The sequence below is a fragment of the Stomoxys calcitrans genome, chromosome 3, assembly GCF_963082655.1.
Source record: "Stomoxys calcitrans chromosome 3, idStoCalc2.1, whole genome shotgun sequence".
Lineage (NCBI taxonomy): Eukaryota > Metazoa > Arthropoda > Insecta > Diptera > Muscidae > Stomoxys > Stomoxys calcitrans.
The window spans coordinates 123,452,525-123,524,613 of NC_081554.1; the positions used below are offsets into that span (position 1 = coordinate 123,452,525).

At 41.8% G+C, this 72,089-nt stretch overlaps 4 protein-coding genes across 6 annotated transcripts in view; 1 reads left to right on the forward strand and 3 right to left on the reverse strand.

Annotated features, from left to right (window-relative positions):
• Nucleotides 1-16,275: 16,275 nt before the first annotated feature.
• LOC106094427 (uncharacterized) lies at nucleotides 16,276-17,251 on the reverse strand. Of its 2 annotated transcripts, none has more exons than XM_013261642.1 (4): nucleotides 17,179-17,251; nucleotides 16,862-17,117; nucleotides 16,619-16,720; nucleotides 16,276-16,549 (listed from the first exon to the last, which is right to left on the reverse strand). In XM_013261642.1, exons 2-4 carry the CDS (start codon nucleotides 17,099-17,101, stop codon nucleotides 16,409-16,411), a joined length of 483 nt encoding a protein of 160 aa, XP_013117096.1. In that variant the 5' UTR covers nucleotides 17,102-17,117; nucleotides 17,179-17,251; the 3' UTR covers nucleotides 16,276-16,408. The 2 variants fall into 2 exon arrangements, with proteins under 2 accessions (XP_013117096.1, XP_013117097.1); XM_013261643.2 differs by having other exon boundaries at nucleotides 17,184-17,208.
• Nucleotides 17,252-26,751: 9,500 nt separating this feature from the next.
• On the reverse strand, nucleotides 26,752-29,328 carry LOC131996129 (uncharacterized). The gene has a single exon (XM_059365580.1). It carries the CDS (start codon nucleotides 29,326-29,328, stop codon nucleotides 26,752-26,754), a length of 2,577 nt encoding a protein of 858 aa, XP_059221563.1.
• Nucleotides 29,329-34,580: 5,252 nt separating this feature from the next.
• Nucleotides 34,581-43,903, reverse strand: LOC131996371 (uncharacterized). 2 transcript variants are annotated; one of them, XR_009397820.1, is made up of 3 exons: nucleotides 43,645-43,903; nucleotides 42,418-43,565; nucleotides 34,581-35,481 (listed from the first exon to the last, which is right to left on the reverse strand). XR_009397820.1 is itself a non-coding variant. In XM_059365989.1 (3 exons), coding segments are annotated over exons 2-3 (528 nt in total). In that variant the 5' UTR covers nucleotides 42,420-43,565; nucleotides 43,787-43,903; the 3' UTR covers nucleotides 34,581-34,955. The 2 variants fall into 2 exon arrangements, 1 of the variants encoding a protein (XP_059221972.1); XM_059365989.1 differs by having other exon boundaries at nucleotides 43,787-43,903.
• A 27,172-nt stretch (nucleotides 43,904-71,075) lies between these two features.
• The window catches only part of LOC131995966 (uncharacterized), a 1,339-nt gene continuing 325 nt past the window's right edge, over nucleotides 71,076-72,089 (forward strand). Inside the window, exons 1-2 of the mRNA XM_059365316.1 lie at nucleotides 71,076-71,225; nucleotides 71,290-72,089. The exon at nucleotides 71,290-72,089 is cut by the window's right edge and continues 325 nt beyond it. Coding sequence (XP_059221299.1) covers nucleotides 71,470-72,089 — 620 coding nt within the window. The 5' untranslated portion in view covers nucleotides 71,076-71,225; nucleotides 71,290-71,469. The remainder of the gene's footprint in view (nucleotides 71,226-71,289) is intronic.

Below are 72,089 nucleotides of genomic sequence, written 5' to 3' on the forward strand. Positions count from 1 at the left end.
TTCTTATAGAATTATATCTTAGAAAAAATTTTGTCAAATGTTTGTTTTTCCGAACAATCTCAAAATTCGATCTTTACAAAAAATTACATTGCGATTCGGTCTTTAAAATTGTCGCATAAACCCATTAACGTCGAAAAATACCCAAGAATAGAGCTGCCTGAGAAAAATTCTAGCTCGAGTGAGAAAGAGGTACGGTAATGAAATTCGGATTATATTTTGTACTTCTTGCCAACACACTAAAGTGGACGACTAAAATCAGTTAAAATAACTTTTCCCGTTATGTTTGGGGGGAAAATTGACTTGTCTAAGTCGGCAATTTTTTATATCCCAAAAATCAAAATCAATTATATCCCAAAAATCAAAACGAGAAATTTTCCCAAAATTCTTAGGAGTGAGATTTCTGGAATCCGTTTTAATGTCTTGTTGTATTTGATGGTTTCTATATTAGAAAAATCAATTTATGGCAATAAACTACTTCTTTTGACAGCAGGTGCGATTGTATCCCAAAGTCATTAAATCCATCTTTCTTCGCTAAATGGTCATAAAATATTAAGAAAATGATTTTTCTGTTGTAAACAGAGATAAAAAGATGTATTTTTTCAAAAAATTTTACAATTCAAATTATTTAAAAAATCGTTACGTCAATATAAATTCCCTAAGCTATAAACATATAAAATTTTATCACAATCGAACAACGGAATCGAGGGTCAGGCATAACGGGTTAAAATGTTGTCTTTAAAAATATTTATTGAAATTTGTCTATAGAAAAATTTTTAGGAAAATGGTGTTTGGTACAGATAAGCAAAAAAATGTTTAGGCAAAATAAGGTGCCTCAAAATGCATTGAAATCTTGGCTTTGAAAAATAAATTTCGAGGTTAGGTTGTCTTTAGAAAGTTTTTCACCAAAATTTACTCATTAAATTTTAGTCTTTAAAAAAATTTTATTGATTTTTTTTTCATAAAAGTAGTATTAAAAAAAATTTCTTAAAGAAATTTTGTCTTTAAAAAAAATATTTCGACGAAGTTCTGAACCGGGCTGAAGTTTTGTCATTAGAGAATGTTACGCCGAAATTTAGTTTTTAAAAAAATTGTTCTGAAGATATTTTAAAAAAATTTTATTACATTTAGTCCTTGAGAAAAAATTTGTCTTTGTATTTTAAAAAATGTTTCTGAAATTTAAAAAAAAAATCATTTTGGCTATTTCCCTGGCTCCTATATATATATATATATATATATATATATATATATATATATATATATATATATATATATATATATATATATATATATATATATATATATATATATATATATATATATATATATATATATATATATATATATATATATTTACGAACTCTAAAGCACCTGGAAGCACATTTATCGACTAATCTTCCCAACATTTTGCACAACGCCTTTCTCTACAGCTACCATAATATTCAAGGAGTTTTGCCGAATCTGTTCAGATTTAGAGAGAGCTCCCATATATATGTTCGCCCGACTTTGAGGAATTGAAAGAAATGTGGTCATTTGTCAACCGATTTTAACAAAAAAATTACACATATAATTATCTTGTGACTGTTGAAATTTTTGTTAAATGTTTATCAAAATCGGTTTAGATTTTTATTTAGCTTATATATACATCGCTCTACCTGCACATATAATGCCCTAGTTATTACAATTTTGAACATATTTGATCGAAATTTGTTAGAGTTTGTTTTATACCCCATCCGAAAACCTCCACAGAGGTCCATCAAATTAGTTCAGAATTACATATAGTTCTCAACTTCCACTTACAGGTGAAGGGTGTTATATAGTCGGCTCCACCCGACTTTTGTCTTTCCTTACTTTTGGTTACATACGAAAAGTTTAGTTTAAATTAATTAAAGTAAAAATTTGCTATTTCCAATTATCAATTTAAACCAGTAAGGAAAGGCAAAAGTCGGGCGGAGCCGACTATATAATACCCTGCACCACCGAATATATGTATACTTTAATTTTGTCTACCTATTGAAATATAGAATAGAACCTAGTACGATTTTCTTACGATTGTACAAAAATTGTGGCTTCTACAGCCTTAAAAGTCGAAACGCATAAAAGATATGCGTTTAACTAAATCTGATTTTCCACACGTATTGAGATGTCAATTAGAACATCTCATGAAAAATTTTGTAGAGATCGGACCAAAATTGTATCTACTACAGCTTTAAAAGGGCATATCGGATGAAAGATATATATGGGAGCTATATATAGATCGGATTTGATTCTGATGTAATTTTGCACACATATTGGGACGTCCCAAATAGCACTTCGTGACAAATTTGGCAAAGATCGGACCAAAATTGTGCCCTCTACAGCCTTAATAGGTCATATCGGATGAAAGTTATATATGGGAGCTATATCTAAATCTAAACCGATTTTTTTAATTTCGCCTAAAACTGAGTATTCTGTTCAGCTTTTCATGCGGAATGCTGGAGTTTGACTCCATATAAAAACATGTCGACGAAACGCTGCAGGAAAATAGGTGAAGAAGCTGTACTCCGCTTATAGTGAGGAATATGGCAAAAAGAAATTTTAGTGGCAACGCTTGACATCATTGTCAGCATCATTTTTGTTTTATTGGTTTCAATTGTACTTTTTTTCCTTTTGCTATTCTTTTAACTGCGAAAAAAATAATAAAACCATAAGTGCAGATAAAAAAGTGTTTTGGAGTGAAAATAAAAACAATACAAAACTGTCAAATTCCGCTCGCGGAACAATTAAAGATTTCCGCGACTATTCCGAAAGCAGAATAGAATACCAACCCTAACACGAATGTCGAGTTTTACGCAGATACCTGCCATCACGGCCCAAACCTGCGAGGCCCAAGGCCCAAGGGTGAATACAATGCGTCTACCAACGCCCCCACATGTGGTAACCCACACATGAGTACCAATTTGATCCCACGTATTTGGACGTGTTCACCTCCTTGGTTAGGAGCGGAGCACTACCTAAAACTCCTTCCGATCTATGGGTCACGGCACCCGGTTGAAAACGCAACTCCACGCCGAGCTTATGCTCTACCCGCGATTGGGGTACAAACCACAGCCACCACGTTGCTCCCCACTGGGGCCTCACCATTGTCAGGCTGGAACCAAAGTTCCAGGGGCTCCTGACACCCGTGGTACCAGATTAAAGTCTCCGGTCAGACTTCGTAGCCTTAAAAGATTACTACCAGTTGAACCCCAAACAGTTCCGGACTGGTCACCTGAATGGGAGAAAATCACCCTACGCCGACCTCAGCCAACATACAAAAGTATGCATCAAACATACAGCCAGACAATATACACAAAACACAAACAGGACATGGCAGCCCTCACGGGCTACGCCACATAAATCAGCAACAACATGGGACTTTACAATCAACGCGGCCACCCTCACGGGTGACCGATCACAACCACAACAGCTAAGGGAATCAACAATGGGCAAACACCGCTGCATCAACATGGGCAAGGCAGGTGCCAGGCCACGTCATGCGCAGCACCAAATCACACAGTCGCGCCAGCACAGCAACACCTCGTTATGGATAACTAGCGTGCATTCATACCTCCACTAAGTCTAGTCCGCCTCCTAAGAAATACTTCCCGGGAAAAGGTGGCCAGCCTTGCAACAGTCGTCTCGTCCTCAAGGGCCCTAGTGAAATCCCATACCGCCTCGCTAATCCCCATCGCGCCTAAATCTCTAATGTCTGCATAGTACGGGCATTCTGTCAGTACATGCCTCCAGTCCTCACGTCTCCCACAGTCGCACAAATCAGTCGCGGACAGGTTCCTCTGATGCAAAAATGCATTAAAGGAACCATGTCCCATCAGTATGAAGCCCAGACTTAGGCCGAAGCCAAAGTCCGGGCGGTCTCGTACGAACGTCGCGTCACGAATAAATTCGTAAGTCACCCGACCATTGTCATTGTTCGTCCATCTAGTCCTCCACCTATCATCAAGACGCTCCAAAAGGAGTGTCTTGAGCCGCCTAATATCCCCATCTGCAAGCTCCGAAGCGGTGAGCCAATCCTCACGCACTAATGGAATTCCCTTTTTCACACTATACAGAACGGGGCGCGCCAAGCAATACCTGTAGTGCATCTGTCGAAACAGTCCTGCACACAGGCAAGCAAGCCAGCATTGCCACCCTCTGACAAGAGAGGATCTTCTTCCGTCCAAAGACAGTCCCAGCAATTCCGTGCCATACAGGCGCTCCATAAGTTGCACAAGCAACAAATAGACCACCATATATGGACCGAACAGCGCGACGACTAAGACCCCAATCACTTTTCAGAACACGCTTAACCATGCCGGCTACTCCAGTCATCTTCTCCTTCACCCGATCCAAATGGACCAGGAAACCCATTCTCTCCGAAACAGTCACTCCCAGATATTTGACGAGCGCTACGTTCCTGATGCTAGCTCTACCAGATCGAATCGTGGGTGGACGATTCCGCGACAAGATGCCCTTGAGCAACATTGTCACGGTTTTGTCCTCCGCGACGTCAACACCAACACGATCGCTCCATTCGCGCACAATGCCCATGGTAAGCTCACCACGAGTTTCCAGAGCAAGTCTGGAATCTCCTTCAACCAGGATGAGCAAGTCATCCGCATATGCGCTGATTTTGAAGGACTCAGCGAGACGTCCCAGCAGGGGATCCATCATGAGGTTCCATATATATGGAGCACAGATGGAGCCCTGAGGGCAGCCACGCTGAATATCCTTCCAAACCGTATCGCTAGCACCAACCACGCAAGCTCTTCTATCACAGAAGTAACTACGCCAGAGAGAAAGTTCCCGACAACCTATTTTGCCTAATCTCGTGAGTACACTACGCCATGAAAGGTAATCAAACGCGCCTTTGAAATCGACAAATATGCCAAGGACATATTTGGCGCTCGATTCTCTCACACAGTTCTGCACGTGGATCCAGGCATCCACAGTGCTCTTTTCCTCCCGAAAGCCGAACTGGTACGGAGAAGTACCCTCCTCGTAGCCCTCCCTAAATCTTGTCACCATTATCCTCTCCAATACTTTAGCAAGCACGGGGAGGAGACTGATGCCCCGATACAATCTTGGATTGCTCCTCAATCGATCGGGCGATTTCAGAAGGACTACGACTCGAGCACATTTCCACGTACGAGGGAAATAACCTGCTTCGACACATCATGTGAGGATCAACTCGACATGGTCAGGTATAGCCTTCCAGATGCTTTTACACATCTGTCCAGTCATACCGTCCATGCCAGGTGACCTCCCGCTTCTAAGCCGGCAGACACTGTCTACTATCTCGACCCTTTCCAGACTTGGAGGAGGCACGATCGTCTCCACACTGGGAGCCTGTTCGTGCTCATCCGCATCGGGAAAGAACAATTAACACCCTAGCACACTCGTTCCAAGAAGTCAACACGTTGTCACCCACTCTAAAACCGCCCAGGTCACCTTGACTAGAACCCTGTTGCCCACCGCGCCGGCATACGCGGTATACCTTGCCCCATGGATCATCTCTGTTGTCCTGTACAAATCTCCTAAAGTGATCTTCCTTGCTCCTAATCAACAGTTGCTTGTACGTCCTCAAATTGCTAAGGTAGTCGTTTCGGCGTGAGACAAGATCCTCAGCATTGGAACTTCTGGCTCTTTGGAATCGCTTCCTCAGACGCCTGACGTTCCGCCGCATTGTCTCCAGCTCACGGGTCCACCACTTGACCTTACTTGGTTTCGCCTTTCGACGTCTGCCAAGGAGCGCATCATTCACCGGGCTCATCCACTCGTCTACCTTAGCAATTTGGTCATCTATAGTCAGTGCCCTAAAGTCATCTAAAGACAATGCTGATGCAGTCTCCCTAAATCTTTCCACATACAAGTCCCAGTTCACGTCTCGATCTTTCCAGCACCTGGATCGTTCAGTCGTAACCCGAGTCTGTCGATCCCTGGAAGTGACCATAATCTCAATCGGATTATGGTCACTTGAGCCCCATTCGTCACAAACCCTCCACCTAAACTGGTAAGCAGTAAATGCCGCCCCATTTGCAGCCGTAACGTCAATGTCGCTAACGCCTGAAGGCCCATCAAAGGTATACTTCTCGCTCGGTACGTTCAACACACCGACGTCATTCAAAGTCAACCATTCGCTAAGCAACTGCCCACGATGGCGATTCTCATGACCAAGCGAGTGCTGGGTCATTTTCGAGAACCACATCGGGGAGGTTGCGTTGGCGTCTAAACTTAGGATGAGCGGATTGCTACTCGCGAGTAGTAGCACCGTATCCATATATCCAAGATAGGACTCCAAGTCGGCGCTAAACCTACAATAGATGCTAGCCAAGAACATCTTACCACACCGCCCTACTGCACAAATACAGACTCCCCACTGGCTATAGCTAACCACCGTACAGTGGATGTCGCTGTCATCTACAATTATCGCAGAGTCACCCCCGCTGTCAGTAAAGACTCGCATCCCCCCCGGCAATCCTACAACACTACCATCCAGTACGTACGGTTCCTGTACCAGCGCGACCGAGCAACCAGTGCTGCGCATGACATGACCCAACTCCTGCGTCACCGCTCTAGACCGCTGGCTATTAAATTGAAAAAATTTAATTCCCATGACGATCTTTAATGCCTAGCATTCGCCCTAGCCGCCAAACCAGCATAAATTGGACAGGCCGCGGAGATCATCATATGATCCGCCGGCAACCCTTTAAACGCACAATTGCGACAGTGCACGGGGTTCGGACAGGCCGAAGCCACATGTCCGCCCAGTCCACAACGGCGACAAACATCGCCCTGCACGCGGCAATCCCTCACCCTGTGGTCGAATCCCATGCACCGATGGCATGCGAAGACCGCATCCTGCATTCGGGCGATGAAGCGGAACCACTTCACATAAACGCCCTCCTCGCACAACTTGTCTGCCACCCTCGGAGTGCACTCCAGGGTGACATTGGCAGCGCCACCCTCCGGCTTCCAAGGCGCGGAAGCCAGACGCACCGACCGACGGTACACCTCCTCAGTCATCGTCTCCTTCAGATTGAGGGAGTACAGCTTTGCCATGAACTCATCGGGAGTTATGGCAGCATGTACCCCCCTTACAACGACCTTCGGGCCCAGCTTCTCGCGGACCTCCACCTCCAATCCCACCTCCGCGAACTTGCCGTTCGCCCTGATCCGCTCCCTCTCAGCCACCGACGGGGTGCGGATAACCGCTCCGCCATCCCGAGTCGGCCGGACACCATGGACCCTCACACCAAGTGTAGGGCCCACCTCCTCCACCACCTTCTTGACGACCTCAGCCGAAGTCGTCACCGCCTTCCCCTTGCCCTTCACCACCATCGACCATGTCCACCGGCTTCACAACCGGCACAGACGGTTCTCCAGTTCTCGCGTTCACAGCCCCGGGGGCAACAGCAACAGGCTGACGCCCACCCACCAACGCGCCGCGACCAGCCATCGCCTCATAAGCCGACAGCTTACCCTTCATAGCCTCGTTATCCAGCATCAGCCTCATGAGTAGCTCCTCATACTTCCCAGCATACTGGATAACCCTTCTCGCCATACTCCCACTCACACCAGCCTCATATACAGCACCCACCAACGCATCCGTCACCTCCTTCATCTCCCCTACCGTGACGCCTTGCTTCCCCAACGGTGCAGCAAATACCCGCCTGCGAGCCCTACTCTCCCGCTGCTCCCCCTTCCTCGGAGTCGATGGACCCCCACCTTCACTGGCAACACCAGCAACGCCATCAACCACCGCCGCCGCACTGGCACTACCACCAGCGCCATCAACCCCACCAGCTGTCCTCCTACTACCAGATGGCAATTCACCACCACCTGCCACCACCTTCCCCCCCTTCCCAACCGCCACACCAGGCGAACCCAGTTTCAGGCGCTTCCCATCCTCGCCTCCACTGCCACTGGACAACAAGTCCACTGACTCCTTCCTCATCATCATCCCTCCAGCCCGAGCCACCGACGAATCGGTGCTAATCCCACCATCCGAGGTCCCCCCACCTCCTACACTCCCCTTCTTCCCCTTGCTCCTCTTCACCATACCAAAGCTCCTCCGTCTAACCTGTCTCACTTTGGTCAAAACAACCGCCCCAAAAATTAAACTCCAAAAAAAAATTTCACTTTTCACCTTCACAATTTTTCACTTTAACTTTCTTCACGCACTCTACTCACAATATATCTGGTCGCTATGACATCCGCTAACAGAAAGCCCTACAATAACAAAAAAAAAAACAACAGAAATCCTAACAATAGAAAAATCCTAATCGATATTCAGCCATAAAATAAAATATCGCACCATCAGTGACAGGCCGTCCGGCGTGTACAACAGTGGTCGCCTTCAAAAGATTTCTACGCTAATACGTTTAACTATGCTAACGTCGTCATAAACCTCATACAGTTCGTGGTTCATACGACGCCGATACTCTCCATCAATGCAAACTGATCCATAATGTTTAAGAAGAATCTTTCTCTCAAACACTCCAAGCAATGCCTCGTCTTCTTTCACAAGTACCCATGCCTCGGACCATATAACATACAGAAAATACCAGTAAGTAAAGACAAAAGTCGGGCGGACTAAAGACAAAAGTGGGGCCTATATAGTACCCTACACCACCTAGTGTACGTAGTACTTTTTATTTGCAGAGCTTATCTCGAAACCTAGTGAGACTTTAATTTGGAAACCTATTGAAATATCAAATAGAACCTTGTAAGATAGGACAAAAAAATTGGATTTCCAGATTCTTAAATATCAAATAGAACCTTGTAAGATAGGACAAAAAAATTTGGATTTCCAGATTCTTAAGAGACCATATCGGATTATTTGGGAGTTATATCTAAAAACAAACATAGTTATACATAGAGTTATATTAAAAAGAACATATCATGCCCTATATTGTTGAGATGTGACTAAAATTGTGGTTTACTGCCTTAAAAGTCCATATCGGATGAAATATATACATAGGAGCTACATCTAAATCAGGACTGATTTAATCAAATTTTGCGCACGTATTGGAATGTCAAATAAAACGTCTCATGCAAAATCGGACGAAAATTTTGGTTTCTACAGATGAATGATATTTCGGGGACCTATATCTAAATCTAAGCCGAATTTTATGGAATTTTGCACACGTATTAAGACGTTAAATAAAATATCTCGTACTACATCCTGTTAGGATCGGACCAAAATTGTGGATTCTACAGCCTTAAAAGACCATATATCAGTGTACATGTTCGTCTTTTTTCGTCATGGGAGAGGCACATCCCGGAGTGCCTTCTCCGTACGCTTCTGGTCCGTGCCGGGATAGAAAAGAACCCCGGACCCTGGTTCTGTTCCGTTTGCCAGAACCGCCTTCATCATCGGTCAGTGTCGGTGAGGTGTAACCGGTCCTTGGAGTGGGTACATTTCCGTTCTTGCTCTGGCCTAACTTCGTTACGGGAGTATAGTCATACTGGCTATGTCGCTAGGTGCTGTGCGAACATAGCCAGCAGTGGGTCACAAGCGTCGCCGTCGTCGCCTTCGGCGTCCTCGTCGTCGGACTATGTGACCCCCCCGACCTCTCCCGTACGGCAATTTATGCAACGACAGCACCCTAGCCCTATTATTGCCAGGCCAGTGCCGGGAAGTGTATCGTTCTTGCAGTTAAACTGCAACGGACTGCGCGGCAAGATTGATGAGATTGTAGATTTTATGAGTCGGAAGGGCATATCGGTCGCAGCGATTCAGGAGACAAAGCTGACTTACACCTGCAGCTTGCACAGTTGTCACGGCTACAATGTGCTACGTAAGGATCGCTCAAGGAATGGAGGTGGGGGATTGGCCTTCGTTATACACCATTCCGTGCAGTATAGACCTATCTCGCCTGCGCTTGACGCTAGTGACCCATACATGGAATGTATGGGGGTAGCAGTCAGGTCTGGTACAGCCGAGATAGAGATATACAACGTGTATATACCGTCGGTTGGTAGCTGTGTCCCGATTAATGGCCAGGCCTACAACTCCGACGTAAGTGGGTTGCTATCTGGCCATAGTCGTCTGGTTCTGGGGCATTCGTCATGGCATTCTCCCCTAGGTAACGACCAGCGTGGCATAGCTTTGGCAGAGCAGATAGATAGCTCCACGTTTTGGACGGTGAATGAGGATGCCCCCACTAGGATTACGAGGAGGTGCACCAGCTCGCCAGACATCTCAATTGCATCCCCTGATCTCCTGAGTGACGTATCCTGGCAAGCCGTCATCTCTTTGGGATCAGACCACCTCCCCATAATCCTCACCATCGACCGACCACCCGACTTCATAACCTCTGAGCGCCGGACGTTCATCAATTACAAGAAGGCCAATTGGACTGGCTTCAGAGAGTATACCAATCGCCGCTTCAATGAACTGCCACCTCCCCTCTGATGTGCTTGTGGCCGAGAGGAAATTCCGAGACATCATCAACGCAGCAGGCGCTCGCTTTATACCAGCCGGTCGAATACCGCAAGTGCGACCCAATTTCCCGGCGCAAGCAGTGGTACTCGCAGACGAGCGTGATGGTATAGACCCGAGTTTGGGGGAGTCGTACAGACCGATCTCCCTTCTCTCACCAGTGGCAAAGACGCTTGAGGCATTACTCCTCCCGAGCCTCGTAGGAGAATTTCCATTCGCCGAGCATCAACACGGATTTCGGAGACTGCGCAGCACAACAACAGCTTTGCATGCCATCACCACACACATTTGCCGTGGCTTCAATCAACCCAGGCCATGTGATAGGACGGTCCTCGTGGCACTGGACCAATCGAAGGCATTCGACACGGTCAGCCATGCTAAATTATTTGAGGACATCGCCAACACGTCCCTCCAGCCAGGCCTGAAACCTTGGGTCGCGAATTATCTGTGTGGCCACCAGTCATTTGTGGAATTTAGGGATAAGAAGTCAAAACACCGTAGAGTGAAACAGGGAATTCCCCAAGGTGGGGTGATATCTCCGGCTCTGTTTAACCTCTACCTATCCTCCATCCCACCTCCTCCAGACGGCATAGAGATCGTATCATATGCGGACGATTGTACGATCATGGCATCAGGCCCCCCACCCATTGATGACATCTGCGATAGGTTGAACGTCTACCTCAACGAGCTTGCCTCATATTTCGCTGCAAGAAATCTGAAGATATCCGGCACCAAATCTTCAGCCACACTGTTCACTACAAATACGCGTGAGTTGAATACTCAGCTGACTGTGATGGTCGATGGAGAAATGATTCCGACCATCAAGTGTCCCAAAATACTTGGCGTCACATTTGACAGCTCCTACACTTTCTCCCCACATGCCACAGCAATCTGCAATAAAGTCAAAAGTAGAAACAAGGTCCTCAAGTCACTCGCTGGCAGCACTTGGGGTGCAGACAAAGAAACCTTGTTGACCACGTACAAAGCAATTGGCCGGTCTGTGGTAAGTTATGCAGCGCCAGTATGTGGTCACGTCAACTTTGTGACACGCAGTGGAATAATATTCAGATCTGTCAGAATGCCGCCCTCCGAACTGCGACGGGCTGTCTCCTTAGTTCTCATGTGGACCACCTCCATCAGGAGACAAAGATCCTACCAGTGCGAAGACATAACTACATGCTGTCTAAGCAATACATTTTGGGCTGTTGTCGCAGAAATCATCCAAATCATCATCTTGTGGATAAATACCCACCGCCCAGAAGCCTTAAGGTAGATCTACACGATCTAGAGCGTGAGGTCCAGCGCTACAAGAGAGAACCTCTAGATCAAGCGGCATATCAAGCGGGTCTGAACCACTTTATGCAGACACGGTAGCAGACGCGTTAATTGGCTACCGGGTGAATGTAGTCCTTGGAGAACGACCGCCACCCATTGCACCCGAAGAAATCGACCTCCCCCGGCAAACCAGAGTGGTTCTGGCTCAATTACGTTCCGGCAGATGCAGCCGCCTCAATTCCCACAGAGCTAGGATTGATGCCGAAGTGCAAGATGTATGCCCCGATTGTAACCAGGGACCGCACGATACACGTCACCTGTTTAACTGCCCGGCCAGACCCACTCGACTCAGACCCAGATCCCTGTGGACGCACCCCATCTTAGTCGCGGAGTTCCTGGGTCTTGACACTCAACAGAATCAAGCAGACGAAAGATAGTACACAATAAACTGCTACAACAACAACAACAACAACAACAACAACAACTATATCGGGTAAAATATATTTACGGGAGCCATATCTTAATCTAGTCCGATTTATATGAAATTTTACACTCGCATTAGGCCGCATTAAAACAATTTACGCTAAATTTTGTAGAAATCAGTCCAAATTCTGCCTACTATAACCTTAAAAGTCCAAATTGGATGAAATATATATATGGGAGGTATATCTAAATCTGAACTGATTTTTATAAAATTTTGCACACATATGAAGACGTCAAATAAAACATCCCAAGCCAAATTTTGTAAAGATTGGATCAAAATTGTGGCTTCTGTAGCCTTAAAAGTCCATATCGAATAAAAGATATATATGGGAGCTATATCTTAATCTGAACCTATTTTTGTGAAATATTGCACTCGTATTGAGACTTTAAAGACAACAGTTCAACGAAAATTGTGGCTGTTACAGCCATAAAATTCCATATCGTATGAAATAAATATGGGAGCTAGTCAAATTTGAACCGATTTTGACAAAATGTTGCACATATGTGAGAATTGTGGCTTCTATAGCCTCAAAAGTCCCTATCGGATGAAAGATATATGTGGGTGCTATTTCTAAATCAATCGAACTCATTTTTGAAAATTAATAGCGTTCGTCCTTGTACAAAATTTCATGACAATCGGACAATAAATGGGACCGTAACTTGACCACAAGAATAAATGGACAGACAGTGATGCTAAGCCGATCGGTATACTTATCAATGGGTCTAGCTCTTCTCCTTCTAATGAAAATGAAAATTTTTTCAATTAAAAAATTAATTGAATCCATCATTTTTTAATTGAATCCGGTTTTTTTCATTTACGACCGTGATCGATATTCAGGCAATTTTCAATTAAAAAATAATTGATTCAATCTTTTTTTTTAACGGAGTATGAATTTTTTCAATTACGATCGGGATTGAAATTTTCAACTAAAAAATTAATTGATTCAATCATTTTTTGAATTGAACCTTAAAAATGTTTACATATAATGATGATTGAAAATTTTATCTTTTTCTATTAAACAATAATGGCCTGGACCACTAACTTTTTTATTTTTATACCCTTCACCATAGGATGGAGGTGTACTAATTTCGTCATTCTGTTTATAACTCCTCGAAATATTCGTCTAAGACCGCATAAATTATATATATTCTTGATCGTCATGACATTTTAAGTCTATCTAGCCATGTCCGTCCCTCTGTCTGTCGAAAGCACGCTAACTTTCGAAGGAGTAAAGCTAGCCGCTTGAAATTTTGCACAAATACTTCTCATTAGTGTAGGTCGGTCGGGACTGTAAATGGGATATATCGGTCCATGTTTTGATAAAGCTGCCATATAAACCGATCTTGGATCTTAATTTCTTTAGCCACTAGAGGGCGCAATTCTTATCCGATTGGGCTGAAATTTTGTATGAGGTGTTTTGTTATGACTTCTAACAACTATGTCAAATATGGTTCAAATCGATACATAACCTGATATAGCTGCCATTTAAACCGATCTGGGGTCTTGACTTCTTGAGCCTCCAGAGGGGGTAATTATTATTTTTTTTTTTTTTTTTTTTTTTTGGACTTTAATCGAAATGGCAGAGTACGACTCTATATGCCAGGTTGTACTTCCGAAGTTGGTGTCCCCACCAACTGTAAATTAAAACACGTGTATTAAAAATACAGAATTAAAACCAATGTACAGTTATAACTGTACTGTGTATAACGATGACTAAGCATCGAATCCCGAAGCGTCCGCTTCAGACGAATTCTAAATGCAAAGTGGTAATTATTATTTGTCTGAAATTATATACAACGGCTTCTTCCATGATTTCGGTTACGGTGGTGCTGAGATAGATATGCGACGTCATGACACCTATCACCTATTTACATGCCTGGCGAAACGAACGAATCTATCTGCATTATAACTGTAAACCGCTCTAACTGAGGAGACAAGATTTCTGGATCTAGATCTAGGGACCATAGCTGGATGTGATTAATCCCAGAATAGATCAATCTATCCTTACATACATCGTGGCTACAACATCAACAAAATGTCGAGAAAGGGTTAGTTTAATATGGAGCTTTCAATTCATGGAGAAATATATCAACATTCGAAACAGCCTGTAAGCCTAAAAGAGACAGTTGAGAACTATTACTGAGAATGTCATAAATTGTGAATACTCCGCCACTCTCATAAACGTATCGAACGACACTGTTTAACTATGACCACCGAACAGGATCAAACTTTGAACTCCGATCTATTGTGGATTTCATCTTACCTAATCTATGCAGAGCCCGACCACAGGTTGCGGATAGTGGAATGCTCCATACGGAGTAGCTGCAACTGCAGTCGCGGACAATCAGCGGTATCGAATGAAGAGTCTCAGTACGAGACCGGTTTGCACCGCTTCTTGATTAAACGCTGAGTACCTATGATTCCCGATATGGAAAAGGCGAGTTACTGGCGCCTTTATATAATCACATTCCCGCGGCGATCGGTTTTATGGACCGGATCAAGCTTGGTGAGGATCGCTACCTCCACATGCAAATATGTGCCTATAACAGGAACAATCAAACGTGTGAAAGAATAATATTGGTTATATATATCCTTTCGTTTAAATAGACAGTTTAGGTAAAAAGTCACCCTTCGTCAGACAAAAAACACACTATACAAGACATTGATGCTATCTCCGTTGTTATGCGAAGTACATGGCGTGTTTGAAAGAATGATTCTTTGTAAGATTTGTTTATCAATCTGCGTTGATGTCGAATATCGGCGTCGTATGAACCGCAAGCCGTATGAAGTCGTTGACAGAATTATCGAAATACAACGATTACGTTAGTTAGTCCACATTGTCAGAATGAATGAAGAAGCCGCAACTAAGAAATGGAATCGAACGGGGAAGATAAAAACTCCGATTGAAAGCTTAAGTGGGGAGACAACTCAAAGCTAGTGTCAGAAATTGGAGAAGGTGTGCAGAAGACCGAAGAGATTGGATATCTGAGTTCGGCTAATGGATCAAAAGATCTGTGAGAGCAGAAGAGCTGGTACTTGGCATGTTTGGGAGGCGGATTTTTCGTAACATGTATGAGCCAATCTGCGTTGGTGGGCAATATAGGCGTCGTATAAACCACGAGCTGAATGACGACGTTGACATAGTCAAACTTATCCAAATACAACGATTACGGTGAATGAAGATGTCCCAGCTTAAACATCATTTCAATAAGGACATCATTACGGTGCACGATAATGAATTTAACAATTAATAAAGCTTCTACAATATTTCTTAAGCTGCTATCACACGATATGTGTCAAATAAAAATAGAGCGCACTCTAATTTGCATGTACTCTCTATGTTATTTTTTTATTGGCATGTGTCTACACGTATGTTCAATGAAATAAGAGCTAGTTTCAATCGAAAGAGTTGCATATATATTCGATAATCCATTTTTAATATTAAACTTTTCTTAGAGTTGCTATCTTTGAAATTACATATGACTGCATGTATCGTGTGATAGCAGCTTTAGCAAAAATGTGTGAAACACAAATTTTTGGTTCACACTTAGGTTAATGGAATGTTCATGGGCAAATTTGCACTAATTTTCATTTCACGAATTCGCTCGCCATGCTAACATGTTTTGCTTTCACTCACCCATGGAGTTAAAAATGTTGTCCGTTTACCAAGGTCTTTTACATAATGTCCACATATTTTCTTAATGACAATAAATTTCAAGCCGATGGTATTTCCTAAACAAATGACTCGGGCCAATTGAAAGACAACAACAACAACCGTGACGATACCGTACGTTTACAATGTAAGAAAAACAAATCATAACTAGAATTCGTATTGAGTGTGATGCATTGCCACCATGATGGAGAAAGGCTAGCGAAAAAGAAACGCTGTAATAATTACCTAGAAATGAAGTAAGTGAAGAAATAATAAAAAAGGTTAAACATTAAAATCTGCACATATCAGCACATAATCACACCGTCATCTAGAGTAGAAAAAACTGCAAGGCAGAAGACGAAAGTGTTTTTACTAATCGCGTTCTGATATACAAACACAGCATTTAATGCAACGGCATAGTTCCATATAGTAGTTCTTCAATCATCGTTACGTGTATTCAAATTTCTCTATGGTCTTACAAATAAATGTTTGTTTATGTTCTCGACATCAAAATTAAACAAAAAGCTATCGCAACTTATATGGGCGACTGTTTGAAACCGCGGGCAGCATAATCACTGGGCTGTGTTCTGTCAGATACTTTGGGGTAACCCTCATCGCCAGGATTGCAGGCTTTGCGGGAGGTAATCACACGCCAACCACCTTTGCGGGTCCAGTCCTGTCAGAACAGAAACAAATTAAACTGTGCAAATTGAATGTTGTCTTGTTGTTGTCCTGTTGAACTTACATTGCGATTGTATTTGAAATAGTAGTGGGAAGCTAAAACAAATGTTCCGAATAAAGCGATTTTGCCAGTCCAAAAGCGGACGGTCCATGCCCGTTGGAAACCCTTCACATTCCATGGAACATGATATCACAGAGGATGAAGGTATTCGCAAAGATTTTAATTGAAACAGAAAAAACGTATTATTACATAATTCTACTTTGCAAATTTAAGCGTTTTGTTGAAATAATAAACAGTTTCACTTACCAAAACCGGGGTCAAAGCCTTATGGACTGCATCCAAAGGTGCTCTGTAGGCACGTTTAATGGGATTCGTTAACTCCTTCTCCAAGGCTGGAACTTGCCGTGGTTCATGGTGCAGTTCTAAATCTTTCAACCACTGTTTACGCCAGGCACGTTCGGCATCACTCATTCCCACTAGACGCTCGCGCTCCCTGACCATGCGGCCGGCAATGGTCATGGGTTTCACACCGGCTGTTTCTGCCATGTCTTTCTTTTATTTTCTATAAGAGAATTAAATCAAAATTTTTTTAATTTCAATGAAAATATGACGAACACACCAACCTTACAAAACGATTGACACAAGAAACACAGCTGTTAGTGAGCTGCATGATGTTACCGACGTCGGTAACTTTCGATAATTTTCGAAAGCTGAACACACAGGGTGACACAAAACAGTAAACTAATAATTTTTTTTTAAATAAAATCACGCATATAAATACGAAAATAAATACCACATGACTTTTTTAAAAAAAAGTTTCACTTATAATTCATTAGTAAAGCTTCAAACTATCCAAAAAAATACACTATGCAGAGAATTTCGGCTTTGGATACTGGAACTCCAGCCATATCGTATACAATTGATCCGAACTTAGAAAATCATCTATAATGGGCTGGGTCGGAATTCGCAAAAAAAGGCGAATGCCCCATTTGACGTATCACATTTAAGCTGAGTATTCTGTTCAGCCTTTCAGGCGGAATGCTGCCAAACTCCATATAAAAAACGTCGGTGAAACGCTGGAGGAAAATAGGTGAAAAAGTCGTACTCTGGTTATAGTGAGGAAAACGGCAAAAAGAAATTTTAGTGGCAACACTTGACATCATTGTCGGCATCAATTTTTGTTTTATTGGTTTCAATGATTCGTTTCTCTTCGTCTCACTTCAAAGGTCACAAGTTTTGATATTTACTGTAACAGGTACGCACTCGTACGTACGTTAATTGATCTCTTCTAGAATTCGTAAATGTGGGTAGTACATGTGGGTTTTGTGCGTTCAATGCCTTCAGTCGGAAAACGGGCATATGTGGCAGCTGCATACAAATATAGACAAATTTGGTCCATTCAGCTCAGTGTTAGGGCGAAAATGAGTAGTGAAAGCGTCTTTCTAGGCCCAAACGCTAAAATTGGGAGATCGCTTTATCCAAACTCGGCACGGTTGTCCATCTGAACTGAAGCTTTCTCATCGGGAGATCGGTAGAAAGGATTTTATATCAAGATATGGAACATTTTTGAACTTAAGGGCGATTTCAACAAACAGGCGGACGGGTATGTGTAGATCCTCTATGAATAACGACGATCTAGTACTTTGTAGATTTGAAAATGTATATTATGTAATTTGGTGTGTTCAATATGGCAACTGTTCGGAGGTGGCAAAAAAAACACTATACCACATTTTTGACTTGTAGAACATTTGGTAGGTTAAGGTCTGGTTTGGTAGGATTTTTTTTAATTTTTGGTAGGAATTAATTTTCTAGAGAGGCAACATTGATCACAACTAGAAGGAATCAGCTTTTCCATGAACAATATTTCCGGATTCCTCCTAATTGTAATACATCAAAGTGAAGGTAATGACCTCCTCTTTGACCTGGCATTCATACATTTTTGTATGAAGTCCGTTCCCGGTGTACAGGCTGGAATCAGCGTCCTGCCCTCCAGTTCTAAACAGAAATCTGGAAACATTGTCCGAGGAAAACCTGATTTTAGCTAAGTGTAATACGTAACATTGAAGGTAATGACCTTCTCTTTGACGTGGCATTCGTACATGGAATCAGTGTCCTGCTTACCAGCTCTAAAAAGAAATCTGGAAACTCTGTTCAAGGAAAAATTAATTCCAGCGTTGTGTGATACGTCAAATTGTGTGATACGTTAACTATAATTTGAGAAATTATAGTTAACACTTTTTTTTTGAAAAATTTCAAATATTTTTATCATTTTACTACGTGATATCATTTTAAAAATAATTAGTTTTACTGGTTTGTGTCACCCTTTATTTTCAGCTATCAAAAGTTACCGATGTCGGTAACTTCACGCAGGTCCGTATGGGTATGACATGCCAGAAGAGCTAAAACAGGGCCACTCGCAATTCAAAAATATAATTGTAATAGAATATAATTGCTTGCAGAGTTGTTTAGACATAACATAAAGATGTTATAACAATTGACGACAGATGTCGTTTCGCTTTTTACGAAGTTGAATTCGCCCATTTGAAATTTTAACGACCTTTGTATTAGCTGGTACTGTGTTCGTTTTTACATTTTGTTTGTGACTAGATTTTGAAGCAAAAAAACTTGCTGATTTCATTCATTAGGACATTGCCTCATTACTTATGAAAAAATGTTCATAAAAGTATTATTGTATGTTTTCATTGAGATTTTTGTAGTATTTCAAAAAAGTTACCGCGAAAAATATGTGTTTTCAACTGTGAGAAACGAACATAGTACCAACCTTACATCGAAAAGAAGTATCTGTGCAAGATGGGCGGGCATGCCCATAATGACTTTTAATGTAAAAACGATCAAACATTTACTTTAAAGGGTGACATATTACTAATAGCCGGTATTAAAAACTGAGTGAGGTTTTGCACGATTATTTCTGCTATTGCCTCCAATGTCCAAGCCAAACATGGCCCGATCCATAATCGTATATCGCTCTCCTATAAATTGAAAAGTGTTTTTCATATGTTAGTTTCGTTTGTATCACACGACCTGTACAACTCTACATGTGCTAATTTTGACAACTACATGCCGTGTAATAGAGCCTTTAATTATGAAGTCTGTTGACTGCTGCTTAATTATGAAGGGGATGTTAGAAGAAACAAGTAAAAGCGTGCTGTTCGGCCGGGCCGAATCTTTGGAACACGCCACAATGGATTCTGCTAAAAATTTAAACAAACTCAATTTGGTGGAAGGGCACACTTTTATTCTACATACCAAACTTCTGTCAAACTAGCAAAATTAAATCTTCTAGGAACCAAACAAGGAAAATGGAGAGACCGGTTTATATGGGAGATATATCAGGTTACAGACTGATCTAGGCCGTACTTAGCACAGTTGTTGGAAGTCATAACAGAACACCGCATGCACAATTTCAGCCAAATCGGACAAAAATTGCGGTTTGTAAGGACTCAAGAAGTCAAATCGGGAGATCGGTTTATGTGGGAACTATATCAGGTTATAGACCGATTTGAACCGTACATGGTACAGTTGTTGGAAGTTAAAACAAAACCTTATCTGCAAATTTTGAGCCAAATCGGACAAAAATTGCGGCTTCCAGTGACTCAAGAAGTCAAAACGGGAGATCGGTTTATATGGGAGCTATATCAGGTTATATACCGATTTTGACCGTACATGACACAGTTGTTGGAAGTTATAACTAAATACTACATGCAAAATTTCAGCCAAATCGGTCAAAAATTGCATCTTCCAGGGGCTCACGAAGTTGAATCGGAAGATCGGTTTATATGGGAGCAATATCAGGTTATAGGCCGAATTGAACCGTACTAGGCAGAGTTATTGAAAGTCATAATAAAACACTACATGCAAAAATTCATCCAAATCCGATAAGAATTGCGTCTTCCAGAAGTTAAATTGGCACATCGGTTTATATGGGAGCTGTATCTAAATTTGAACCGATATGGCCCATTCGCAATCCCCAACAACCTACATCGATATAAAATATCGGTGCAAAATTTCAAGGGGCTAGCTTAAAGCGTTCCACCTCTATCGTGATTTCGACAGACTGCCGGACAGGTGTACATGGCTAGATCGACTCCGAACGTCGAAACGATCAAGAATATATTGTATATACTTTATGGGGTCTTAGAGGAATATTTCGAGGTAATACAAACGGAATGACTAGATTAGTGTACCCCCATCCTATGGTGGTGGGTGTAAAAAAAGAACACATATGTAAAAGTATGTCTCAGTGGATGTTTATAATCACCACTGAATGTATGCTTTCCATAAACTTTTTTCTTTAAATTTAGATACAAAAGGCCATGCCAGTCATATGCACATTAATAGAGCAATAACAGTTCCAAATTTCCAAAATGTATACCAATGAATGGATCAGGTAGCTTCTTTACAGTAATATCATCTCTCTCAACAAAATTTCTGTTGCAGCCTAGCAGCAACATTAGCAAAGCCAAACTTGTATCTCTGTGCAGCTTTCTTTTCGACTATTCGACTTCAAAATCGATTATTCGACTTTTTAATCATTGAAAGTCGACTTCGACTTTTTTACGCAAAAAGTGTGTCTATTCACATCTGCATATCGTATAAACTTCTCCAGCAGTATATTAAAGAGATCGGACGATAAGCTGTCTTCTTGTCTGAAACCTCGTTTGATATTAAATGGTTCGGAGAGATTCTTTCCAATTCTTACTGCGGAACGTGAATAATAAGTGTCATCATGCAGAGTCTTATTAATTTTGCAGGCACACCAAAATATCGAAAGCAACTTTGAAGCCAACAAAGAGGTGGTAGGTGTTGAATTGTCCTTTTCGGGTCTTATTCAGGATTTTGCGCAGTGTGAATATCTGGTCTAGGGTGGATTTACCAGGTCTAAAGCAGCATTGATAGGGGCCAATTATCTCATAGACTTTAGGTTTTAATCTTTCCCACAGTACGCTCGAGAGTTTCTTGTATGCGATGGGGAGTAGACTTATTCCTTTGCACATTCCGTCTTGTCTCCTTTCTTGTGTACGGGACATTGTATGATGAGGTTCCAATCATCGGGAGTGCGTTATTTTAGCCAGATGCGCAGAAAGGCTGATGCATACGCCTTACCAGCGTTTCGCTTCCGGCCTTAAATAGTTCAGTGAGTAACCCGTCGGCTCCTGCTGCCTTGTTGTTCTTCAGTCTGCTCACAGCTACTTGGACCCCATTCTGACTAGAAGGTAAACATTCTACGTATACCATTATCAGGGATTGGTTCTGAGGTATCCTCTTCGGCGCCAACGTCGGACACTAGCAGCTGGGTAAAATGTTATTTCCATATCCTCAGCATGTTATCTGTGTTAGTTACCAGATTTCCTTCTTTGTCTCTGCAGGAGGATGTGCCTGTACCAAAGCCATCGGTTTGTTGTTTAATTCTTTGGTAGAATTTCCGGACTTCATTCTGACCTCTGTACATATCAATTCGCTCTCACTCCCGTCTTTCCATTTCCTTTTTCTTTCTGCGGAATAGACGTTTCTCCTCTTCTCCCGTTACCTCTCATTCATCTCGTTTTTACTGATTGCACGATTGCTCTGTATGACGCATTCCTGGCTTCAGCAGCATCTCGACACTCTGCTTCTGGTACCCAATTTCGCGGTATTTTCCATGGAGTGGGCAATGGTTTGCCACTGCGCCATTATATCATCGGAACAAGGAGGGCTTTCATCAAGAAGTTGGGTCAGTCGAGTGCAGTGTCAGACAGCTTCCGTGCAGTGTCAGATCGTACATTCCTCGCCATGCTCAAACAGGCGCGAACCTTTTCTGGTATGAGGTAATGATCCGAATCTATATTCGCTCCTCGGATCGATCGTACATCTAACACACTGGATGAATTCCTCCTGTTTTGATCGGGTAATTGTCATGTAGCTTTGTGAATATTTTTATGTTGAAATCTGATGCTGCTAACTACCATGTTTTTTGCCGCGTCGAAATCTATTGGTCTCAATCCATTATGGGAAGTTTCTTCGTGTAGGCTAAACTTTCCGACTGTTGGACCAAAGATGTCTTCCTTCCCTATTTTCGCATTAAAATCTTCTAGTACGATTTTAATATCATGGGCGGGGCAGCGGTCATATTCCCTCTCCAGGCGCTCGTTGAATATATCCTTGCTCTGCTCGTCCAAGTCTTCCGTCGGGGCAAGGGGACAATAAGGCTGATGTTAGAGAATTTGGCTTTTACGGAGTAAAGCTGGAGACAAGGTGTTTCAGTCTTCGACTAACCACAAATCCACAGCCAAATACATGCCTCGTGTTACGGCGGCTATACTACACTTCCTGTAAGGCGGTAATATCTGCCTTGTACTTCTCTAATACATCCGCCAATATCCGCGTATACTGCACCTTCTCCATAAAGAGTGTGGACATTCCGGGTGCAGATCTGCAAATCATTGTCGTTTTTTCGTTTGCGTGGGTCGTCAACGTTAGGGGGGTCTGTTTTTGCTATTCCTTTCTTTCTCAAACTGATTCCTATAGCTTTCCGGGGGCGGGTTACTGGCCCAGCGCCCCAACCGCATGGGTTTTGTGGGATTGCACCTATATCTCTCTTTGTGGCGAACCGCTTGCTCCAAGATCCTACGCTCGCCCCCAGCCGCCCCTTACCTGGGAACAGAGGCTGATGTTGGCCATTGGTTATTTCAAGGCGCCAATAACTCGCCTTGTCATCTCGAGTATCATTGGCACTCCGTATTTTATTAAGAGCCAGTGCCACCTGACTCCTCACTGTGACTCTCCTCTCGAAAATCGCTGACTGCCCGCGACCGCATAAAAACGAAGCTTTCCAGTATCTGCAATCTGTGGATGCGGCGGTAGTTTTCAGCCAATGGACACCGTGATTACGATGGACACCACGCAAAGAGCTCAAAGTTCCAGCTTGTATGATGCTCATAGTTATCCCCTGTCGGCCGGGTCTAAAAAAAGACATTCTTGGATTATTGAAAGATTTAAATTGCGAAAATATCTTAAAATAAATAAATTAAAACGAAGTAAGGTAAAACACGGTATTTAACGAAATCAACAACTACTATCAAGAGATAGGTCAACATAACTCCGTATGAGAGCGCTATGGAGGCCACCGTAGCGCTGAAGTTAGCATGTCCACCTATGACGCTGAACGCCTGGGTTCGAAACCTGGCGAGAACATTGGTTACCCCTCTCAATGCTGGCGGCATTTGTGAGGTACTATGCCATGTACAAACTTCTTCCCAAAGAGGTTGCGCACTGCGGCACGACGATGAGACTCGGCTATAAAAAGGAGGCGCCTTATCATGGAGTTTAAATGATCATGGGCGCAATTGCATTTTTGGGTCTCCGTAGGGCTATATCACAATATAGTCCGATAATCAATTGTTAAAAGAGTATGTTTTAATTCTAATTACATTGTGCTTGCGAAAAAATATCCTTAGTCAAATAATATGTTCTTTGTTCATTGTCAGATGATATCTAAATACTGAGTTGCCATCTAGCTTCAATGCTTTGTTGTTGGGCTTCCCAAACTCATAAGCCTAGTACTGATTTCGAGTTTTCACAAGAACAGCTGTAAAGACGCACTTTAAAAAAATGGTGACGAAGATAATGCGAACACATTCCGTAAAAGTGATACTGAGTTCTTTGAGCAAAATAGTAGCGACATGTCGCTGCATCAGTACAAATTTTGAACAATTTTATTTGCATATGTAATTAAATGCGCACGAAATGGGCCGAATCAACTCTGCTTCAACACTGTTGCCTTTGTTGTGTGTTGTTTTAATACCCACCACAGTAGGAATATTCATTTAGTCATTCCGTTTGCAACACATCGAAATATCAATTTCCGACCCTACAAAGTATATATATTTTGGATCGTCGTAAAATTATAAGACGATTTAACGATGTCCGTGTGTCTGTCCGTCCGTCTGTTGTTATCACTCTACAGCCTTCAAAAATTGAGATATTGAGCTGGAATTTGGCACAGATACGTCTTTTTGATGCACGCTGGTTAAGTTCTTAAATGGGCCAAATCGGACCATATTTGGATATAGCTGCTATATAGACCGATTTTCCGATAAAGGTTCTAATGCCCATAAAGACTTTATTTTTCATCCGATTTCGTTAAGAACTCCCAAAATGCGACCTTAATACGGTTCTGATCGGACTATATTTAGATATAGCTGCCATATAAACCGATCTGCCGATAAGGGGACTGAAGCCCATAAAAGCTTTATTTATTACCCGATTTCGCTGAAATTTGAAACAGTGAGTTTTTCTGAGCTTCACGGTATCCGACCTTAATATGGTTTAGATAGGTTTATAATTGAATATATCTGCCAAAAAGACTACTCAATGCTCGCGCCGAATTTGGGTGCATAAGTTATCCAATTTTCACCGGATTGTGACGAAACGGGATTTACATATTTACCCGAGGTGGTGGGTATCCAACGTTCGGCCCGGCCGAACTTAATGCCTTTTTGCTTGTTTGACTTTTGTTTGTGCTCTGACGAAGAAAAGCGCCCGCCGCAGTTTGCAATAATTTAATAGGCATTTTCGCTATGTCTAGGCTATAGACATAAATCAACGTTTTTACTTTTTGATGATTGCTAAGTTCAAAAATGGATTTTTGCCTCTGAAATTAGTAATTGGAACCATTGTGGATCGCGCCAGCGCAACAACACCTCGTTGTAGATATCTAGCGTGTATTCATGCCTCCACTAAGTCGCGTTCGTCTCTCTACTGAAATCTGATAGCGCACCGCTAATCGCCATTGCGCCAGCACAGCAACACCTCGTTGTAGATACCTAGCGTGTATTTATGCCTTCACAAAGTCGCGTTCGACTCCCTACTGAAATCCCATAGCGCACCGCTAATCGCCATTGCGCCAAAATCTGTAAAGTCTGGATACTACGGGCATTTCGTCAGTACATGCCTGCAGTCCTTAGATCTCCCACAAGTCCAAGTCACTCTAGAGCAGGAAAGCATTAAAGGAACTATTTAATCTTATACTGTTTTGAACTAAGGCTCTTAAACGATGCTTGTTGAATATAATTGAGAACTCAGGTTCCGTTGATGTGAATTGGATTTGGTGAAACTCAGGTTCACTTCTTGAAACTATTCCCGTTCCGGTATACTTACAGACGCTGGGTAGTAGTGGAAACAAAACAACAAAATGTAGAATTCTTCTTCATGAGCGGTTTTATTTTCTTGTGAGATGTCTAGTCGATGACGGTTGCTAACCAAAGAAGAAAGAAACTCGGCTCGTAGCTCGCAGGCTACCTCCATATTCCAAAGAAGTGTTGCCACTCATCATTACTAGTACCGGTTTCTTATTTAATCAATTCCAATCTATCTTTTAATCCATTACATTGGAACATACTAATCTATTACTCATTAACGGTTTCTTACGATTAATCATAGTTCAAATACTTCATTGAGATCTTAATATAAATTCAAAATTGTTGGGATAAGTCTATTCAACAACAAACGATGTGGCTGGAAGGTCAGTCCATTCAACATGCTCCCCGCCTTGGGCAGAAAGGCCAATTATTCAGGTGTCCAGAGCTTCGGTCACTCGTTTTAGGGTTCTTATGGCCAATTGAATCATGTACCGAGGTACAGATGATCTGAGACCTTCGACATTGTTTCTGCCCATCGGTGCTCGGACGATAAGTCTTCTCGCTCTACGCCTCTCTTCATCAAATTGTCGTCTCGCTTCCAGTCTATTGGGGTCTTCATCTCGGTGTCTCTGTCGATTATGAGCATGAGCATCATTTACTGGTGCTCGTTCCACTCTTTGCCTAGCTCGGGATCGTTCCAACTCGTCTCGGCTAATTCGCATCATCGGGTAAAGATGCAGGAGGGAGTGGTGTTCCTGTCGGCATATTTTGCACACATCGTCGGAGGTACACTCGTACGTGCGATGAGATCTGGCGAGACAATTAAAACAGTAGCCATGTTCGCGGACTGCTCGTCGACGAGCCCCTATGTCCATTTCGAGGAACTGGCGGCAAAAACGTAACGGATGAAAACGGTCGCAAATTAGACAGCTATGGATTTCAGGATTTCTGGGAGCCCTGTGAATGTAAATAAATTGAAATATTGCTTTCTTTTGTGGATTAATACTTATTATATCGTTTAGTCCCCGAAGGGCAGACAGTAGTGGAGAATATTAACTTTTAGTCCTGAGACAAAGGTTTCTGGGTCCCGGTCTGGGCTTCGGACAATAAAGGACATATTTTCGTAATATCTCTTGTGATGGTCCCGTTTGCTGTACGAACATCCACCACTCGAACCAATCCATCACTCCCACAATGTACGGCCTTTATCCGGCCAAGTCTCCATTCACATGGGGGTAATTGATCATCCTTGATAACAACAAGTTGATTAGGTTGAAGGTTATCCTGAGGAGTTTGCCATTTATAACGGCGCTGCAGTTCCTGCAAGTACTCGGTCTTCCACCGTTGGGCAAACTCATGTTGTTGGGCTTTGAGTCTCTCCCATCGATCTGAATACGTAATTCCGTCAGAAACACTCTCTGGCGCGGCAACTAAAGGTGATCCTCGTAGAAAATGACCTGGAGTCAAGGCCAAGACGTCAAGGGGATCATCGGTCATTGGGGACAAAGGTCGGGAGTTAAGCACCGCTTCAATTCTCACAAGAAGCGTCGAGAATTCCTCGAACGTGTATTTATGACTTTGAGCTACTTTGCGAAAATGTAGTTTGAAGGACTTTACACCTGCTTCCCACAGGCCCCCCATGTGGGGCGCGTTCGGGGGAATGAAAGACCATTGAAATCCGTGGGCTGCGTATTTCTCTATTAAATCCTTGGGAATTGTATTCAAAAACCGATGGAAATCGTATCGTAATTTCCTTTCCGCTCCGACGAAATTAGTCCCATTGTCGGACATTACTTTCTTTGGAAGACCTCGTCGTCCAACGAAGCGGGTGAATGCCGCCAAAAAGGATTCGGAGGAGAGACTTGAGCATAGTTCCAAGTGGATCGCCTTCGTGCTAAAACATACAAAGAGGCACACGTAGCCTTTCTGATAAATAGCCTGTCTCAAGTTGGAAGATTTAACAGAAAAGGGACCTGCAAAGTCTAAGCCGGTAAAGGAAAATGGAGGAGAGAATGAGCTACGCTCCATGGGAAGAGCGGCCATCAATTGAGATTGAACGTTTCGTTTATAAATAACACACGTCTTGCAAAGACGAATACATTTCTTAATTGTAGATCTCAATCTAGAGACATAATACTCTTCACGAATTGTCCTCATCATAAGGCTATTCCCTGCATGCAGTAAAACGATGTGTATATAGGATACATACAGTCTGCAATAGTCAGAGCCGACTGGTAGAATGATGGGGTGGCGTTCGCTAAACGAGAGGTGAGAATTAGCTATTCTTCCATTCACGCGCATTATCCCCTCATCATCAATATAGGGATGAAGAGGATAGAGGGAGCTCTTCCTATGAACCTTTAGTGTTTCGTTCAACATCTGGTATTCGCGAGAATAGTAGTTTCGCTGCGTCATTCGAATAAGACGTTTTTTTACATCTGCGAACTCCTTACATGAGATTTCCACGGCTGCGAAACGTTCCCCCGTTCTGCATGCCCTGGAGAACCGTAGAACATATGCGATTATCCTAATAGCCCTGTCCCAACGTGAAAACCTCCTCAGCAGATCCTCAGCATCACCAACAATGTGAAAGCAGTCTAACCTTCTCGCTTCCGGTGGATCTTCCAGCGGAATAGACGATTTCGGCCATTCCTCTTCCGGGTCCCCAAGCCATTTGGGCCCATGCCACCAAAGGGAATTGTCCCTGAGATCTGGTGGTGAGCAACCACGAGATCCTAGATCGGCAGGGTTCTCACTAGACCTGACATGGCGCCATGCAGAATTCCCTACGTTCCGAATGATCTTCGCAACTCGATTTGCCACAAAGGTCTTCCATGTATGTGGAGGTTTCCCCAGCCAACCTAACGTAATGGATGAGTCGCACCAGAAATAAAGTCCAAAATTATGAAGGGGCAGATCATTGACAACATGTTTGATTAATTGGGATAGTAACACTGCGCCACAAAGTTCTAAGCGGGGTAAACTCAGGGGGTCGATTGGGGCTACTTTGGTCTTGGACACCAAGAGGTGGGTCCGCACGGAATCGCCTGAATCTATTCGTATATAAACAACAGCACAATATGCCTTCTCGGAGGCGTCACAGAATCCATGAAGCTGAGTCTTATACAGTGGAGCAAAATTCACCCATCGAGGAATTTTGATCTGAGATGTATAATGGAGCGATTCTACGAACTGATTCCACTTCAGCAGGGTACCTGGTTTAACATTCTCATCCCATCCGGTGCCCTCTAACCATAACTGTTGTAATATTATCTTTGCCTGGATGATAATTGGGGATATCCATCCTGCTGGATCAAATAACTTAGCCACCGCCGACAAGATTTGGCGTTTCGTAATCGAGAGTGAATGTCCAGGAGGATCAATTCTATAAGAGAAGCCGTCCTCAAGTGCGTTCCATTGTACGCCCAGCGTCTTCGTACCACTGGTCTCGTAAAACTTGAGAAACTTCGAGTCCAAGACCCTATCCTCAGGAACTGAGTTGAGAATCTCCGAGCAATTCGAAGTAATCTTCCTGAGTTGAAACCCTGCCGAGTTCAATAACTCAATCAGCTGTGTCAACGATTCGATTGCCGATGTGGAGTCGTGAGCTCCCGAGAGCACATCGTCAACGTACATATCCCACGGCAATCGTTACTGTTGAATGGACTGACCTTCCAGCCACATCGTTTGTTGTTGAATAGACTTATCCCAACAATTTTGAATTTATATTAAGATCTCAATGAAGTATTTGAACTATGATTAATCGTAAGAAACCGTTAATGAGTAATAGATTAGTATGTTCCAATGTAATGGATTAAAAGATAGATTGGAATTGATTAAATAAGAAACCGGTACTAGTAATGATGAGTGGCAACACTTCTTTGGAATATGGAGGTAGCCTGCGAGCTACGAGCCGAGTTTCTTTCTTCTTTGGTTAGCAACCGTCATCGACTAGACATCTCACAAGAAAATAAAACCGCTCATGAAGAAGAATTCTACATTTTGTTGTTTTGTTTCCACTACTACCCAGCGTCTGTAAGTATACCGGAACGGGAATAGTTTCAAGAAGTGAACCTGAGTTTCACCAAATCCAATTCACATCAACGGAACCTGAGTTCTCAATTATATTCAACAAGCATCGTTTAAGAGCCTTAGTTCAAAACAGTATAAGATTAAATATGGCCCTTCGACCCTACCTTGGCCATCCTCTTTAAAAATACAGTCCACAAGCAAAAAACATTGGTGCAATAAATCTCCAATTTGTCAAAAGCTCGAAGTAATCGTTCACATCTTATTTCTGGTGGCACCACCTTTTTCACTATTGTAAATGGTTACTCTGTTTCTCAACATGTCAATGTTGGTACCTACGGTTGTATGAGTATAGCAATAATTAGGAAAAAAGCAAAAAAGACCCAACAACGTTCGCCGCGTGGTTTTAATTTGCTTGGAATTGCTTAAATCGTGTCTAGTGACGGGAAAATAGTGGAAACAGTCACCATCCCGCAAACGCACAAAAATTCTCTCGTGGTATTGGTTTTGGCTCTTATGCATGGTTATATTTATTTGCTTTGATTGTTTGCAACAGCATAATTGCCAGAAGGAAAAAGCAATTCGACAAAATAATTCGTACAGAAAGGGGAAAGTTTGTAAACGTATCCGTATATTGATTGTACGAGAAAACTGGCGGAAAACGCATTTTGCCTTTTTTGTATTAGTATTATGTCCCATACTAAGTTTACCAATTTCAGGTTATGGTGAAGAAAACGTGACCATAAGTACCGTGCAAGGAAATTTTCTGCTTAACGTGCTTCACAACACCTTATCCGTATTCGGAGGCTTATTGCTAGTGCTCCCCGCACCTCATTACAAAAGCGCGGTCATAGCGCGCCCTTCTTCAGATATTCGTTGATTTTCAGTACTACCCACCAATCGACACTGGGAAAACTCGCGGACAAATACGAGGTTAATAGGTGCCTCAACGCTTGCAGCCTACTCAAACACGGAAAGTCAACATTAACTCAAAGGGTACTCTGACTGCAGGAAAATTCATGTCAACAGAACTAAGAAAAATTAAACTTGCCCTTGGAAAGAAGCTATCAACGCAACAGTATCCTCCGGCCACACAAACCCGACAGTATTGGTAGCCAGCTCCCTCTACTAAGAGCGTTGTACACATTTAATTCACCATCCAGTGACTGAAAGATAGTTCTGTGGATTCTCATTTAAAACCGTGTCACCATACTGAGGGACGTGTTCTTATCTGTGAAGCTAGCGACAACCGAAGCTCCTGTCATTATAGTCATTCCCTCACATGAAGCCAGCATTCACCGCCAATCTGAGGCGAGAAGCTATCTCAACTGCCAAGCCTACTTTCGTCGCATAGTTCGCCTCATCTTTATATACAGAAACAAATTTTCACCTGCGACATCTATCGGTGGCTAGCAACCTAGTGAACCAACTCGAATCGCCTTAGCTACACATTTCTCATTCACCGTGAAAGTTGACACCAATCACGCCTTTGATGACAAACCATCTCCACCTAATTTGATCGCATGGTGTGCTCCATCAGTATCTACCAGAAATAACGCATCCACCACGAGCGTTTTTTCATTACTTTGAATCAATCGGAATGCACATCTGCCATTCACCGTGAAGCTGACACCAGAGTCCACAAGTGCCGTCTCACACGTGTTTGCGGCGAGAAGCCACCATCTCATCAGCTAAGCCTACTTTCATCGCGTAGTTTGGCACATCGCTATCTACAAGAAATCGCTCGGTTACCAGCGACATCTTCCAGTGCCCAGCGGAGATCGTGAATACCACCAACTAATTCTTTGCTACATATATCGGAGAATTTCACCGCACGAGACCGGGTAACTCCACCCAACGAAATAATGTAAGTCACATTTTTTGTTTCTCTTTATTATTCCATTGTGTTCCACATTAACACTCACGGTGGTCAATACAAGCCACAATTAATACTGTCACGTTTTCGGTCAAGCGCCCTAAGCTATGCTACGAATTTGAGAACCATCAAATTGAGATTCCTATTTCGCGAATCAAATATTGGTCCCGGCGACATATCTGACACATTTAAGACTAGTGCCGCCTTACTTATGTTATCTCTGAAAAAAAAAAAAAAAACTATTTTGGAATATGATCTAATGTAGATTACATTACCTATGCCCGACATAGTGCATATGTTGAGCCATTGGATACACTTCTTATTGCGAAAAGTCGTCGCAATCCCAATTAGACGATATTCAGAGGAAAAATGAGGTGAAATATTGATCTCAAACCTATTTTTTTTTGCCATTCACCAAGTTTCCCCTACATGTATACATACATATATCTCTATATGGTTTATCTCTACACGAATTTATTAGATTGTTTCATCAACAATGAAGGTTATAAACATTGTATATTGAAACAAATTGACTCATATTTAAAATACTCGTTATACCAAAGTTTACCTATACATATATCACTATATAATTTCTCTTCACATATATCTCTATATGATTACCTCTACAAGAATTTATACGTTTCATCAAGAATGAAAGTAATAAACATTCTACAAATAAAGCAAATTAGATCGATGTTTGAAATATAAGAAACTCGTTTTTTTTAACTGTTTGCCACTACTTGGATTTGCATTATCATTCCACTTTCGTGCCTTTGGGATATCTTGTGCGGTCAATTTGGGGAAACGAACAAAGGACTGAGGCTTTAGTCCGATTGGGAAGTCACCAAGGAGGATTTGTCTACATTAATCGTAATTTACTCACACTCGATTTCGTTTATTTTTCTATCTTTCTTCCTCGCGCTGAGGATTTCTCTAGATGTAACATACCTTTATCTGTCGGTACAGAGTTGGCATCCCCCGATTATAAGGTAACCCTACCTATGATTTATGTCGAACAGGCCAGGGTTAGAATTGGCTTTTCTACGAACTTCTGAGTTGGACATTGTATATATTATCACACCGTGATATTTACTGGATTGTTGATCGCTTTTGAAGATCATAACCCCTGGTTAGGCCCAGAGTTGTATTGACTGTTTGTGTCGTCCTCAGCGGATCGAGGCAAGACATCAGGAAGCTGCGTGTAGGCCCTCGACGCTCCAGGCGACTTGTTAAGGTTAATTTTTTCCCCCTTTCATAGCACACGACTTTAGGTCCCTATCCCTTGTACACTTTTTTCGACTCCTCTGCGCAGTATCAGGACACGGGATTTGTTCTCTATTTTATCATCAAGGCAATAAGAGGTGCTCCTGGATCTGGGATTGGTTTGGTGCTTTTTTACGTCTTTGAGATCTGAAATGGCGAATTTGCAGGGTGATTTTATATTCGACTCTGACGATCTGGTCATGTATTGTGCGGATTTCGATAATACACCGGATGCGGACCACACGGATACATCCTTGATAGTTGCGTTGCAGGATTTACAGGAACGATGGGCGAATGTTCAGGCGTCTTATAGAAGGATTTTCACGACGAAGGACGAGAAGTTGTCCGATGAATTCCAGGCCTCGGCTAAGGAGAAGTACAGGGTCTGCACATCCAGTTTTCACTCATGCAAGGCCAAAATGATGGACCTACAGAGAATCTTTTTACCAATTCCGGCTGAATCGCGTGCTCGGATACCCTCTAAGGATTCTGAATCCCCCTCGGGATTCAGCTGTATCAAGGTCCCACCTTGTGATACTCAGGATTTCCAAGGCGGGTATGAGGAATGGCCCTCATTCCGTGACATATTTACCGCTGTATACATTAACCACCCCAGACTATCTCCTGTCCAGAAGCTTTATCATCTTCGTCTGAAGGTGAAAGGTCCGGCTGCAGGAATCGTCAGGAAGTATCAATTGTGTGACGAGAATTTTGAGCTGGCATGGGAGGCATTGCGTTCCAGGTACGAGAACAAGAGGGTGCTTGTCGACAACCAGCTAAGGGTTCTTTTGAATTTGAAGGTTATATCGATCGAAAGTAGCGAGGCTCTACAGAGGATTCAGAGTAACATTAATGATTGTTTGGCCGCTCTTAGAACTCATGACATTCCGACTAGGGACTGGGATCCGATATTGGTGTATTTATGCTCAAGTAGATTGCCGCATGAGACTTTGTCGCTATGGGAACAGTCCCTTCATTCCCACCGGGAATTGCCGACTTGGTCTCAAATGGATAGATTTCTTTCCAATAGGTACGAGGCTGTGGAGAGACTGGACGGCATTCATGGTCCCAGGTCCTCGCCTAAAAAACCTTCGGAAGTGAACACATTTAAGACCGAAGGCACCCCGTAATCCCGATGTAAACTCTGTGAATTGAATCATCCCTTAAGGGATTGCTCTAGATTCAGGGAACTGAATCCCACTTCCCGCAATCAGTTCGTGACCCAGAATAATATTTGCCTCAATTGCCTTTCGTATAAACATATCAGGAGAGATTGCAGGAGCAAGTTTGTGTGCCTCGAGTGTAAGAGGAATCACCATACGTTACTACATTTTCCTAGACATAGATCGCAGGGTGACATGAATACGGGGGAGGCTGAGGTTCAGTCAACCGGTTCCAACTTTACAACGACATCGACTGACACCAGTCTCACTGAAGCACCTATTTCTGAGGTCGCTCACGATGCCGATACGTCTCCTGTGGTGCGGACATCGGCCCATTTTTCTTCTCCTGAGAACGCGTCTTCAGATGATAAACTTTTATTTAATCTTATACTGTTTTGAACTAAGGCTCTTAAACGATGCTTGTTGAATATAATTGAGAACTCAGGTTCCGTTGATGTGAATTGGATTTGGTGAAACTCAGGTTCACTTCTTGAAACTATTCCCGTTCCGGTATACTTACAGACGCTGGGTAGTAGTGGAAACAAAACAACAAAATGTAGAATTCTTCTTCATGAGCGGTTTTATTTTCTTGTGAGATGTCTAGTCGATGACGGTTGCTAACCAAAGAAGAAAGAAACTCGGCTCGTAGCTCGCAGGCTACCTCCATATTCCAAAGAAGTGTTGCCACTCATCATTACTAGTACCGGTTTCTTATTTAATCAATTCCAATCTATCTTTTAATCCATTACATTGGAACATACTAATCTATTACTCATTAACGGTTTCTTACGATTAATCATAGTTCAAATACTTCATTGAGATCTTAATATAAATTCAAAATTGTTGGGATAAGTCTATTCAACAACAAACGATGTGGCTGGAAGGTCAGTCCATTCAACATGCTCCCCGCCTTGGGCAGAAAGGCCAATTATTCAGGTGTCCAGAGCTTCGGTCACTCGTTTTAGGGTTCTTATGGCCAATTGAATCATGTACCGAGGTACAGATGATCTGAGACCTTCGACATTGTTTCTGCCCATCGGTGCTCGGACGATAAGTCTTCTCGCTCTACGCCTCTCTTCATCAAATTGTCGTCTCGCTTCCAGTCTATTGGGGTCTTCATCTCGGTGTCTCTGTCGATTATGAGCATGAGCATCATTTACTGGTGCTCGTTCCACTCTTTGCCTAGCTCGGGATCGTTCCAACTCGTCTCGGCTAATTCGCATCATCGGGTAAAGATGCAGGAGGGAGTGGTGTTCCTGTCGGCATATTTTGCACACATCGTCGGAGGTACACTCGTACGTGCGATGAGATCTGGCGAGACAATTAAAACAGTAGCCATGTTCGCGGACTGCTCGTCGACGAGCCCCTATGTCCATTTCGAGGAACTGGCGGCAAAAACGTAACGGATGAAAACGGTCGCAAATTAGACAGCTATGGATTTCAGGATTTCTGGGAGCCCTGTGAATGTAAATAAATTGAAATATTGCTTTCTTTTGTGGATTAATACTTATTATATCGTTTAGTCCCCGAAGGGCAGACAGTAGTGGAGAATATTAACTTTTAGTCCTGAGACAAAGGTTTCTGGGTCCCGGTCTGGGCTTCGGACAATAAAGGACATATTTTCGTAATATCTCTTGTGATGGTCCCGTTTGCTGTACGAACATCCACCACTCGAACCAATCCATCACTCCCACAATGTACGGCCTTTATCCGGCCAAGTCTCCATTCACATGGGGGTAATTGATCATCCTTGATAACAACAAGTTGATTAGGTTGAAGGTTATCCTGAGGAGTTTGCCATTTATAACGGCGCTGCAGTTCCTGCAAGTACTCGGTCTTCCACCGTTGGGCAAACTCATGTTGTTGGGCTTTGAGTCTCTCCCATCGATCTGAATACGTAATTCCGTCAGAAACACTCTCTGGCGCGGCAACTAAAGGTGATCCTCGTAGAAAATGACCTGGAGTCAAGGCCAAGACGTCAAGGGGATCATCGGTCATTGGGGACAAAGGTCGGGAGTTAAGCACCGCTTCAATTCTCACAAGAAGCGTCGAGAATTCCTCGAACGTGTATTTATGACTTTGAGCTACTTTGCGAAAATGTAGTTTGAAGGACTTTACACCTGCTTCCCACAGGCCCCCCATGTGGGGCGCGTTCGGGGGAATGAAAGACCATTGAAATCCGTGGGCTGCGTATTTCTCTATTAAATCCTTGGGAATTGTATTCAAAAACCGATGGAAATCGTATCGTAATTTCCTTTCCGCTCCGACGAAATTAGTCCCATTGTCGGACATTACTTTCTTTGGAAGACCTCGTCGTCCAACGAAGCGGGTGAATGCCGCCAAAAAGGATTCGGAGGAGAGACTTGAGCATAGTTCCAAGTGGATCGCCTTCGTGCTAAAACATACAAAGAGGCACACGTAGCCTTTCTGATGAAGTTTCCTTTCCGCTCCGACGAAATTAGTCCCATTGTCGGACATTACTTTCTTTGGAAGACCTCGTCGTCCAACGAAGCGGGTGAATGCCGCCAAAAAGGATTCGGAGGAGAGACTTGAGCATAGTTCCAAGTGGATCGCCTTCGTGCTAAAACATACAAAGAGGCACACGTAGCCTTTCTGATAAATAGCCTGTCTCAAGTTGGAAGATTTAACAGAAAAGGGACCTGCAAAGTCTAAGCCGGTAAAGGAAAATGGAGGAGAGAATGAGCTACGCTCCATGGGAAGAGCGGCCATCAATTGAGATTGAACGTTTCGTTTATAAATAACACACGTCTTGCAAAGACGAATACATTTCTTAATTGTAGATCTCAATCTAGAGACATAATACTCTTCACGAATTGTCCTCATCATAAGGCTATTCCCTGCATGCAGTAAAACGATGTGTATATAGGATACATACAGTCTGCAATAGTCAGAGCCGACTGGTAGAATGATGGGGTGGCGTTCGCTAAACGAGAGGTGAGAATTAGCTATTCTTCCATTCACGCGCATTATCCCCTCATCATCAATATAGGGATGAAGAGGATAGAGGGAGCTCTTCCTATGAACCTTTAGTGTTTCGTTCAACATCTGGTATTCGCGAGAATAGTAGTTTCGCTGCGTCATTCGAATAAGACGTTTTTTTTACATCTGCGAACTCCTTACATGAGATTTCCACGGCTGCGAAACGTTCCCCCGTTCTGCATGCCCTGGAGAACCGTAGAACATATGCGATTATCCTAATAGCCCTGTCCCAACGTGAAAACCTCCTCAGCAGATCCTCAGCATCACCAACAATGTGAAAGCAGTCTAACCTTCTCGCTTCCGGTGGATCTTCCAGCGGAATAGACGAGCCATAGCCATTCCTCTTCCGGGTCCCCAAGCCATTTGGGCCCATGCCACCAAAGGGAATTGTCCCTGAGATCTGGTGGTGAGCAACCACGAGATCCTAGATCGGCAGGGTTCTCACTAGACCTGACATGGCGCCATGCAGAATTCCCTACGTTCCGAATGATCTTCGCAACTCGATTTGCCACAAAGGTCTTCCATGTATGTGGAGGTTTCCCCAGCCAACCTAACGTAATGGATGAGTCGCACCAGAAATAAAGTCCAAAATTATGAAGGGGCAGATCATTGACAACATGTTTGATTAATTGGGATAGTAACACTGCGCCACAAAGTTCTAAGCGGGGTAAACTCAGGGGGTCGATTGGGGCTACTTTGGTCTTGGACACCAAGAGGTGGGTCCGCACGGAATCGCCTGAATCTATTCGTATATAAACAACAGCACAATATGCCTTCTCGGAGGCGTCACAGAATCCATGAAGTTGAGTCTTATACAGTGGAGCAAAATTCACCCATCGAGGAATTTTGATCTGAGACGTATAATGGAGCGATTCTACGAACTGATTCCACTTCAGCAGGGTACCTGGTTTAACATTCTCATCCCATCCGGTGCCCTCTAACCATAACTGTTGTAATATTATCTTTGCCTGGATGATAATTGGGGATATCCATCCTGCTGGATCAAATAACTTAGCCACCGCCGACAAGATTTGGCGTTTCGTAATCGAGAGTGAATGTCCAGGAGGATCAATTCTATAAGAGAAGCCGTCCTCAAGTGCGTTCCATTGTACGCCCAGCGTCTTCGTACCACTGGTCTCGTAAAACTTGAGAAACTTCGAGTCCAAGACCCTATCCTCAGGAACTGAGTTGAGAATCTCCGAGCAATTCGAAGTAATCTTCCTGAGTTGAAACCCTGCCGAGTTCAATAACTCAATCAGCTGTGTCAACGATTCGATTGCCGATGTGGAGTCGTGAGCTCCCGAGAGCACATCGTCAACGTACATATCCTTTCTAACAATCTGGGCCGCTTGGGGATAGGAGTCCCCCAAATCTTGAGCCAGTTGATTCAAAGTCCGTATGGCCAAATACGGGGCACAGTTCACTCCGAAGGTAACTGTCTTCAAGGCATAGTCCCGGATAGAACTGGTAGGAGAAGGACGAAAGAGTATCCGCTGAAAATCCATGTCATCCTCATGAACAAGTATCTGACGATACATCTTCTCTATGTCGCCGTTGAAAACATACTCAAAAAGTCGCCATCTCAAGATCAGGGTCATGAGATCCGATTGAAGTGTGGGGCCCACATGCAATACGTCGTTGAGTGAAATCCCGGAGGAAGAGCGCTTCGAAGCGTTAAAAACCACGCGCACCTTTGTACTGGTACTCTGTGGTTTAATCACCGCGTGGTGGGGAAGATAGAATGATCCGAAGGAGCCATTAAGAGGCGTTTCCTTCGACGTCACGGGCTTCATCTGGTCAAGATCCAAATACTCCCCCAAAACTCCATGGTACGTCTCACTCAGTCGTGGTCTCGTCCGAAGGGATTGTTCCATTCTTGCATATTGCAACAAAGCCTGTGTTCTCGAGTGTCCAAGAGGCGACTGGCCCTGATATCCTTCCTTAAATGGAAGTCGTACGACGTAACGCCCCTCCGCATTCCGCACCGTAGTATTAAGGTAGAGAGACTCGCAGAACTCGTCAGCAGTCGAAGGAGCGCGTCTGCCTGGAACTTCCTCCTGTTCCCAAAATAGGCGCAGTTGGCGGCCAATCGTATCATCAGTCACGTCAGTGGCCTGAATGGAAAAAGATGCGACAGACTGTGCAGGTACCGGTCCGCTAACCACCCAGCCGAATATGGTAGATTGTATCAACAGAGTCTCACAGATCTTCCTAACACCATGGAGAAGGATATCAGGTAGAATGTTACTACCCAAGAGTAAGTCGACCTGGCCTGGGAGGTGGAATTGAGGGTCCGCCAAGTCCAGGTCTTGGAAATCGGTAGCCCTAATCTTCTCTGCAGGAATGAAGAAATTGGGTAGGAGACGGGTAATCTTCGGAACCACAATAGCTTGAGTATCTATTGCGACGTTGTGGGATTCTGAGAAAAGGGAAATCGAGCAAATATGACTAGAATTTGCCACAACTAGGCCGCCAACGCCGCGGATTTCAAAATTCCTATTCTCCGTTGGGAAAAAAAAAAAATGCTCGGGCCTTAAAGGTATCGCCTCTATGTCTGATGGTAACGATTGCCGTGGGCAATAAAGTATTATCATCTGAAGACGCGTTCTCAGGAGAAGAAAAATGGGCCGATGTCCGCACCACAGGAGACGTATCGGCATCGTGAGCGACCTCAGAAATAGGTGCTTCAGTGAGACTGGTGTCAGTCGATGTCGTTGTAAAGTTGGAACCGGTTGACTGAACCTCAGCCTCCCCCGTATTCATGTCACCCTGCGATCTATGTCTAGGAAAATGTAGTAACGTATGGTGATTCCTCTTACACTCGAGGCACACAAACTTGCTCCTGCAATCTCTCCTGATATGTTTATACGAAAGGCAATTGAGGCAAATATTATTCTGGGTCACGAACTGATTGCGGGAAGTGGGATTCAGTTCCCTGAATCTAGAGCAATCCCTTAAGGGATGATTCAATTCACAGAGTTTACATCGGGATTGCGGGGTGCCTTCGGTCTTAAATGTGTTCACTTCCGAAGGTTTTTTAGGCGAGGACCTGGGACCATGAATGCCGTCCAGTCTCTCGACAACCTCGTACCTATTGGAAAGAAATCTATCCATTTGAGACCAAGTCGGCAACTCCCGGTGGGAATGAAGGGACTGTTCCCATAGCGACAAAGTCTCATGCGGCAATCTACTTGAGCATAAATACACCAATATCGGATCCCAGTCCCTAGTCGGAATGTCATGAGTTCTAAGAGCGGCCAAACAATCATTAATGTTACTCTGAATCCTCTGTAGAGCCTCGCTACTTTCGATCGATATAACCTTCAAATTCAAAAGAACCCTTAGCTGGTTGTCGACAAGCACCCTCTTGTTCTCGTACCTGGAACGCAATGCCTCCCATGCCAGCTCAAAATTCTCGTCACACAATTGATACTTCCTGACGATTCCTGCAGCCGGACCTTTCACCTTCAGACGAAGATGATAAAGCTTCTGGACAGGAGATAGTCTGGGGTGGTTAATGTATACAGCGGTAAATATGTCACGGAATGAGGGCCATTCCTCATACCCGCCTTGGAAATCCTGAGTATCACAAGGTGGGACCTTGATACAGCTGAATCCCGAGGGGGATTCAGAATCCTTAGAGGGTATCCGAGCACGCGATTCAGCCGGAATTGGTAAAAAGATTCTCTGTAGGTCCATCATTTTGGCCTTGCATGAGTGAAAACTGGATGTGCAGACCCTGTACTTCTCCTTAGCCGAGGCCTGGAATTCATCGGACAACTTCTCGTCCTTCGTCGTGAAAATCCTTCTATAAGACGCCTGAACATTCGCCCATCGTTCCTGTAAATCCTGCAACGCAACTATCAAGGATGTATCCGTGTGGTCCGCATCCGGTGTATTATCGAAATCCGCACAATACATGACCAGATCATCAGAGTCGAATATAAAATCACCCTGCAAATTCGCCATTTCAGATCTCAAAGACGTAAAAAAGCACCAAACCAATCCCAGATCCAGGAGCACCTCTTATTGCCTTGATGATAAAATAGAGAACAAATCCCGTGTCCTGATACTGCGCAGAGGAGTCGAAAAAAGTGTACAAGGGATAGGGACCTAAAGTCGTGTGCTATGAAAGGGGGAAAAAATTAACCTTAACAAGTCGCCTGGAGCGTCGAGGGCCTACACGCAGCTTCCTGATGTCTTGCCTCGATCCGCTGAGGACGACACAAACAGTCAATACAACTCTGGGCCTAACCAGGGGTTATGATCTTCAAAAGCGATCAACAATCCAGTAAATATCACGGTGTGATAATATATACAATGTCCAACTCAGAAGTTCGTAGAAAAGCCAATTCTAACCCTGGCCTGTTCGACATAAATCATAGGTAGGGTTACCTTATAATCGGGGGATGCCAACTCTGTACCGACAGATAAAGGTATGTTACATCTAGAGAAATCCTCAGCGCGAGGAAGAAAGATAGAAAAATAAACGAAATCGAGTGTGAGTAAATTACGATTAATGTAGACAAATCCTCCTTGGTGACTTCCCAATCGGACTAAAGCCTCAGTCCTTTGTTCGTTTCCCCAAATTGACCGCACAAGATATCCCAAAGGCACGAAAGTGGAATGATAATGCAAATCCAAGTAGTGGCAAACAGTTAAAAAAAACGAGTTTCTTATATTTCAAACATCGATCTAATTTGCTTTATTTGTAGAATGTTTATTACTTTCATTCTTGATGAAACGTATAAATTCTTGTAGAGGTAATCATATAGAGATATATGTGAAGAGAAATTATATAGTGATATATGTATAGGTAAACTTTGGTATAACGAGTATTTTAAATATGAGTCAATTTGTTTCAATATACAATGTTTATAACCTTCATTGTTGATGAAACAATCTAATAAATTCGTGTAGAGATAAACCATATAGAGATATATGTATGTATACATGTAGGGGAAACTTGGTGAATGGCAAAAAAAAATAGGTTTGAGATCAATATTTCACCTCATTTTTCCTCTGAATATCGTCTAATTGGGATTGCGACGACTTTTCGCAATAAGAAGTGTATCCAATGGCTCAACATATGCTCTATGTCGGGCATAGGTAATGTAATCTACATTAGATCATATTCCAAAATAGTTTTTTTTTTTTTTTTTCAGAGATAACATAAGTAAGGCGGCACTAGTCTTAAATGTGTCAGATATGTCGCCGGGACCAATATTTGATTCGCGAAATAGGAATCTCAATTTGATGGTTCTCAAATTCGTAGCATAGCTTAGGGCGCTTGACCGAAAACGTGACAGTATTAATTGTGGCTTGTATTGACCACCGTGAGTGTTAATGTGGAACACAATGGAATAATAAAGAAAAACAAAAAATGTGACTTACATTATTTCGTTGGGTGGAGTTACCCGGTCTCGTGCGGTGAAATTCTCCGATATATGTAGCAAAGAATTAGTTGGTGGTATTCACGATCTCCGCTGGGCACTGGAAGATGTCGCTGGTAACCGAGCGATTTCTTGTAGATAGCGATGTGCCAAACTACGCGATGAAAGTAGGCTTAGCTGATGAGATGGTGGCTTCTCGCCGCAAACACGTGTGAGACGGCACTTGTGGACTCTGGTGTCAGCTTCACGGTGAATGGCAGATGTGCATTCCGATTGATTCAAAGTAATGAAAAAACGCTCGTGGTGGATGCGTTATTTCTGGTAGATACTGATGGAGCACACCATGCGATCAAATTAGGTGGAGATGGTTTGTCATCAAAGGCGTGATTGGTGTCAACTTTCACGGTGAATGAGAAATGTGTAGCTAAGGCGATTCGAGTTGGTTCACTAGGTTGCTAGCCACCGATAGATGTCGCAGGTGAAAATTTGTTTCTGTATATAAAGATGAGGCGAACTATGCGACGAAAGTAGGCTTGGCAGTTGAGATAGCTTCTCGCCTCAGATTGGCGGTGAATGCTGGCTTCATGTGAGGGAATGACTATAATGACAGGAGCTTCGGTTGTCGCTAGCTTCACAGATAAGAACACGTCCCTCAGTATGGTGACACGGTTTTAAATGAGAATCCACAGAACTATCTTTCAGTCACTGGATGGTGAATTAAATGTGTACAACGCTCTTAGTAGAGGGAGCTGGCTACCAATACTGTCGGGTTTGTGTGGCCGGAGGATACTGTTGCGTTGATAGCTTCTTTCCAAGGGCAAGTTTAATTTTTCTTAGTTCTGTTGACATCAATTTTCCTGCAGTCAGAGTACCCTTTGAGTTAGTGTTGACTTTCCGTGTTTGAGTAGGCTGCAAGCGTTGAGGCACCTATTAACCTCGTATTTGTCCGCGAGTTTTCCCAGTGTCGATTGGTGGGTAGTACTGAAAATCAACGAATATCTGAAGAAGGGCGCGCTATGACCGCGCTTTTGTAATGAGGTGCGGGGAGCACTAGCAATAAGCCTCCGAATACGGATAAGGTGTTGTGAAGCACGTTAAGCAGAAAATTTCCTTGCACGGTACTTATGGTCACGTTTTCTTCACCATAACCTGAAATTGGTAAACTTAGTATGGGACATAATACTAATACAAAAAAGGCAAAATGCGTTTTCCGCCAGTTTTCTCGTACAATCAATATACGGATACGTTTACAAACTTTCCCCTTTCTGTACGAATTATTTTGTCGAATTGCTTTTTCCTTCTGGCAATTATGCTGTTGCAAACAATCAAAGCAAATAAATATAACCATGCATAAGAGCCAAAACCAATACCACGAGAGAATTTTTGTGCGTTTGCGGGATGGTGACTGTTTCCACTATTTTCCCGTCACTAGACACGATTTAAGCAATTCCAAGCAAATTAAAACCACGCGGCGAACGTTGTTGGGTCTTTTTTGCTTTTTTCCTAATTATTGCTATACTCATACAACCGTAGGTACCAACATTGACATGTTGAGAAACAGAGTAACCATTTACAATAGTGAAAAAGGTGGTGCCACCAGAAATAAGATGTGAACGATTACTTCGAGCTTTTGACAAATTGGAGATTTATTGCACCAATGTTTTTTGCTTGTGGACTGTATTTTTAAAGAGGATGGCCAAGGTAGGGTCGAAGGGCCATATTTAATCTTATACTGTTTTGAACTAAGGCTCTTAAACGATGCTTGTTGAATATAATTGAGAACTCAGGTTCCGTTGATGTGAATTGGATTTGGTGAAACTCAGGTTCACTTCTTGAAACTATTCCCGTTCCGGTATACTTACAGACGCTGGGTAGTAGTGGAAACAAAACAACAAAATGTAGAATTCTTCTTCATGAGCGGTTTTATTTTCTTGTGAGATGTCTAGTCGATGACGGTTGCTAACCAAAGAAGAAAGAAACTCGGCTCGTAGCTCGCAGGCTACCTCCATATTCCAAAGAAGTGTTGCCACTCATCATTACTAGTACCGGTTTCTTATTTAATCAATTCCAATCTATCTTTTAATCCATTACATTGGAACATACTAATCTATTACTCATTAACGGTTTCTTACGATTAATCATAGTTCAAATACTTCATTGAGATCTTAATATAAATTCAAAATTGTTGGGATAAGTCTATTCAACAACAAACGATGTGGCTGGAAGGTCAGTCCATTCAACAGGAACTAAGTCCCGTCGCAAACGGCCAAACGGCAACAAAATTGAAAATGAGTCTAAAACTTTTTATCTGTTCATCTTAGCGGTACAAAATGTTCCAGACATTTGTAAAGAAGGACTCTGCTGTAGGTCCGGAGGCCATCATAGCGAAGAGGTTAACATGAACGCCAATGACGCTGAACTCCTAAGTTCGGATCCCGGCAAGAACATAAAGAGAAAATTTCAGCAGTGGTTATCCTCTCCTGAAGCTGGCTACATTTGTGAGATACAATGCCATTTGAAAAAATGGTTTGGCAGCCATGTAAAAACTTCTCCCCAAAGAGGTGTCGCACTGCGGCACTCCGTTCGGACTCGGCTATAAAAAGGCGGCCTATTATCATTAAGCTTAAACTTGAATCGGACAGCACACATTGATGAGAGAGAAGTTTGCCCTGTTCCTTAATGTTCATGGGCAAATTTTCATTTTGGTGCTGTAGGCCCATATCTTTAATACAGGGTGAGATATAGAGCATCAAAAGTAGACCACTTTTGATACTTTTGACTTTCTAAACTTTCTGGGGGCCAAAACTTTTGATCTACTACTCAACCGACTTGTTGAGATCTATAAGAGAAAGTTTGCATTATGTAATATGCCATCGTGTACTGTGTGACGCGGTTTTTTTTTTGAATAACTCCGTCAATTTTTAAGCTACATACTGCAAATTTAACTCAAATTTCACTCGAAATATGCCTCATTTAAAAGGAAATTTCAAGCCTTTCCAACGATGCATAAAATATTCCTCAATTCTTTGCATTCTATCTACTCTAAAATGCGTCTAGACTTTATTGAACTCAATGTAAAAATCACTCCTTGTGAAATGGAACCTTATATGGGGCCTACACTTAAACATTCATCGATTTGTGCATGATTTCCAATATAATGCATAAGACCAAATAGGTCAACCGCCAGAGTTTAAACAAATAAGAGCGTGCTAAGTTCGGCCGGGCCGAATCTTATATACCATGTTTCGCATTTGTCGAGTTCTATGCGCGGCATCACTTTTTAGGCAAACAAAGAATATTGAATAATAACTGTTATGCTATTGGAGCTACATCAAGTTATGGTCTAATTGGAGCCATAAATGAATGCTGAGCATTGCAGAAGTCATTGTGTAATATTTCAGTTCATTCGGATAATAATTGCGCCCTCTCAAGAAGTCAAGACCCAAGATCGGTTTATATGGCAGCTATATCAAAACGTGGACCGATTTGAACCAAACACCACCTGCAAAATTTCAGTCAAATCGGACGAGAATTGCGCCCTTTAGAGGCTTAAGAAGTCTAGACCCAAGATCGGTTTATATGGCAGCTATGTCAAAACATGGACCGATTTGTGGAAAATTTCAAGCGCGTTGCTTTACTCATTCGAAAGTTAGTGTACTTTCGACGGACAGACGGAAAGCTAGTTTAGTTTAATCTGATCATCCTTGAATAAAAAAAATATCCATAGGTATATACCTGCAGAACATACTTGTGTTTAGGTTTGATGCAGACAAATGCAAATTGCTCGCAATGTCGGATTCCCAGGGACCCAATGAATGTGTAATAAACCTATCTATAAAAATCTTTTTCAACCAGGTTAATAATCATAGAGATAAGTAAAACTAAGGCACTATGGACCATTTTTTTAGACTGTGTCTGATACTTGAAATGGTTCACCAGTGTTGATTAAATGTATAATGACTAAATATTTGAACAAAATCCACATTTTCTTCATTCTATTTTGTCGAGGGGTAAAGAACATTGATAAGTTATACTGAAGTATTCCGCAATTTCAGAAATTGTATGGAACACAAGGAACATCAACAATGAATCGAAATCATACGCGGACCCATTAAATGAACTTGTAAACACCTTTGACCACATATTTGGAATATGGAATAAGACCAAATAAAGTCGCTATAGACAAATAGAATGTTCATTCGCAAAAATCAACTTTTTCAAATGCATGGTTAAAATCGGATCTATTAATTGAAATTAAACAGTTGGTTCCCGGGCGGCCCAGTAAAACATACGACGAAGTTACGGAGAAAAACAAGATTAATTATTGGCGGCACATCCACTAAATTTCTTTTGTTTAAAATACGTTCAAAACGGTATTGTTGACAAGTAAAAAGGCGTTAAGTTCGGCCGGGCCGAACTATACCAATCTATATATATTCTAGATCGTCTCGACGTTCTGAGCCGATCTTGCCATGTCCGTCCGTCCGTCTTTTCGTCTGTCCAAATCACGAAAGCAGTCGAACGCGTAAAGCTAGCCGCATAATATTTTCCACAGATACTTAGTATTGATGTAATTCATTGGGGATTGTAAGTGGGCCATATCGGTTCGGATTTAGGAATGGCTCCCATATAAAACGTTCTCCCGATTAGACTTTTCGAGCCCCTGGAAGCCACACTTTTTGTCCGATTTGGCTAAAATTTTACATGTAGTGTTCTGTTATGATTTCCAACACATATGGTCTAAATCGGTCTTTAACCTGATAAAGTTCCCATATAAACCGATCTCCCGATTTGACTTCTTTAGCCCTTGCATGCCGCAATTTTTGTCCGATTTGGCTGAAATTGAGCATGTTGTGTTTTGTTATGGCATTTAATAACTGTGCCAAGTACGGTGCAAATCGGTCTATAACCTGATATAGCTCCCACATAAATCGATCTCCCGATTTGATTTCTTGTGTCCTTACAAACAGCAATTTTTTTCCGATTTGTCTGAAGTTTTGCATTCGCTGTTCTGTTACGGCTTCCAATAACTGTGCCAAATACGGGCCAAATCAGTCTGTAACCTGATATAGCTCCCATGTAAACCGGTCTCTCGATCATCCTTGTTCGGTTCCAGAAGCTTTACTTTTTGCTGGTTTCACAGAAGTTTGGTGGTATGTAGAATAAAATTGTGGCCTTCAACTAAATAAATTTTGTATAAATTTTTAGCAGACTTCATGCTAGTGGGTTCATAAGATTCGACCTGGACGAACTTAGCACATTTTTACTTGTTTAAACTTTAGCAGGAGAGTTTTTTTTGTCTAACACATTTATATTGCAAAATATAGGCAAATAGATCAATATTTTAGAGCAGACTCCATACAAGGTCCCATTTCACAAGCAGAGATTTTCACATTGAGTTTAATGAAGTCTAGATGCATTTTAGAGTAGATGGAATACGAGGAATTGAGGAATATTTTATACATCGTTGGAAAGGCATGAAATTTCCTTTAAAATGAGGTATATTGCATAAATAAGACTGTCATTTGTCATATGCAATTGTATCAAAAAAAAAGGAAAATTTTAATTTTTTGAAAAATGGAAAATTTGTTTTTTTTTTGAAAAATGGATTTTTATATTGCAGGATTCATAAAATAGGATAGAATAGAGATATTTTCATGATTTTCTTGAGTTTTTAGAAGAAATGATACAAAATAAAAGCCCTTAACAAATGTTTGCAATAAGGTTTGACGTAGTACTTGGTATTTAATAGTAAAAATAGCACTACTTGAAAATGTACTTTTTTCAGAATTTTGGCTGCCGCGACCTAATTTATGGCTAGGATATGGCGAGACATACCGTAGACTTTCTTGGGAAAATTTCAAGCTCATACAAGTTCAAAAAAAGTTAAAAATAGCCGTGAACCTGCCTGTGTGAAACTTTTGAAATTAAGTAAAATAATTGGCCATAATGGTCTTAAAATAACGGGTGGTCTGATATCGAAATTAATCAAATTTGCACTTCTTAATACCTACTCTTTGTGAAAATGAGGGCCAAAGTTTGCGAAAACTCAAAAGAAATGGGAGTTGGTTAGGTGAAGTTTATGTGGCAGTCTGCCATCAGGCTCACTTAGACGTTTTCGTTGATTGTGATACCACAGGAATAAGAGAAGAAAGATGCCTTCTAGTTCCTACCATTGAACCATCCAGATCGCTTAAAAAAGATCAACAATTTGCGAATGATCACATCCGCTAAATCAGAAAAGTTCTCAAAAAAATCAGAACCTTAAGTGGAACTCCTTCTGACTGACACACACATAGCAGATGTTTAGATGTTTTATAGTCTCTTCTTCTTCGAAGTCCTCACAGCTTCTGCAAAAGCCGTTACTGACGACAACCTTCAGTCTGTCAGCATGTTTTCCCATTCCCACCTGTTATGTCAGGCACTATGACTAAAACGTCTGTTCTTGCCAGCGACAGCAAAGCGGTAGACTTCTTCAAGTCTAGATTAGTCCACATAATTTTGAATTGCTCACAACCCCCTTAGAGACCATCTATCATTCGCTTTCCTTCGCTCCTGCTCCTAAAGACTTAGCTTTCATGTCGCCAGAGGCATACCCACAGAATCCAGTTCCCCTGGAATGTGTAACATAGTTTCACAGTTCTTTGGGATATCTCTGAAGTCCGACTCCCAGAACAGGTGAATTTTGAACTATTCAACCATCTTATTGAGTGATCTGCGAGTGTCGAGGGTGGTTTTTGAATTCAGGAATACGTTCTTCAGGGATTTAATGGCTGTCTGAGAAGATTATTTTGTCAGTCGTCGATATGACATTATATTTTAGCCTTTTCACCATTTCTTTAATTGCAAGGATATCCGCTTGATACAAACTGCAATGGTTGGACAACCTTCTCGATATGATTAGTCCTAATTCTTCAGAGTAAACACCTAGTCGCATAGTTTGGAATCATCCATATAGAAGTCTATTTAACTTCTTTAACCAAGGATATCGTAGTTCCAAACGGTTCTATCAGGAATAGTGGTACAGTACTTTTTATCAAAATGCGGCTCAGGCAATGTGTGATCCGCACTGCCTGGATAACACAGAGTCCGTAGGCGCCGCATGGCCAACAGGAAAGCTCCCTTAGCCTCACAGCAGTGGTTGCAGCAATTTGTCTAGCCACATTGTCCAGAGGCATGACACTGAACCCCCAACTTTTGCCAATAGCTCTCTTGCTGGTATATAGGGTAAGAGTTGCCTTTCTTGCCCTTTTCAAAATGTTGAATTTGAAGTTAAATTCTCTGTCCAGCAGAACACCCAGGCATTTCGCGCTTTCAGTAAATGGAACATTCTTTCCTCCAAAGGAGACAGGTGTCACTGTAGGTAACTTGAAGTATGTCTCTAAGAGTACTTGGAAACTCCCGCCAACAGCAATTGCAACGTCATCAGAATACGCGTCCACTATTACACTTTTTCTCCAAAGACAATAATATATTGTTAAGGACTATATTCAAATTTAGAGGAGGTGTTCCTCTGATGACCCATCTTTTGAGATCTACAGATCCCAAGCCTGCGGTAATACATCGTTTAGTTAGTAAGTTATTAATAAACTTCCTATACGATATGCTGGTACATGCAGAGTACACCTCCCTAAGCCAAGGCGTCAGTCTGTCGGACACAACTTGAAATTCAACGGGTGATAACTAATCAGGGCCTGGAAACTTAAGGAAGTTGAAGGTTTTTATCGCCCAAAGGATTTTCGAATCAGACGGCGGCCGTTGTTTGCCCCTAGGCTTGTCTGGTACCTCCTGCCTGTTCCTGGTAATTAAAGTCCATTTATCCCCTTTATTACAAATCGCCAGATTGCCACCTATTGTATATTCGATAAGCAGCTCACCCCATTCGTTGAAATCCGAACTTCCCCATATGTGGTGATGTGCATTAGCATCACTTTCTACAATGAGGTTCTTTTTTTGCTACAGAAGCGGCTTCAACTAGTAACTTAAGGCTTGAAGGCGGCATCTCTGAATCGAGACTTATTTATTTCAAGGCTCGCTACTACTGAATCTTCAGTGCTTAGCGACGGAAGAAGAAAAACATTTAGACTACTCTTTGCAAGAATACAGGATCTGTTTCTTCCACTCTTGGAACCCTTGAGAAGTTTAAATCGAGGAATTCTTAGTCCACGTACCATTCCTCCACACACTCATGGTTCCTGGATAAGAACCAGGACAAATCCTCTTGCTATCAGAAGGACCGTTAGTACCGCCGAAGCGGCCTTACATTAGTGGAGATTTATCTGCAGAGACCGCACCATAGTCAGGATTCAGGATTTCTACTACTGTTGCGTCAGCCTCGTTTTCTGAGTACGCCAAGAGTTCATCTGCACAAGATTCGTTCGACCTTGTTATGAGGAGTTTCCTTACGCATCCATGTGCAGTTGCGAAAGCAATGGAGACACTCTTCCTCAGGACACTTAACACTTACAGTGTGGACGATTCTTCAATAGAGGTTCCGTCCTCCCCCATTGGCGTACACCTTGAGCCTAATCCCAACGGATGACCTACCCACACAGGTTTTGCCTGTTCCATTTCGACGCATTACTCTCCTGTTCCGATCCGGGCAGGGGGACTTCCAGTCTTGTCGGGTCCCTTTAAACGCATTGCTTTCCTGTTCCGACCGTGGCAGGGGGATTTCCTCCTGTAATAATGTAAGACAAGTGTTCTGCTACAACGACTAGTTGTCTTCTGATTCCCCAACCCCACCGCTTCTATACACCTTCAGTCTCAACTTGTTGAATCCGTAGGATACAACTCCTTCAGACTTGTTGAGGTCTACGAGACAGCCGAAGTTTAGTACGAATACTGTATGTCTCCGGTCACCATCAGCCGCATCTAATCTACCAATCATCTAGTCAGTGGTTGAAAGATTGGAGTTACAGTCCCTTAGTCTCCCAAGTATGGGCTCAAGTTCTGAGGCAACCTTTGGTATCCATTCGTCGAGAAGGAATATCATCCTTCTTGACTAAATCCAGTACTGCGCCTGGCCAGAACTGAGCTTTGATCACCGAAAGAAATTAGTTTGTAACCGTTTTGATACCAGCCTGCATCGTCACAAACTGGAGGAGTCCCAGCCAATTCCGCAAGGGCATCAGAGTATACAGATGACAGTCCATTGATATCCCATATCTTCTCCCTTGTCGACAACTACCATCACCAAGCTGTCCCTAGCGATATTAGCAAAGGCTCTTGGACCCGTATTAGTACTGTTCGCCTTTGTTCTTTTGGGCAAGGGATGCTCCCCAGGTGATCGCAGCCTTTTGGCTGACTTTTGTGCCGTTTCCAAAGTTATAGCCTTTGGGGTAGCCTGCGCAGCGAATCTTCAAACCCAATTAAGAAGCTTCTCTCCTTACCAGGAAATTATAGGCATGCGAAAATAGAGTAGTTTCGCCTTGTACTTAAGACTCGAACCAAGTGTCTTCGACAAAAGCAATTGCTGCGTAGTCGTCTGTCGGCTAGAGGAGCTACTGCTTCGGTAGAGGTCTCAGTAGCCGACTACATGCTACGGCCTGAAACCATCACCGCAGCTGTTGGGTCTTTAGAGTCCATTATAAGCCTACCACGGGGCTCAAGACCTGCCGCTCCACTGGAAACAGACGCAGATCATCCACCGCCTAATGGATAGCACTATCGGAGCTATCCTTGTGTCACTTTTTATGCGGAGTAGCTGCAAATGCGGCCGCGGGCAGTCAGCGATTTTCGAGAGGAGAGTCTTAGTGAGGAGTCAGGTGGCACTGGCTCTTAACTAAATACTGAGTGCTAATGATACTCGAGATAACTATACTATAGCTGCCATAACACGAGGCATGAATTTGGCTGCGGATTTGTGGTTAGTCGAAGACTGAAATCCCTAGTCTCCAGCTTTACTCCGGTGGATGAGAGGCTAGTCACAATCCGCATAAAAGCGAAATTCTTCAACATCAGTCTTATTTGTGCCCATGCCCCGACGGAAGACAAAGACGAGCAGACCAAGGATATTTTCTACGAGCGCCTATAGATATTAAAATCGTTCTGGGAGATTTTAATGCGAAAATAGGGAAGGAAGAAATTTTTGGTCTAACAGTCGGAAAGTTTTGCCTCCACGAGATAACGTCCAGTAATGGGTTGAGGCTGATAGATTTCGCCGCGGCAAAAAACATGGTAGTTAGTTGCACCAGATTTCAACATAAAAATATCCACAAAGCCACATGGCTGTCACCCGATCAAAACACGAGAAACCAAATTGATCACGTTGTGATATATGGAAGGCATTCATCCAGCGTGTTAGATGTACGATCGATCCGTGGAGCGAATATAGATTCGGATCATTACCTTGTTGCAGCGAAAGTTCGTATCCGATTGAACATGGCGAGGAAAGTACGATCTGACACTGCACGGAAGCTGGACATTAAAAAGGTGCAGACACAACAAATGGCAGCGGCATACTCCACTCGACTGGCCCAACTGCTTGATGGAAGCACTCCTTGTTCCGATGATATAATGGCGCAGTGGCAAACTATTGCCCACTCCATGGAAAATGCCGCGAAATCCGTACTTGGGTACCGAAAGCCTCCTCCAAAAACCCATGGTACGACCAAGAGTGTCGAGATGCTACTGAAGCCAAGAATGCGGCATATAGAGCAACCCTGCAATCAGTAGCAACGCGCCAGATGAAGGAGAGGTATCGGGAGAAAAGGAGAGAGGAGAAACGTCTATTCCGCAGAAAGAAAAAGGAAATGGAAAGACGTGAGCGCGAGCGAAATGTGATGTACAGGAGTCAGAATGAAGTCCGGAAATTCTACCAAAGAATTAAACACCAAACCGATGGATTTGGTGCAGGCACATCCTCCTGCAGAGACAAAGAAGGAAATCTGGTAACTGACACAGACAACATGCTGAGGATATGGAAAAAACATTTTACCCAACTGCTAGTGTCCGATGTTGGCGGCGAAGAGGATACCGCAGAACCAATCCCTGATGATAGTATAGAATGTTTACCTCCTAGTCAGAATGAGGTCCAAGTAGCAGTAACCCGACTAAAGAACAACAAGGCAGCAGGAGCCGACGGGCTGATAAGGTGTATGCATCGGCTTATCTGCGCAATCTGGCTAGAAGAACGCATACCCGATGATTGGAACCTCAGCGTACTATGTCCCATACACAAGAAAGGGGACAAGACGGAATGTGCCAACTACAGAGGAATAAGTCTCCTCCCCATCGCATACAAGCTACTCTCGAGCGTACTGTGTGAAAGATTAAAACCTAAAGTCAATGAGATAATTGGGCCCTATCAATGCGGCTTTAGACCAGGTAAATCCACCCTAGACCAGATATTCACACTGCGCCATATCCTGGAAAAGACCCGAGAAGGACAAATCAACACCTACCACCTCTTTGTTGACTACAAAGCCGCCTTCGATACTCCTTTACGTTCAAAGGTATTTCAAGCCATGTCTGAGTTTTGTATCCCTGCAAAATTAATAAGACTCTGCAGGATGACACTTGCTGATACGCGTTCCTCAGTAAGAATAGGAAAGAATCTCTCCGAACCATTTAATACCAAACGAGGTTTCAGACAAGGAGACAGCCTCTCGTGTGATCTCTTTAATATCCTGCTGGAGAAGATTATACGAGATGCAGAAGTGAATAGATATGGCACACTAATGACAAGAGAGCACATGCTACTCACCTATGCCGACGATATCGATATCATAGGTCGGTCACCGGAAGTAGTAACTGCAGCCTTTGAAAGAATCGAAAAAATCGAAAATGGGTCTGACAGTAAATGGAGATAAGACGAAATGGATGGTCTCCACTCCCAAAAAGCCTTGTACAACCGAGCAGATAGAGAACATGGAGAAAGTTGGGAGCCACAACTTTGAGATAGTCAGTAACTTTATCTACCTCGGCTCCGCCGTAACCGAAACGAATGACACCAGTTTTGAGATAAAGCGAAGAATAATACTGGCAAACAGATGCTACTTTGGACTAAGTAAGCAGTTTAGAAACAATGCCACCTCTCGACAAACGAAAACTACACTTTACAAGACACTGATACTACCCGTGCTGTTATATGGTTCTGAAGCATGGGTACTTGTGAAAGCAGATGAGGCAGTGCTTGGAGTATTTGGGAGAAAGATTCTTCGTAAAATATATGGACCAGTTTGCGTTAACTGAGAATATAGGCGACGTATGAACCACGAGCTGTATGACGACGATAGCATAGTTACACGCATCAAAATACACCGGCTGCGTTGGCTAGGTCATGTTGTCAGAATGGATGAAGAAGCTCCAGCAAAGAAGTCTTTTGAAGGCAAACACGGTAAGACCAAAAGCCCGTTGGAAAGATCAAGTTGTGGGAGACACCTCGAAACTTGGTGTCAGAGATATTAGAATGAGCGCAGAAGATCGAGGCGCTTGGAACGCTATTCTACGTTCGGATTGTGGAAGAAATATTCTGTCATAGCCAATTAAAGTAAGTAAGAGTTTTCACTTTAAGAAACCTCATAAAATCATTCTAGACACATGCATGCAAAAATATTCAGTAAATTCTTCTTTATTTAAAAATCGCAACAAATTTCACTCAGTGTCCGTCTGTTTGTCACTAGATGTTGTACGGAAACGCACGACGTGACACACAGAAACAAGGCCACCCCTTGCTAGACGAATATTATACTGGGTACCTGTGAAAGAAGACTAGGCAGTGCTTGGGGTGTTTGAGAAGAAGAAGATTCTTCGTAAAATTTGTGCACCAGTTGGCATTAATGGAGAGTATCGGCGTCGTATGAACCACGAATTGTATCAAAAATACAACAGTTACGTTGGCTAGGTCATGTTGTCAGAATGAATGAAGAAGCGAATTAATCTTTTGAAGGCGATCACGGTGGCACACGCAAACGGACGTCCAAAAGCCCCATGGAAAGATCAAGTGGTGAAGGACATCTCGAATCTTGGTGTTCGAGAGTTTAAAAGTATCGCAGAAGATCGAGGTGCTTGGAACGCAATTCTAAGTTCGACTAATGGGACTAATGTTCTGTCATAGTTAATTAAAGTAAAATAAGATCTTCTTTATATCTCTATACAAGACTTGCCAGGAACTTACACCAGTTTGTAATTGATTGGCAAGTTGACCGAAGTCAAGCATTACAGAGAAAATTAATTTTTCACCCGATCTATTCGTATGTGGAATCAACTTACGGCTAATGTCTTACCCACCAACATTGAATCTCAAAAATTTAAGGTCAATATCAATAAACTCTACTCCCTATTTCCCCCATCCAATTCCTTATTTTCTTAATTGCCAACGCAATGTACTGCATGTATAGGGGATAGCCCCAGCATGTTGGCTACTAGAAAAAAACCGCAATGGACTCTATCTTCCGAGTCTGAGATCATGGATTTAGAAGAACATATTTCATTTCCAACTCAAGGAGTACATTCGAATGTAAATTCATTCCTGGACAGAGAAATACCATCACTCCAAAATTGGTATCATCATTAGATAGATGCCATATATGTGTGAGAAATTCAGTTCTTATTATTGAAACAACAATTACGCTGATGAATTTTATATTCGGAGAATACGGAGGTGTATTCTCCCCCTTCGCATGGGTTTCCACAATAAGGTGTCAGACTTTGTAACTGTGCACTGGAATGGCAAACTCTTGCCACCATGGGATGCATCCAAATCTAAAGAAGAATGTCTATCTCTAGTTATTTCCTGCCATGCCTCTTCTTCTCGTGAACAAGCTCAAACGATTTGTAAAGCGATTGGTGATTGGAATCTTGACAACAAGTCGCAAATTTTCTCTTGCGAAACAACTGCGTCCAATATAGGTCGTAAAATGGCGCTTGCGTCCTTTTTGAACAGAAACTTAATGGTGATTTATTGTTTTTCCATTGTCGTCACCACGTTTTTGAAAAAAGTATTCAAGGCAAAGGATGGCACGATCCGCATCGTTTGGGTGCCGGACCATAACGGAGTAAGGGGGAACGAAATTGGAAACGATTTGACAGTGAAGGCCAGAGAACTGCCGTCGATAAACTCGGTTAACCCGAAGCGTTTCGCAGTCCGATTTAAGGGCATGGGCGACAAACGCAACACTGCGGAACAGTGAAACAGTCGGTAGGACGGCGAAAATACTATGGGTGATTCGGATCGTTAGAGGACGAGGCTCTTTCGAAAGGAAGAAAAAAGGAGGTCAGTATAGCTTTTGGCGTGATAACGGGACACATAGGACTACGAGCTCACTAATGCAAAATCGGTGGGGCAAGTGGTAGTATGTGTAGGACATGTGGGGAATATGATGATACGTTGGAGTATTTCCTATATTATTGCGCGGCTAACAGACACCGGTACTTAGGTGGGGACACGATACCAGACAAGAACCAACTTAGGGGAGTGGTATGGAAAACAATATAGGATTTTGTGTAGCACGGAATTCCTAACTTAAAATGTTCTTTTTCGAGGTTACTTTATGATTTTTAGAGCGCACAACAAGCCGATTACTGGCCTAGGTGTATGTTTAAGGCGGCATGGGGCGGATTAATATCTGCACCCTCTTCTCAACCCTAAGGCAAAGGTCACGTAACTAACAGCATCTCCGGAAATTGGGTTATTCAAAAGGTTTAAAGAAAGATGGAAAAAATAGATCCTGACAAAATACTGGGCTGCGCAAAAACGTAATCCAGTGTTAATGGCGCAGATATTGAGAGATGGATGGAATTTTATCTACTTGAATTGACCAAAGAAATTAGAAGAGGGGACTATTGAGAATTAATTGAACTTTCAATAATATTTCTTAAAGATTCGACCACCCGGTGGAATGCATCAGGCGCGGTGGACGGCAAGAGCATAATACTTTTTAAGTGCTCATTTTGAAATTTCTGACACCGAATTTGAACTTTTGGAAAAACATGAAGGCTAACGAAAAACATACACAAAGATATTTGAAGAACAGTTTTAGCCGACATTTATGGTATTTGACAGATAATGTGTCAATATTGTCTCTTTTCAATGATGATGTGGATCATGAAACTAAAGGTGCAGTTACATACCATGCGCGTGCGTTTTTATGTAACTCTGCAAACAAATCCCGCAAAGGCGATGCGCAAAAGTTCAAGAGTTTTAAACTTTGAGGCCTAGAAACACTTCTTCACGTATGGCAACACAGAATGACGAGTTCATTCATCACAGTTGAAAATTCTTTAACTTTTGCGCATCGCTTTTGTGGGATTTGTTTGCAGAGTTGCATTTTTAATACTCGCGCATAGTATGTAATTCGAATGCGAATTAAGGTAGACAAAATGTGTGCGAATTTAGGTAGAGAAAATGTATGCGAATTTAGGCTCTAGCCTACTTCTTTGGGTCACTTTATGGTAAGGTTGGGAAGTTTATATTTTTCATTCGTTTTTATATCTATACTAGCTGACCCGGGCCCGCTCCGCTGCGCCTTCTTTTACTTTATATGGAACAAAAGTTTCCTTGGATTATTTATTTGCGACAATTAAGGAGCTTTTAGTGAAATACCATGCTACGAAAATAGTATATCGCTTGACTAATTGTTTAACAATATAAGTGCCTCTGTCCGAATCCCATATAATCTTTATTGGTCTACGAATTTAAGTTTCGAGGTAAGGTGTACACCATTCTTAAAATACTTTTTTTTCAGCCCGCTACTCTCATGATATCCGATTTAGGGGTGTTTTCGGGGGTGAGGTGGTCCCTCAGGCACTTGGCCCTGAAAAAATATCAGCAACGTGCTCTTCTTTCAAAAACCATTTATTTAAACACCATATTGCCATTGGTTTAGGGGAGTTTACACGATAAGGCGTCCCCCAAACACATGGCTCAAAATAGGTTATCAAATTCGTTTTCTAATCTTAAATACCACATATTGGCATGGTCGAAAATTTTTTACTCTTTGCAAGGTGTTTTGGGGAAGGGGTTATTCCCTAAATACATGGTCCTAAATTTGGATATCAAATTCGTATTCTACTCCCAAATACCTTTATTTGAGCCCCATTTTACGATGGTCACTAAAAAATTGCTGCTTGTGGGGTATTTTGGGAATGGGGTTGACCCCCAGCCACTCAGTGAGTTAGCTTTGAAAATATATATCGGATTCGTGTTCCACTCTAAAAACCCTCTTATTTGAGCCTCATATTCCAAAAGTCAGCAAATACTTACTATTTGGGTGGTGTTGTGGGGGTGGGTTGGCCCCATAGACACTTTGCTCGAATATTGATATCAGATTTGAGCTTTACTCCCAAAGACCTTTCATTTGAGCCCCATGTGGCAATGGTCGTAAATGTGTCCCCTTTGGGGGAGGTTTTTGGGGAGAGGCGGCCCCCCAAACACTTGGTCTCATATTTGGATATCAGATTCTAGTTCTACACTAAAATGCCTTTTATTTAAGCCCCATATTCCCATGGTCGGTAAATAAGTCCTGTTTGAGGTGTGTTTTGGGGAAGTGTGGACCCCCAGAAACGTGGTCCCACATTTGGATATCATATTCGTATTCTACTCGCAAATACCTTTCATTTGAGTCCAATATTGCCATGGTCGGTAAATATGTCCGATTTAGGGGTGTTTTGGGGGTTGGGGTGGTCCCCCTAGCACTTGGTTCGACAAATGGATATCAGATACGTTTTCTTATCCTAAATACCTTTCATTTGAGTCCCATATTGTCGTGATTGGTCTAAATATATGTTTGGTTGGTTTTAGGGTGGGGCGGCCCCCTAGGTACCCCATCCGAAATTTGGATACCAAATTTTTATTTTTAGGGTACTATGTGAGAGCACACAAAATTTCGCTTAAATCGCACCACCCATCTCCGAGATCTGGAGTTACCGAAAATTAGGGTAAGGGGGAGGGTCCGCCCCCTTCAGATATCAAATAATGTAGTACCCTATTTTCACCACGAATCATTAGCACCATCTGTGAAAATTTCAAGAAAATCGGTTCAGCCGTTTCTGAGTCTATAAGGAACACACAAACAAACAAACAAACAAACACAAATTAATTTTTATATATAGTAAGATACTAAGATTCCATTCCATTTTTAATTTCAGGAAAAAATCTTGAAGAATTCGTAATGTAAACAAGCAACGACTTCTTCAGCCGTCTCAATATTGCTAAAAGCTTTCTTAGCGAATTTCCTAGTACCTGGTCTAATACGAGTAATAATTCTTTTCAAAATGCAAACAAATGTGGAAGCATTTGGCAGTTACAGATACAGCTGAAAGAGATGTTAAATGAATGACAGATTTTCAAGGTTTACAGTTGGAGAGAAACAGAATCAGTTTTAATTTCGTTGTGTGCAGGTTCACTGGCATGTATATCTTGATTGTGACAGGAATATTTAAAATAAATAAAAGAGCGTTAAGTTCGGCCGGGACGATTCTTATATACCCTTCACCATGGAGCGCATGCGACAAGTTCTTTGAATGACTTTTTCAAATATTTAGGAGATTTATCAAGTTATAGACCGATATATACCACACTTGTCATGGCTGTTAGAAGTCATAGAAGAATACCACCTCCAACATTTCAGGCAAATCAAGCAATAATTGCGACCTCCAGAGGCTCAGGAGTTCATATTGAGAGATCGGTTATATGGTAGCTATATCAGGTCATGAATCCATTTAGACCATACTTGGCACAGTTGTTGGAAGTCATACCTAAACGCAACGTCCAAAATATCAGCAAAATTTCCGATAAGAGCTCCGACCTCTAAAAAATCAAGAAATCTAATCGGGAGATCGGTGTTATATGTTCTTGGTTATGAACGGATTTGATCCATATTTGGCAAAGTTGTTGAAAGACATAACAAAACACCATCCTCAAAATTTCCATCAAATCGGGTTGTAATTGCGTCAAATCTGAAAATTGGTTCATATGGCAGCTGTATCAGGTTTAGACCGAATTGAACCATACTTGGCACAGTTATTGGAAGTTATAACAACGCAATGCAAACGCAACGCGCAAAATTTCAGCCAATCGGGAATGAAATTCGAATCTAGTATCTCAAGAAGTCTCGGTTTACATGGCAGCTACATCAGAAGATGGACCGATTTGGCCCATTTACAATCCCAACCATTTTCTTTCGAAAGTTAGTGTGCTTTCGACAGACAGACTGACGAACGGACAGACGAATGGATATGGCTAGATCGATTTAAAATGTAATGACGATCAAGAATATATATATTTTTTGGGTTCTAAGACAGATATGGCCTGTAGAAAACTCTGACGTATATGACAGACATATCCGATGTATAAAGGCCTGGTTATGCTCTCGTAAATGTAGAATAAATGTTTCGTAATTGTAAAGAGACAATTATGCTTGTTTCAAAACGTAGCATTTGACACTATAAAAAATACAATAATATAATTAACAATTAAGACCTGAAGCGGAGGAAAGAACTGACGCTGGAGAACTTCATGCACACCTCATGGGCACAACATACATACTTCAAAGGCAGGTCGTAGGAGACGGTCCTTCACGAAGTGTTGCGACAAGACGCAACGAGACGTCTCTCCAACTGATGGCGACCTTCCTGAGTATTGAAGCGACATTTAACAATGTGGGGATAAGTAATGGTCCACCCGAGTTTCTTCTCATTCGACGGGTTGTTTGCTATATGACTCGAATATCAACGCGGACTTCGAAGATAGTTTGTTCAGAAGGCGAGTGGCAAGGGGAACGGCGCTGGGAGGAGTGTTCTCTCCTATTCTCAGTTGCATCTCAACAGGGTTGGCGTGAGAATGTTCGCAACGCTGGGTATCTGGATGCGGTGGCCAGACTTAGGACGGTCTCAGACTACATGGTGCCAAGACCGATTCGAGAAAGGAATTCGGTATTCGCTTTCCCGGGAAGGAGGAATGGGAAGAGAATGATACCTCTAACATCACAAATGGCTCCAAGATACACCCAGGGACTGAATTGGAGTTATACTACGGCACATTCAACATCGGTATGTCGGTGAGACTGCCAGAAGAGTCTACGTTCTTGCAGGCAGATGCTTATGCCATAACGATATTCGCAAATGAAATTCTGGGAGGGGATTTACAGTTTTCAAAATCCAGGAATTAAGTGAACAGTATGGTTATCCTCAAGGCCTTGGGTTCGAGGGCAGTGAAGTCGTGCTTGGTGGAGTGGTTGTTACCCCTGAATAGACCACGTTTTCACATAGTGTTGATATGGGTTAGCGAAAACGATGGCGTCGGACAGGCGCTTGCTCTCCTCTTGTAGTTTCTTCTTATATTTTCACACATTTCTCACTTTTCCTTTTCACCCACACTTCTTTTTCCCGCACAATACCCACCGAATGAACTAACCTTTTCATGGTGAGTTACCCATTTAACCTGAATGTGTTGTGTTGCGTAACAAGGCAAATAATCCTAATAAAGACAAATAACCAAAGGCAAATTTAATTTTTTTTTTTGGATTACACATGCTATCACTTGCTGTACCTATTTTCGATTAATGAACTCTTAGTACTATGTGCCCTTTCTTTCAGTAATAGCCTCGTCTACTCACGATCCGGATCTCCCCATAGGATTTTCGTCGTCTTATCGGCCGTCTCGCTACTCTATAGTACTACAAATTAATCAAGTCTATTAATGTCGTCTGTCCTTCACAGCTAAATCGTTTGCTCTTTCATTCCCCCTTACCCCGATACTACCCGGCACCCAAAAAATGCTGATAGTGCCATCCTCATAGAAGGTTTTAATTTTAATCTCTTCTTACACTCCACGACTGTTCGTGACCTTACCTTCCTGGTTGTTATTGCCATGATGGCCAGTTTACTCTCCGTAAAGATGTTCACACTCGACGTGCTCGCGTTAACACCACACCACCGCCTGCAGAAGCGTATTACGTTCAGGCAGTCTAAAACATATCTCAGTCCCTGTTGTCTCAATGAAGACCCCCAGGGCCAAACTGTGTTCTAGCATTGATCCATCCGTGTAGAATGATCTATCAGATGGCAATACTAGGGTTCCGTCAATCAAATACTGTGCCGCTGGCAGCAGTGCCTCGCACTCGACAAAAAGTGTCGATTCAGGAATTTGATGGGAAGCCTCTTCCATTCCTTGCAGGTTCCCTATCGTCACCTCTATCATGCCGCAGCAGTGACTGTCTCACACTCGAAATAAAAAAACAACTCATGTTGTAAATTTCAGCGAATTAAGGTAAGGTCCGATCTAAACCACACCCAACGCACATATTGGGGGTCTTGATGGCCCGTCAAGTCCCCTTACAATAGTTACAAATGGTTACATTCTTTGCAATTGAGGAATACCAATTGCAGTCATCTGTAGAGGAATTCAGCATTTCAGTGTTTTAACGAAAATGGTTTAGTTAAAAAGCGATAAAAGAAATGTTAACGAATTTGGTTTTCAGTAGCCACTTTTATAGCCACGATAATCGACGTCGTTAAAATCAGCTGTTTTCGCTAACGAATAGAAATTCGTTAACTAAACGACGTATAATTATTTGGTGTTTTGCATGATGATGTCCACATATGACATCATATTTGTTGAACCCCATTCGGCATACATTTACCCACAGTTGACGCCTTGCTTCGTCCTTAGAGATAGACAAAAATCGGTTCATCATACTTTCGGCAAGTTTGCATTTACGCATTTCTTTTTTTTGGAAATTTGTCCTGTTTTTTAGATAAAAACAATTTTAACCACAAAACCTTTGTGTTTGAAATTCTTCAAAGGGCTTTTTGAATTTGAGTTTTAAATTTGAAATTACCATTTGTCATTTAGTATCATTTGTTTGAAATGTGTATGATAATTCAGTGGGGCGATATTACCCAGAAATTCCTCAATATTTAATCAGCTGGGCTAGGGTCACTACCTTTTATTTTATTCTTATGATTAATTTATATGATTAAGCTATTAAAAATAAAATTTAAAAAATTGCATTGAGTAATCGTGGAATAGCAGTTTACTAAATATACATTCTTCGTTTTGAAATTTGTTCAAACTTGAAATTTTATCAGCTGACACAGCTGACACATTCTTCTACATTTACGGTATATTTACGAGAGCATAACCAGCCAAAAAACAAGTAAAAGCTCGGCCGGGCCGAATCTTATATACCCTCCACCATGAGTCGCATTTGTCGAGTTCTTTCCCCGGCATTTCTTCTTAGGCAAAAAGGATAAAAGAAAAGATTTGCTCTGCTATTAGAGCGATATCAAGATAGGATCCGGTTGGACCACAATTAAATTATATGTTGGAGACCTATGTAAAATGTCAGCCAATTCGAATAAGAATTGCGCCCTTTGGGGGCTCAAGAAGTAAAATAGAGAGATCGATTTACATGGGAGCTGTATCGGGCTATACACCGATTCCGACCCTAATAAACACGTATGTTGATGGTCATGAGAGGATCCGTCGCACAAAATTTCAGACAAATCGGATAATAATTGCGACCTCTAAAGGCTCAAGAAGTCAAGATCCCAGATCGGTTTATATAGCAGCTATATCAGGTTATGAACCGATTTCAACCTTATTTGACACAGTTGTTGAAAGTAAAAATAAAATACGTCATGCAAAATTTCAGCCAAATCGGATAGGAATTGCGCCCTCTAAAAGCTCAAGAAGTCAAATCCCCAGATCTGTTTATATGACAGCTATATCAGGTTATGGACCGATTTCAACCATACTTGGCACAGTTGTTGGATATCATAACGAAATACTTCGTGCAAAAATTCATTCAAATCGGATAAGAATTGTGCCCTCTAGAGGCTCAAGAAGTCAAGACCCAAGATCGGTTTATATGGCAGCTATATCAGGTTATTGACCGATTTAAACCATACTTGGCACAGTTGTTGGGTATCATAACAAAACACGTGGTGCAAAATTTCATTTCAATCCGATAAGAATTGCGCACTCTAGAGGCTCAAGAAGTCAAGACCCAAGATCGGTTTATATGGCAGCTATATCAGGTTATGAACCGAATTGAACCATACTTGGCACAGTTGTTGGATGTAATAACAAAACACGTCATGCAAAATTTCATTCTGATCGGATAAGAATTGCGCACGCTAGAGGCTCAAGAAGTCAAGACCCAAGATCGGTTTATATGGCAGCTATATCAGTTTATGGACCGATTTGAACTATAATTGGCGCAGTTGTTGGATATCATAACAAAACAAACAGACCCTAATAAACACGTATGTTGATGGTCATGAGAGGATCCGTCGTGCAAAATTTCATTCCAATCGGATAAAAATTGCGCACTCTAGAGGCTCAAGAAGTAAAGACCCAAGATCGGTTTATATGGCAGCTATATCAAAACATGGACCGATATGGCCCATTTACAACCGACCTACACTAAAAAGAAGTATTTGTGCAAAATTTCAAGCGGCTAGCTTTACTCCTTCGGAAGTTAGCGTGCTTTCGACAGACAGACGGACGGACGGATGGACAGACGGACGGACGGACGGACGGACATGGCTAGATCGACATAAAATGTCACGACGATCAAGAATATATATACTTTATGGGGTCTCAGACGAATATTTCGAGTAGTTACAAACAGAATGACGAAATTAGTATACCCCCCATCTTATGGTGGAGGGTATAATAAATAAGAAAATCGTACGGGAGTCATTTAATAAGGTTAAGCCAAGCGATCAGCCAACATACAATTTTTTTTTGTGTTTGGCATTACTTGGCATTGAGGATGTCAACTTGTTCACTTTTTGCATACATTCTTTGTTTGAGTTTTCTTCTATATGATGACATTTTCAATCGACATATTTGGCATCCTTAATGATGTTCATGGGGCCTATCCACTTTATGTTTTTTGTTTTCGCAAGCGACCTAGCCTTCTATTAGTGAATCCTGGAAATCATATGACCATTATTATGGTCGCCCTTGTGCATGCGTTAGAAGGGGCTTCTATGAAGCTTCTATAATTCTAAAGCGCTAGTGTTGAAACTAGCGCATTGTCTGTGCTCTAGCGTAAGCGGGTGCTTCTTTATCCACATACATAGTTGCACTCCTTTAGAAAGCATTCATTTTGTGTGTTTGGCATGATCTTTAATGAACATGTAACGATTTTAAACGAACATGGGAGGGTTAATGATTTCCTATTGTCTATTTTGCGCATCTCCATGCGCTGAATTGCATACAAAGTGAAAGCGCATTCAAGTAGGACATTGCTTTATAATTTCACCAGTGAACGGGACAGTGGTGAGCACCACACAGGCTGGAACATTGAGCTCCAATTTGTGTGGTGTTCACTGCTGTCACGAAAAGCTTAGGTGCGAGCTACCGGGCGTTTCCTCAGGTTGTGGATAGTGGAATGCTCCATACGTAGAAGCTGCAACGGCCGTCGCGGACAATCAGCGGTATCGAGCGGAGAGTCTCAGTGAGAGGCCAGGTGGCTACTGCTCTTGCACTCATAAAAGCGAATTTATTAGCCGATTTTGCTGAAATTGGGAACAGTGAGTTCTATTAGACCTGCTTAATATGTTCTCTATCGGACTATATTTAGATATAGCTGCCATATAGACTGATATCCTTATATTGGGTCTTATGGGCGCACATAATGGGCGCATTTATGATGCCATTTTTTTTTTTGAAATCGCAAACAAATCACGACATACAATCCGAATATGTTCCAGATCGAACCCTCTTTAGATATAGGTGCCATTTAATCCGATCTGCCAATTTAAGGTCTAAATTTGATACCCGATTTCGTTGAAATTTGAGACTAAGTCGAATATTATGCAAAGCGGTCTAAATTTGGATATAGCTATGGGTACGAGGGTAGCCTTATAATTTTCAGGATTGGACAACCCGTGTCTTGCAATCTATTAACTGACAGCTCTATCGTAAAGCTTGACATTTTCGGTTATACGAACTCTTGACATACGAGCGCTATTTGTGTTTTTTACAGTAACTTAAAAGATTCATATCGCCAAAAAAATGGGAATTAACTCAGTAACAGTGCATCGGTGAACTTAATTAAATTTTTGGTAATTAAGCTCTATCAAGGACCAGTGTTTACATATGGTATGGTGAATTCAACCGAGGTCATAGTTCACTCCAAGACGAATTTTGAGAAGGTCGTCCAAAATCAGTTGTTGTGCCAAAAGCCATAGATGCTGTGCGTCAACTGATATTGCAAGATCGTCATGTGACCTATCGTGAGATTGAGACAATCTTAGGCAGTAGTGGGACCAGCATACATTCAATATTGCATGAGCATTTGGCGGTCAACAAAAATTGTTCGCGTTAGATACCACATAATTTGTCAATCGCTCAACAAAAAAGACTCCTGTCGATGCTCCAAGAATACAAAACAACTGCATTTTTGAGGACTCAAAACATCGATTTGATGAGTCGTCCGCAGTATATTCATATTTCCGTACGTAAAAATAAAATGAGAGTTCAACGTTTTTCGACACCTGAAGAAGCGGTTGATGAGTTCAGCTGATACTATGTTCGTTTTTCACCGTTGAAAACCCATTTTTTTCGCGATTCCTATTTTAAAACACCAAACGATTTTATTAAAATTTTAATATAAGTATTGACAGAATGTTCTACTCAATGAAATTAGCGAGTTTTTTTGCTCTAAAATCTATTATATAAAAAATATCGCGTAAAGCGAACAAGGTAGGAAGGTATTCCTTGAGACTTAATTGCTTGAAAAAGAAAGAAAACTTTTTTCTGAAAAATAGTCTAAATGAGAAAACACTTTTGCTCATTATACTGACTGCTTCCTTCGAAGTTATCGTGTTTTCTCATTTAGACTATTTTTATTTAGGCTCATAACATTAATGATAGACTGGGTAATTCGATGATGATGATGGAATCCCAGAAACTGCAGTCCGTTTAACTTTTCGGTTCCTATTTAAAAACATGCCGGTTAACTTTTCGGCCAAAATTTTGAGAACATTTTGATTTGAAACTAAATGGCGATTTTATTAATAAATACAATCACCCATGGTTGTCAACTAATAAATAAGTTGACAAACTATTAGTTCGGTAGTTACCCGTATGGCCTTTCGGGACGACGCAGTCCGAGATAAGCGCGTGGGCGATGAATGCGCATGCAACCCTGTGGAATAGCGAAACGGTTGGTAGGGCTGCGAAAATCCTATGGGGAGATCGAGATTGTGAGAAGACGAAGCTATTACTGTAAGAAAGTAAGAAGGTGGTCAGTATAGTTCTCGATATCATTACGGGATACATAGGACTACGAGCTCACTTATGTAAAATCGGTGCGGCAAGTGATAGCATGTGTAGGGCATGTGGGGAAGATGATGAGACGTTGGATCATTTCAAGCCGATTACTAGCTTAAGTGAATGTCCATAGTGGCATGGGGCGGATTAATATGCGCACTCTCTTTTCAACATAACCAACCCCTGTGGCAAATGCCAGCCGAGAACAACTGATCTTGAACGCATAAACAACAAAAAGAACTATGAGAAAACAGGTCATAAAAAAACAACAAAATTTCAATGAAAGCGTTTTTAAAGCCAAAATTTCAATAAAATTTTCTGGCAAGACAAAGTTTTGCCCAGACGGCCCCCTCGAAATTATTTTTTTAAAGACAAAACTTTAATGAAACGTTTTTTAAAGACAAAATTTGAATGACATATTTTCTAAAAACAAATTTTATGGGAATTTTTTGAAAGACAATATCTCAGTGAAAACATAGATAACTTTAATGAAAATTTTTCTAAAGACAAAATTGTAATAACATTTCTTCTTAATTTTTTTTTTCTAATTTGATTAAATTTTTCTAAAAACAAAATTTCAATGACGTATTTTCTAAGAACAAAATTTTAGTGAAATTTTCTGTAAAGATCAAAATGTAAAATATATACATTTTTTAAAAGAAACAAGTAAAAACGCATTAAGTTCGGCCGGGACGAACTTCGCATACCCACCACCTCGGGTAAATATGTAAATCCTCTTTCGTCACAATCCGGTGAAAATTGGATAACTTATGCACCCAAATTCGGCACGAACATTGGGTGGTCTAAAATATATGCCACTATTCAATATTATTGGTCTTTTTGGCAGATATATCCAATTATAAACCGATCTGAACCATATTAAGGTCGGATACCGTGAAGCTCAGAAAAACTCACTGTTTAAAATTTCAGCGAAATCGGGTAACAAATAAAGCTTTAATGGGCTTCGGTCCCCTTATCGGCAGATCGGTTTATATGGCAGCTATATCTAAATATAGTCCGATCAGAACCGTATTTAGGTCTAATGTTGGGAGGTCTTAACCTACTGACTGTTACAAATTTCAGCAAAATCGGGTAATAAATAAAGCTTTTATTGGCTTCAGACCCCCTTATCGGCAGATCGGTCTATATGGCAGCTATATCTAAATAAAGTCCGATCTGAACCATATTTATGTCGGGTATCAGGAGGCTAAAAATAACTCACTGTTTCAAAGTTTAGCGAAATCGGTTAAAAAATTTAATTTTTATGAGCTTCAAACCCCTTATCGGCAGATCGGTCTACATGACAGCTATATCTAAATATAGTCCGATATGCACCAAATTTGGGTCGGATGTTGGAAGGTTTAAAACTGCGCACTATTCCAAATTTCATCGAAATCGGATAAAAATTAAAGGTTTTATGGCCTTCAGACCCTTTATCGGAAGATCGGTCTATATGGCAGCTATATCTAAATAAAGTCCGATCTGAACCATATTTAGGTAAGATATCGGGAGGCTTAAAGTTACTCATTGTTTCAAATTTCAGCGAAATCGGGTAATAATTAAAGCTTTTATGGCCTTCAGACCCTTTATCGGAAAATCGGTCAATATAGCAGCTATATCCAAATATGGTCCCATTTGGCCCATTCAAGAACTTAAGCAGCGTCCTTCAAAAAGACGTATCTGTGCCAAATTTCAGCTCAATATCTCATTTTTTTAAGGCTGTAGAGTGATTACAATAGACGGACGGACAGACGGACAGACACACGGACAGACACACGGACATCGTTAAATCGTCTTAGAATTTTACGACGATCCGAAATATATATACTTTGTAGGATCGGAAATTGATATTTCGATGTGTTGCAAACGGAATGACTAAATGAATATACCCCCTATCCTACGGTGGTGGGTATGAAAAAGGAGTTTTTTATATTATTATTATTATTAAAAATTTCTTTGAAATTAATATTTTCATGAAAATTTCTCGAAAGGCAAAAATTTAACAATTTTTTTCTTTTTTAAAGACTTAAATTTGAAAAAAAGTGTAAACAATTTGCAACTTTTGGAATTTTTGATTTTCTTTCAAGAAAATCTTGATATTGTAGTCCTTTGCTCAAACTTTCGCATAGAAATGCTTTTGTAATTTAACAACTTTACGAATAGTGATTTTCTTAGGGGGTACATAGGAAGAACTGTGGTGAAATTTGACCAGTCAAAGTCCCAAAATGTTGATAAAAAAATTCGAAAACTTGCTAAATTGGGAAATCTTTTCAAACAGATGAGTTTCTATTATACGCAATTAGTCAGCATCCATCGAAAAACGATTGTCAGTCAATTTAAATGAAGTTCGAAGAAGAATTTGAGCACATCATTTGGGAAGAATGTACATACATATGTGGTTGTTTGTAAAAATTGGACAAAATGTATTTTCTTCAAATGCATCTAAAATAATATTTGCTTTATGTTTTCAGTTTGTGTGCGTAGTAATTTATGGAAACAAATAGCATTTAAAACGGATTGTCGACATCGTAACAATATCCTGTTGAAATTATGTAACCAATTTGAGACAAATTTAAACTAGCGGAAAATAAACATATTTTCAATATAAAAAAAAATTTACGAAAAAAAAATTTGACAGAAAAAAATGAAACAAGTAAAAGCGTGCTAAGTTCGGCCGGGCCGAATCTTATATACCCTCCACCATGGATCGCATTTGTCGAGTTCTTTTCGCGGCATCTCTTCTTAGGCAAAAAAAAGGATATAAGAAAAGATTTGCTCTGCTATTAGAGCGATATTAAGATATGGTCCGGCTTGGACTACAATTAAATTATATTTATGTTGGAGACCTGTGTAAAATGTCAGCCAATGTGAATAAGAATTGCGCTCTTTGTGGGCTCAAGAAGTAAAATAGAGAGATGGATTTATATGGGAGCTGTATCGGGCTATAGACCGATTAAGACCATAATAAACACGTATGTTAATGGTCATGAGAGAATCCGTCGTACAAAATTTCAGGCAAATCGGATAATAATTGCGACCTCTAGAGGCTCAAGAAGTCAAGATCCCAGATCGGTTTATATGGCAGCTAAATCAGGTTATGAACCGACTTGTACATTATTTGACATAGTTGTTGAAAGTAACAATAAAAAACGTCTTGCGAAATTTCAGACAAATCGGATAGGAATTGCGCCCTTTAGAAGCTCAAGAAGTCAAGTCCCCAGATCTGTTTATATGACAGCTATATCAGGTTATGAACCGATTTGAACCATATTTGGCACAGTTGTTGGATATCATAACAAAATACGACGTGCCAAAATTCGTTCAAATTGGATAAGAATTGCGCCCTCTAGAGGCTCAAGAAGTCAAGTCCCCAGATCGGTTTATATGACAGCTATATAAGGTTATGATATTAAATAACGAACGAACAAACCAGACAGACGTATCTTTGGAACGCTCCAGTTAAACTGCCAAATTTATAAAGAACTAAGCCTTTCTGCAACCTGCAAGCGACTTTAAAGCAAAGACTGGCACCAAAAATACCACTGTTGATGAAGACAACATTTCTGCTACGCTGGGTGAGTCAGTAAAAGTAAAATTTCTCCAAAAATAAAATAAAAAATTATTCTTTAATCTGGAAAGTTACTGCTTACACTAATACCACAAAATAAAAATAATAACATCAGCTGGCCTTGTCCTTCATACATAGTGCTGACAAAATAACGATTAAAACCGATAATAGTCCGAAAAAATTATCGATAAATTTAAACAGCGTTGCCAATTGACAATTAAAATCCGTTACATTGTACATAATTTGAAAAAATGCAACGTACTCCACCACATACACCAGCAGCTGCTACCCAGCAAACAATTACAGGTCAGTCGTCGAAACGCAACCGATTGGAAGTATCACCAGGAAATTTGAGCGATACACCTGTAGCTTCAAGTGGTCTTTCTCAATTAGAACTTATAAAAGTAATAACTAATACAATAAATTCAAATTTGGATGAGAAGCTAAAAACACTGTCGACAAAAGCAGACATAGCGGAGGTCAAAATGGAAATAGGAGCAATAAATTCAGAATTAAATCACTTAAGATTGGAAAACCAGCAGTTAAAAACTGAGTTAATTAAAGTAAAACGAGAATGTGAAGAAACCAAAAAAGACATGATTTGGATGCAAGAGCAAATAAGAAGCAACAAAGTTTTAATTAGGGGTTTAAATGCGTCCAACGAACCGGCAGCGGAAATTAATAATTTATTCACAAATAAGTTGCAAATTAGCCCTGTGATAAAATATGCTCGCAAAATATTTGAAAGAAATGGGAAAATGAACGTGGTAGTTGAGTTCAACAGCCACCAGGGGGTAGATGATGTGTTCCGAAACGTCAGAAAATTGATTGGCTCGAACATATACATAGAACGCGATCTTATACCAACAAA

Bases quoted from the DNA above. Each gene is read 5' to 3' on its own strand.
- LOC106094427 (XM_013261642.1), bottom strand. From the start codon at position 17,101: ATGGCAGAAACAGCCGGTGTGAAACCCATGACCATTGCCGGCCGCATG. The intron at 16,721-16,861 runs GTAAGTGAAACT...TGGAATGTGAAG, and splicing joins AGGCTTTGACCCCGGTTTTG to GGTTTCCAACGGGCATGGAC. The intron at 16,550-16,618 runs GTAAGTTCAACA...CTGTTCTGACAG, and splicing joins ATTTCAAATACAATCGCAAT to GACTGGACCCGCAAAGGTGG.
- LOC131996129 (XM_059365580.1), bottom strand. From the start codon at position 29,328: ATGTACGTTGACGATGTGCTCTCGGGAGCTCACGACTCCACATCGGCA.